The following is a 72,089-nucleotide window of genomic DNA, read 5'->3' on the forward strand; positions in this document are numbered from 1 at the left end:
ATGATTTAGCAAATTGACCGTAACATTGGACGGTCTGAAAATGATTTAATAGATATACAAAATTGTGAGATATGATTTAGAGGGCAATAAAGAAAATGAGAATAAAAAATGTTGATTCAAACTGCATGGGAAAAACACCAAGGAAAGAACAGCCAAAAATAATGAATATTCGAAGAGAGTACTTAATGCTCAATGCACCTAATAGATGCACTCTTTGGTGAAATGGAGAGGTAAACTAAAAACACATGGATTTTGAAATAGGGGCAACACAAATTATGAAAGGGCAAGGTCATAGCAAAGCAAACATATATTACTGACAACGCACATTTACACCTAAATTTCTTTTTGTTTTGCATGACAATATATGGCTTTCTGGGAGCAGTTGATGTCTGCCCACTTGAAAACCACCAGCAAGTTATTTCAGGTTGTTGGTACATGTTGAAGTCTTGAGATTGTATCAACAAAAACTTGGCTGATAACCCCAAAGATTGTAGATATTTCCCTGCTTTAGAAAAACAATATCCGACTTTTACAACTAATAAATATTGCATATGATTATCATAATTCGAGGCACCAAATCCAAACAAACAGTAACTTAACCAAACAAATAGTAACATGTCTAACAATAACCATTGGCCAAAACAGAATTTCAATCATGTTACGTAACATCGTAACACACAAGCCCGTACAAATACTGCTGAGACAAACTATAGGTGAAGATATTCTTGGAAGCATTATCACAAGAATGCTTGTAGAAACAGTACAGAATGAGAAGTTGATCTGTATCTAATTGATTTGGTCCTTACAAAAAGTGAAGATTGATATTCTCCGTTGTATTACTGACATCGCCAGAGAGATATTGCTGGGGAAATATCATGCAATAGGAAGAAATAACCAACATATATTATGCAGTATGAGGAAACAGCTGATATCACTGCAGAATATACACTAGGAGTGAGTAAAGTTCACTGCCTTTTGCAAGTGGCTACAACCTAAAACGATACACCCTCTGCCAAAAGTAACTGGTTGACATTGGCCAGAGTTCTTATTTTTTGTAAACATGGTGCTCTTTAATATTACAAACATCACCACAACGACTGAACAAACTTTTAAGTAGCTTTGAACGAATGGTTTGAGAGCATCCATAGATGAAAGTGATGCATGGACATAACACATCTACCACACATTGTAGTTTTGAGATAGTTTTGAGATGCAGCGGCATTTAAGCAATCTTCCCCTTTTTGTTAACAGGCAGAAGAAGTAGACTGTTATGAATTGAATTGCCAAAGAACCAAATTTCCATATAGGATAATAAACAGTTTTTCTTTTTTCCAGTGTAAGGATAATAAACAGTTACTCGAGCATTCAATAAAAAACATACACATCACATCCTCGATGATTTGAACTGTCAATTTAATCGAGAAGTACACGAATGACTTGAAACTAAAATGCCTAAACAGTACAAATGATGAAAAGAATGGTTATAGAGGGACACACAACTGCAAATTTAGTAAAGTCGACTATGTAAAACCAGTATAACACTTGCCACCACCTTGCAAGATTCCCTGTTTTAAACAAATGATGTCTTTACAGAGCAAAAACTGTAGACTGTAAACTAAAATGCCTAAACAGTACAAATGATGAAAAGAATGGTTATATAGGGACATACACAACTGCAAATTTAGTAAATTTGACTATTTAAAACCAGTATAACACTTGCCTCCACCTTGCAAGATTCCCTGTTTTCAACAAATGATGTCTTTACAGAGCGAAAACTGTAGACTGTAAAACCCAGAAATCAAATGTTCAGATGACTGAAATTTCTTTAGAAAAATCATCTAGATCAAACCACCTTAGCAGAGGGTTCAAGAAAATGTAACTTACCAAGATGCACCTTAAAGCAGTGAAGAAATTGCAAAGCAAGTAGAGTATTACCTTATTAAATAATATTAAGTAGCCATAATAATCTAATTGCACAATAGCTCATAGAGAAACTGCAAGTCAACTATGATCTGTGATAGGTATAGATAATTGCAGAACATTGCAATAGACAGCACACTGAGAAACATCATCAGTGGGCTCATCTTTGAGAATTTTACAACCAGCACATTAACAGTCCAATATATCAGGAATTAAAACATGTGAGATAAAATCTTTTGGCAAGTATATATAGATGAAGTCGCTTCAAAATCAGAAAGAAAGGAGCCTGGCATCGATTGGTGTGAACTAGTTCATATTATTGAACTGTCAGCCCACATATTATTGAAGTGTGCAGAAAACATTGAATAGCAGATGTAAAAGACCTTCCCTTCTTACCAACAACCATAGTCAAACAAGTTCACTCCCACCAGCAAGGATAGTCTCTGGTCTCGAAAGTCAAAACATCATTATTCAAATATACATGTCACATCAGGATTGTAAGCCTCTGCCTGAAAGAATAGTTAAGAGGTGACAAATAACAGTGAAATGAATGAGAGACGAATTAGATACCACAGAGGAACATGTAACAACAGTATAATGAGCTCGCAGTGAGTACTAAATTGAAACAAATATAGCACCTAAAACTTTCAAGACATCATGCGTAGATGCCTTTACATTCAATAATTAACCTTCAATTTCTATATCATAAAGACAGTATATAACCTCTCCCAAAGGCTTAACAATAACACTAGTCTTGATCAAATTGAAAGAATTTATGACTTGATATTTAGATTAACAAAAGGAAGCATTATGCATTTATAAGATTCAACAGCCTCGTTATCAGACTATCATTATCATGCACTTGCTCTTTTGACAACTGCCTGCTTCTTAGGCCTCCAATAAAGCTTCTCCATAAACAAAAAAATTAATCGTCTGCCACTTGAATTGAGTATAACTTGTCTAGCTAGATATCATACCCACCTAAGTTCACCAGCATGTTCTACAATCTGATACACATTTCCACCCTCTGCGGACATTCGGGTCCCTAATTTGACTGGCTTTGTATTAGGGTTAACTTGTAATCTTGAGACCTCTCTTGAATCATATGTGCCTGCCAAGTCTGGTAAAACCTCGTTCAAAAACTCTTCAGCAACGTCTCCATCCTCGTCTACTTGAAGCTTTTGTGAGTACCATCTAAAGCCCTGGACCAACATTTAAACAAAGTTATCAGGTGAAACAGAAGCCTTCATAAACCCAAATTCAAAGATAATGACCTTGAAAATAATAACATCAACAGAAACCATAGCATTCATCAAAAAATGTCCAAATGTTAAAAAGCGTTTGTCCAAAAAAGCTAAAACATTTATAGCAAGAACTTCAAAATAAATAACTTCCAGACAATACAGTTCCTGCTTAGCTGGTGAATTATGTAAATCGGCATGGAAAATACCAATTCTTTGAAAATGAATACAGAAAACAGGAATCTCAACAGTTTATCTGTTTAAAGTAAATTTTCAAGAAGATCTTCCATGCATCCATCAGATACATAATTTCAAAATAGATAAAGAATCTCCCATTCAACCATCAGATAAGTAATTTACTGACATTGTTGAGGTCATAGAGGAACCCAGAAAGAATAGAAAAATCCTTCAAGCTTTCAGGTTGACCTCCCCCTCCTTTTCCTCTTGGTCACCAAAGCTTTTAGTAAACTAATGTAGAATAAAATCAGCTCGGGAACTACTGGGGGAATTCAATTGACAGCTTGGGTAAAAGCTACCCACCTACTGTTTGTGGATTGTTTCCTCCTGTTTGAAAATGGGCCAGCAGCTGAGATGAAAGAATCCTGCAACTTCTCAAAGTCTTCTGTGAAGCTACAGGGATCAAAATCAAACTAGGGAAATCATCTATCAGAATCAATGTGGTCGCCCAAGCCCACAAGGACATGGTCCTGTAATACCTACTTTACTCAGATCAGATTTTCAAGAACAGCCTAACCTACATAGGCTTTAACCTAAAGCCACTCAATTACTGCAATAGAGACTGGCTCTGTTCACTGAACAAAATCCAAGCCAGAATAGCACATTGAATTCGTTAATGGATAGCTGTGGCCGGCTGAGTAATCCTCAAAAAGAATGTGCTAAACATTATCCCTGTATATTGACTCTCACTTGGGTGCATCCCTAAAAGAATACTCAATTCCTCACACAGCTCATGCTCAGATACTCGTTGAAAGATAATAAGGAGAAAAGTTTTCCCACTTGTCAGCTGGGAGGAGCTTTCAAAGCCTAAAGAATTTGGAGGATGGGTCATGTCACCCTGCCTATCAGCTGGGGTACATATACTTTTCAATGCAGCATTCATCACCATTGTAAGCCCAAGGCCAGAAGTCAAAAGCCATGTAAAAAAACATGCGGGGCCATGTGTTAGGCATCTCAGACCTATGTTTTTGTCATTGAGTCTGTATTCAGTTGTTTGGTCAGACCATGCCCTATCCCTTAAAGTTCCACTTAAGGTCACTTTCGTCCCTAACTGGATTGGAGGGCTTTAGGTGACCTCTCTTATGGATTCATGGTTTTTATGGGAGCCTGCATTTGTAGGGGTGATCACCGGAGTATGGGCAACATGCATTGAGGTGCACCTATGTCATTCCACATGCTTAGAGTTTATCGAGTCTGTATGTGACCTTGGCCTTTATGCAAATTCCTCATGACAGCTCTTAAAACATAGCAGTCGCTTTTGACAACGTTCACATTTCCAATGCAAAGTGGTCGCAATGGTCAAAAAAGTAAAGTTAGTCTCACATTGTGCAGTTTGATGAGAGGACACCATGCCATGTGAAATGAGCATCCAGAGGCTAATCACAACTTGGCCAAACTTGGTCAACAAGTCGAAGAAATTTTCTAGGGGGCAGAACAAGGGCAGCATTGGATTATTTGTGACATGCATTACATCAAAAGTGGTCTACTGAATGAGAGGAACAAAACCTATGCTTCAAATTTTGTAAATCCTCAAGGGCATTAGAGATCATCCACTTGGGCATGACAAGGTTGCTTGGGAGCGGGAGCAACATTTTCAAAAGCTCCCGGTTTGGGAGCGAATCCCAGGCATTTTTTTGTATAATATATATATATATATTATTTTTTATATTTAGATGCATATATGTCAACAAAAACATGTAGAATGATGAATTAGATATAAAAAAATCTAAAAAACATAGATTGAACCATATAACAACAATCATCTAGAAGTTATAATCTTCATCAACCACGTCCACAAGTTAGTAACATACAACACACTGAGTCTCATGATTCATGATTCATCAATCTTAAAGTTTCAAGCTTTCAAAGTTCAATATATAACATTTATCATTATTGATCACCAAAGTTGTACTTGTAAGCTAAGTGTAACCATTACAACAAATAATATCTAACATGAAATGAAACAACTTTCAAATTTCATGAAGCATCATATTCATAATTCATTACCAATGAGTTATAATTTCCAACTTCAAACTTAAATTGTCATATATTGTTTACAAAAAATATCATAATAAATATGAAAGAGTCGACAGTTATAAAAACTACTAGAAACTAGAAAAGACAAGTAAATCTATTATCTATTGCTAATGCTTGGGCCTCTTGCCGTTGCGAGAAATGTCTAATTTTTGAGTCTCGTTGGAAAATCAAGATCTTTGTCATTAATATCACTCTCATTAACATAAGATAGAAAAAACATAGCATGTCAAGTCAAGATTTTGTTTGAGTGATGGTTACATTTTTAATAGGGTCATGATAGAGGAGTTCGACAACCAATGTCACTAACATCAAGGTACATAGAGGGATTGGTGCTCTTCATTAAATACGAGTTCCACACCCTAATACATGACAAAATCCAATGGAAACATTGCAATCCCCCGATCTTGAAATCCTTAAAAATTGATAAGTCTGCTGGATTTTGAATGAGATTTAAAATTCTACTTTCTCCATATGAAATCCATTGAGGTCGGAACCACTCTCAAACATCCCGAGTCATTTCATGGTAATGTTAAAAATTTAAGTGAAAGGAATGTCACTTTTACTTTAAGAATTTAACATTACCATGAATCGTGTATCAATACTAGGGCCATAGGCTTGATAATTAGGCTGCCCCACAAAAAAATTATTTATTTCTTTGAAAAAAAATTGCATTTGGAATATTTCTACAAAAAAAAAATTGCAAAAAAGGCTAGGGAGCGAAAATTTCGCTCCCGCTCCCTGATCGCTCTCGAGTCGCTCCCAAAGGGAGCACGATTCGGGAGCGGGTTCGGGGGGGAGCAGCTCCCCCGCAACCCTAGGACATGATAATGCATAAAAACAAGATTCCAAGAGGTTTAATAGGGGCAAATCTTAACAAAATTTGACATGTAATATGTCAAAATTGGTCAACAAAACAAGAGGAACAAAACCCATGACTTGGTTTTTCCAAATTCCCAAGGGCGTTAGAGCTCCAGCAAGGCATGATGACGTGGCAAGTAGGTGATGATGTGGCAATGCTAGACAAGATATGAAGATTCCAAGAGATTCCTAGTTCAAATCCAAGTCGATTTCAGCATACCCAATTGCTGAAATTGTCAAAAAGTCAAGGGCATTGGAGATCCAGCTTCCATGTGGCTAAGTCGAATTACTAAAAGGAAAAGGCAAAGTCAAAAATAGTCATTGGTGAAGTCAACTAGCCATTGGAGACCCAATGGACCAATTAGTTGAACAATGGATGATGAACAAAGGGAATCTTGAGCTAAATTGTGGAAATTTTTCAAGTCGACACCCTAGTGGGTGAATTAAAATTTATATTGTAATATTTTGTGAATTAATTCACTAAGTCTCCAACATGTGGATGACTAATAGATATTTTATTGAAAAAGAGTCTAACTAACCGATATTGGCTTCACATTCCAGCAAAAGGTGAAATCCAAAAGGGGCACAGATATATCACAACAGCCACTTATTTTCAAAATACGAAAATTTATTTTATTTTCTGCAGTTAGAATAGGATATCAACTTGCTGGTTTTTCTTGCTTTTATATTTTAGTAAGTTAAGATCTTGGGGATAATTGATTTAATTTATATATCTTACCAAGATGGAATACAAGTTTCATTGCATGCTATTTTTATATTTGTATCTAACCATTGGAATTGCAGATCTGAAAATTAAGCTATTCTACCAGACCGATGTGCACAATTTTCAGCAAGTTCTACAGCTATCCAAGTAAGTACCTTCACTCTAGAGCATTGCCATTTGCTCCAAATTGTGTAGAAAGCACTATTTCCATTATTTAGAGTAATTTTATTTAATTTCCAGCCATAAGTAATTGCATATTTTAAATATGGAAATTTCTGGGTGCTTAAACACACAAGTCTTTCACCCAAGAATCTGAAATTCAATTTCCAACTTGCTGGAAATTGAGTTTTCAGTCAAATTTGGATAAAGGAGAAGTCCCAAAAGGCTCTATATTAACCCTCTAACATTTCCACCCCCTAGACTAGCCCTCTAGGAGTGTTCAGGCACTTGTAGGGTGGCTGTAATAGACAAAACAGATTGTTGTTCCTGCAATTTATGTAGACTTTATAATCTGTCACACAAAGCAACAAGCTGTTTTAAGCCATACCTCCTTAACCAATCACCTAAACTAAAAGTTAACGTCACTTTTTTAGGATTTTTAGTGTAGACCAAAATCCATAGGTTGCATGCTATATGTTTAATGAATTTTGGCTACTGATATTTTCTATTTAGATTTCTGCTAGCACAGTGACACTTTTATAACTAAGCAGCAGGTATATACCAAGGTTACTTGGGAGCGGGAGCGAAAACGGGGAGTGGGAATGACATTTTCAGAAGCTTCCGGTTTGGGAGCAATTCCGGGTGCGTTTTTTTATATAATAAATATTTTTTTATATTTTGATGCATATATGTCAACAAAAACATGTAGAATGATGAATTCGATATAAAAAGCATAAAAAATATAGATTGAACCATATAACAACAATCATCTAGAAGTTATAATCTTCATCAACCACATCCACAAGTTAGTAACATACAACATATTGAGTCTCGTGATTCATCAATCTTAAAGTTTCAAGCTTTCAAAATTCAATATATAACATTTATCATAATTGATCACCAAAGTTGTATTTGTAAGCTAAGTGTAACCATTACAACAAAGAATATCTAACATCAAATGAAATGAAATGAAACAACTTTCAACTTTCACAAAGCATCATATTCATAATTCATTGCCAATGAGTTATAATTGCCAACTTCAAACTTCAAACTTAAATTGCCATATATTGTTTACAAAAAATATCATAATAAATATGAAAGAGTCAACAGTGATTAAAACTACTAGAAACTAGAAAAGACAAGTAAATCTATTATCTACAGCTTCCTCTTGCCACGAGAAATGTCTAATTTCTGAGCAAGTCGTGGTGGTCTTCTAGGAATCTCCTCCCGCACAGTCTCACGACCAAAACCAAAAGGCACATGCTGTCCACGTGAGGATGTAGATGGAGGCGGTGGCAGCAAAGAAACAAGACTTGGAACTCGAGCACTGGCACTGCTACTGGATGGTGGGGGTGGCATGGTTGTTGTTGCTTCATCTTCATCTCTCATATGTTCTGCTTCCAATACTTCAAGATGTATAGTGCCATCCTGCAAATTATTGTCCTTTGGGTGGTTGTCCCAAATTTTGTATGTTGGATCCTCATAAGCCCGATCACAATAATGACTCAACAACCTCAAGTTGTAGTGTACATAAACCAAGCTTGAGTCTGTTTCTTCTCACATTATGTATGAAGCTATAGGTGCTCCATCCAACACCTCTCTGCAGAAGAAGTATTTACAACTTGTGAGAGAACTTCTTTTGCCACTTTTGGCAAAAGTCCCATGCCACCATATGCTTCCCACCATGTGAGAGCATCAAATCTGTCTCTATCTTCCATTGCATGCAAAGAACCAAACAAACCAGTGCAACTGAAGTATCTGCCTAATTCAAGATACAGATTAGCACACTCCTCCTTGTCAGGTACCAACTTGTCTGATGCTTGCATATATCCTGTAGATACCTCTGAATCTATATGGGATTTGACCCTAACCCCGCCCCCACGTGCAGGTTGGCCCAACCAAGATGGAGAGTAGTATTTTGGCATAAGGATATACGTCAAGGCATGTAGTGGAACATTAAGTTTATTCCACCGTGTACACACACAATTGTGAATCAGTGTATACAAGTTGGGATCATATTTCTGAACAATATCTTTTATTTGCCCCAACATGGTATCCATTTGCTCATACACCTTCCCAATCATTGGTTTATTTGTATCTGCAAAACAAATCATGTTATAAATGGGGTTGGTGAATTCCAATAGTTGCCTCACACGTACCCAAAACTAACCACCTGTTCAAAACCTTATTCGTCAGTTACATTTGTAGCCCTTTCCTTTAATACCTACCAGTGTGGACTTGATACCATGCTAGCCAATGACTCAACTTCAAAAGGCGCCTAAAGGTGAGGTAATAGCTAGCAAATCTAGTCTTTGCAATCTTCAACAGCTCCAATCTTGAGTGACTACGGAAAAGCCCATGGGTATTGCTATGATTTGTAATAAATTTTATCATTTGTCTGCCTCTCTTGTACAAATCACCAATCCATTTGTATTGTTGGCTTTTGTTCTTAATAATATCATGCATCAAAAGGGTCATTGTGTGAACCAAACACCCAAACCAAAATATGTTGGGGTATTTATCCTCAATAATTGCTCTCCTTGCCTTACAATTAGCAGCAATATCAGTGATGACTTGGATGACATTTTATGGCTCAATACGTTCAATTGTTTCAAGTAATGGTTCTACAATGTTGATGTCGAGCTTGAACTTCTCTGAGTAATCATATGCTGAAAGAAAGATGGCACCACTAACAAACACAGCAAGAACACTTATCAATGGCTTGCCTTTTACATTTGTCCATCCATCAGATACAATGGACACCCCATGCTCAGTCCAAAAATTTGTCATTCTACTCAAAGAATGTGATATTTTTGCTTTTTCATGATCAAGTCCAACAATTCTAGACTTGTCATACCCAAGGCTCTTGTATCTTTTAGGGGCATCATTTATGGCAAAAACCATTTCATGCCAATAAGGTGAGTGAAGAACATTGAATGGTATCCCAAATGCATAGAGAAACCGGTAAATTTTTTAATCCACATCATTCCTACACCCTTTATCAAGGAAATTTGATATGGTTCTACGCCTTAAAGAGATGTTTGGCCCTATGCCTCCATATCCACTGCCATGGGAGGATGTTGAAGGAGTTCTTTGTGCATGTTGACGTGATTGTGAGCTATGTTCAAAGAAACCCTTTGATTTTTTAGATTTGTATTGGGCTTCCTCCTCTTCCCTTATGTATTTGGTTCTATCTGTTGCTGACACACTTGCACAAGTTTTGATTCCTATTGGTTTATCTTCATCCCATGGCCTTTTCCCACAGAAGTGCCTTCTGGCACAAGTGTATGACCCTGTGTAAGTTTTGTTGCAGTGGGGGCATTCAAATCTAGTGGTTCCACCCCCTCTCCCTCCAAGCCTAAAAACATATTTCCACAATGGGGTTTGGTCTTGTTTAGTTTTTTGGGCTAAATCATGTTCACTCTATTCCTCTTCACCAAGGTACTCCTCTCCAAGGTTTTCATCAAATCCACTATAACCCACTTCTTCATCCTGTACTTCATCATGATCAACCCTCCTACTCTCCAATACCATAATAACCAAAAAAGGAACCAAGAAGAAGAAAATGCCAAGCCATATAACCATGATGTTTGAACTTTGAAGTTTTGAGTCTGCAAAAAAATGGAGGAATGGGAATGGGAAATGGAGAAAAAAAAATTATTTATTTAGCAATGAACATTAAAAAAAAATGCTAGATCAGAGTGTAGATCCTACCTCTTTGGCCTTCAATCCCAAGCTCCAATCTCCCCTTGCAAGCTCTTCAAGCTCCTCTCTCACCAAGCTCCTCTCGCTAAGCTCCAAAATATCTTGCTCTCAATGGATGAAGTGAATAATGGGAGGGGAGAGGGTCTACTATCTTTTCCCCCTCCCCTTTCCCTCCCTTTCCTCTCTCCTCTTTGTCATTGGTCATCGCCCCTCCCTCTCAGTCTCGCAGTCTTTTTTTAGCATCGGCGGATGGGAGCATTTTTTAAGAGGGGGAGCGGTCGGGAGCGATTGCTCCCCGACTGCTCCCTCCTCTTAAAAAGCGCTCTCGGAGCATACGAGAGTGGTCAAGGAGCGAATCCTCCCAACCGCTCCCCTAAACGCTCCCAAAAAACCAAGGAGCATGTTTTTTTTTGCCGAGAGCACACTCCCAAAATCGCTCCCCAACTAGAGCGCAAATTCAAAGCAGGGACGTGAGGAGGGGCGCTCCCCCGCAACCCTGGTATATACTATAAAATAAACACGTCCACCCCAAATGACTCCATATAAGGCACTGGTCTTGTACCGAAGTTGTTGAGTGTAATTTGGGGACTTCTCCCTTGATTGTTTAAAGGGTTTTGACCCTAAATAGAGGGGGCTTGATCTATCTAAAAGGTGATAGCGGGTCCCTGCTTTGTGTCTGCCCATCTAACAGGTTGCCAAGACCTTAGCAACATTGCTAATTTGATCGGTAATAAGTAATAAAACATATGCTCTTCTTCTCAAAAGCACTGGCCACAAAGGGTGGATGGAAAATAAATACAATAAGAGGCCTCTAGCAAAACATTTCTCAAAACACTTGGCATAAAGGGTGGATGGAAAACAAATGCAATAAAAGGCCTCCAGTAAAACATTTTGTACCACAAATACACATTTCCATTGACCACTGAGGAATGGGTCAGAACCCCAAACAAACTCTTCAGGAGAGAGTTGAACTTTTGGAACACCTTCAATGATTCCTACAACATCATTAGCCATTGACCGTCTGGGAAGATAGGGAGGGTAAGTCAACAAGATTGCAAGTAGACAACTAGAATCTAGATCACAAGAGATGAAAACTACAAGATGCCCAGACTTCTATAAGTGAAGCTTAATATGAGGCACCACAAATTCCTCACAAACGTATCCATCACTTTAGCCAATTTCTCATTGGATCAGATGTTTGCAAGATAGTATCAATTTGGGCCTGTGAAGAGAGAAAATGAGAAAATGCAACAATTCAAGGCCCAACCAATCATCCTTAGCAATCGAGCTCAAGGATGAAAAGGATAGGCTACTTACTCAATAAAATCATCTATAGGATATTCTCCGACTGCCAATCGGTAACAAGATCAAATGGATGTGAACGAACATATGGGAGGTCTCTGACCTCCCAAACTTGTCTTTCGCTTGGCTTACTCTCAACAACTTACTACTCAATTGGGATAATCTTCAAAGACAAGATTGCAAAGACCCCAAGAGGCATAATTTATGTGAAGAAGCTCTAGAGACAACTCCACACCTTTTACTTTACTTCCACAATACAAAAGAGATATAGAGCGCAATTGATAATCTATCCAAGACAAAAGGCCAGTGGGATGACCATTCACTAGGGCACTCCCCTTATAGGTTCTTTGGTCAATATGAATCACCTGCAATACTTCTATATACTAGGACAAAAAGTTCACTCATATGGAGGTCTATCATATAAAAGCCTATGTTCCACCAATTTTCCAAGACAAGAACGCATGGCATCTGGGAGATGCACAAGGGGTATGTGTGGGCATTGTTAATTTTTGTAGCTATGGACGATCTTCATAATTAATATTTTAACCGTTGATGTATTTATAATATTAAAATTAAGCATGTTCTTCATGCTAGTGTCAAAAACAAAATATTAAGGTATGTTCTTCATGTCCTTTTGAAAAGAGGAAATTTAAATTTTTGAAATTGAATTTTTGGCTCCAAAAGAAGTCAACTCCCCTCTAGTCAAGCCGGCCCAGTTAAAAAAGCACCCATTCAGCCACGCAAGAAGACTATAAATAAAGCACTCTAAACTGCAGATCCAACGGCAAATCTGCGGCGAATCGAGCACGAATCCCCTGCAGCCGACCCAAAAGACTTATTTTTTTTCTCTAACTTGAGTTGGGGGTGGGTTTAGGTTGAGTTATGGAAATGATAGAGATGTGGATAAAGCTCATTTCCTCACTCTTGTATTTTTGGAGAGCTTGGAGAAGAGAGGAAAATGAGAGGAGAAGAGAGCTTGGAGAAGAGAGGCTTGAGGAGAGCTTGGAGGAGTGAAGCAGGAGGACCTAGGAGAAGTGAAAGAGAAGGCGCTTAGAGGAGTAAAGAAGAGCTTCCATCTACAAGAGCTAAAGAGGTAAGTGAAAACTCCAAACTCCCTCATTTTTCTGTCGTTGTTTGTATTTTCTCTCCTCCTTCTCCTACTCTTTCCCATTCTTTCTTCTTGCTCACTTCATTGCAAGTTATCCATCTATATTCATATTCCAAAATGGTGTTCTTTTGGCTTTTATGTATCATCCCACTTTTGGTTTTCATAATGCAAGGGGGAGTAGGAATAGAAAGGAAGAAGAACAGGAGGATAGTGGTCCCCATATGAGTGACCCAATGTATGATGAAGAGGAAGGGTTTGAAGAGGAATGGGATGAAGAGGACACTGAAATGCTATAGGAAAAAGTTGCATTGACACCCTTGTGGAATTTTGTGACCAAACTTGAAGGGGGTAAAGGTGGTGGAAGCTACAACTGTTTGTGCCCTCATGGTTATCATGGAGGAAAACCATATAGTGGTTCATATACTCATATGAGGCGGCATCTTTGTGGGGTGTGGACAATGATAAAAAAAGGGTGTCATGGGGATAGCAATTTCCCCAAAGGTTTCAGCTGAACAAAGAAGAAAATTGTTCAGTTTAGGGTATGTTCTATACTTAGCGCAATTTACTTCAATTTTTCATGTTAGCCCAATATGAATATTCAAATTAGCAATCACATCAGCATGATATAAAGTGCAGATAGAACATAAACATAACAATAGAAGACAAGCCAAGACAAGAGGACACAAGATGTGGCACCATCCAGAGACAAACCCCAATGTGGGGAAACCCTTGATCAATTCTTCTTATATTCTTCAATAATTCAGCAAAGAGAGAGAGAGAGATAGAGTACAATGATTTGAAGTCAATACTTGGCTTGCCAAATAGAAGATCAGACATCAGAGATCTTCACCATGAAGATGACACAATGAGGACGGACTTTTGGTACCAAGGACTGAAGATATGCACCAGATGATAAGCATAGAACTGCTCAACCAATTACCCAAAATACTGAAGCTTTCCTTCCATAAAACTCTTCTTCCTTTGCTGCTTCACTGATCATGTCAAGGCTGCCCATCTGGCATCTTATATATGTTGTAAGGACTGAAGCATATCTTGGCAAACCTGATCACTAGTTAGGGCACAAGCTCTGAGTGCCACAGCACCCTAAACATATCCAACAGTCCACCTATTGACTGCGGTTAGCCTTCATACAGTTCCTCCTTCTGTACGCTGCCTTGAGGGGCTGTTATACTTCTGAACGCAGCACTTAAATGCCTCCAACTGTTGGCTATGGCCTGCGGCCTAGCCCAGCAGTGGACTGAGACTTAGGTCTCCTCAATCAGCCCTTAAGCAACCAGACTTAGGCTCCTCTTTACAACGGATACTTCTGTCCAGCAAACTGAGATCAAGAACAGCTTGAACATGCCCAACACAGTCCACGTTGTCACCTACAGCAATTATGGATTTATCATTCATCATGACAGCGGCTAGGTGACTGCAGTTAGGTTGCGTATTAGGCCTCCTTCAGGACTGCAACTAAGCCTTCTTATGACTGTTGTTAGGACTGCCTTTGACCAGCGGATTATGTCTCCTCCTGTAGCTGCGTATTAGGGTCAAGTTGCTGCAGAATAGGATCACTCTCTAGCTGTGAATTAGGGCTCAATAGACTGCAGATTTAGGGCACCTTAGTACAGCGTATAAGGGCCTCTTTGAACAGCAAATAAGGGCTCTTTAGAACTGCGGATTTAGGCCTTCACATGTTGTTGGTTAAGGCCTCTCCAACTGTGGCTTAGATCACCCTTTAGGACTGCGGCTACAGCAGCAATAATCCTACTTATACAGCGGATTAGGGCATGGCTTGACCCTCCTTTCTCTGCGGCTAGATTATTCCTTTCTCTATGTCTAGATGTCTCATCCTAGGACTACGGCTAGGTCTCTTTTAGGGCTTCCTGAAACAGTGGATTAAGGTCTCTTCTAAACCTGCAGTTAGGGCTCTTTTAGGGTTTTCTTTCGTAGCGTTAAAGCCTCTCCTTGCTGCATTATAGAAGCCTCCTTGACTACGTAGATTAGGGTTGTTGATTGACTTGCGGCTAGGGCACCTGGGCTCCTACCAGACTGCAGCTATGCCTTCCTTGACTGCAGCTAGGGCATGGCTAGATCACCCTCTAGGACAGCATATTCTCCTCTAGATCTATCCTTCCACCAAAACCCAAACAAGTGGAGAGAGATCACAAGAGATGTGTGTGTACAAAATGACTTGAAGACCTCTTCTATTTATAATAAAGCATTGAGGATAAGTTGGGGTAATTTGGTTGTTGGCCGACCTTGACAAATTGTCAAGTAACACAATTAAATTCATATCTCCATGAATACATGTCAGAATCGGATGATCTTTAGATCAATCCTACACCTCTCGGTGAGAGGAATCCAAGAAAAATATCAGCTGCCATAAATAAGAAGACCCACATGGAGTTTCACCCTAGTTGCCAATTTTAACAAAAATACATCCAAATAGAAGAGGTTGCACAACAGAAAAAACAATAAACAAAAACCTCATTCTAAATCAAGTGCAACATCTAGATTTGGTAGCTCATCTCCTCATGGTACTTCTGCAACCTCTGGTAGTAGAAGAACAACAGGGGATTTCCTTAATGTTGTTGGGAGGGATGATGTGGATGGAAAGATAGCCCGGTTTCTTTGTGCTTACGATGTACCATTCAATGTGCTTCGCTCTCCCTATTGGCTGTGAAAATTTGGAGACCTCAAATCCCTAGTATAGCAAACTGATATTGCTTCTGCTACTTGTTAATTCATGCAAGTTATTTACTGTGTTACACTGTAAATATTGAAGTAAATATCACTGCAGCCTTCACTAATTAAATTATATGCGGAAACAAGAACTGAGCAAGAAGAAATAACCACACACACAATTAACATCGTTGTTTTTGGACAAATGTCCCCGAAAAAACCTAATGTTGGGAAACTAGTGCAGCGGCTAAGGGTTTTTATTATTATGCAGTGGTTTCTGAATACAATCTTTGGATGCCTTACTAGCTATCTGATACAGAGAATCTGACTGGCAGAGAATTAGTGAGAAATACCTCACACTATCACTGGAGATCCGACACTAATCCAGCCACTAAATGGATACCCCCACGCCGCCTCTGCGCAGCGTCTATGCAATCACTGCACTGCTTTGCGTCACAGCTGATGGTGACATTCTCACTCCTTTGGGTTGATCGATTTGTTAGTTGGATGCTCAATCCTCTCACACCCTGGCTCCTGACACTGTATCTGATCTGCTCCTTAGCAAAACTGTGAATCTCCTCTCAGGCTTTGTGCTACCTCAGCGTAGCTCCGCGCTGCCTCAGCGTGACTCTGTGCTGCCTCAGCGTGGCTCTGCGCTGCCCAGCGTGGCTCTTCTAGATCTCTCTCTGCCTCCTCTACAATGTATCCCCGAATCAAAAAACTCTCCAACCAAAAAAACTATCCTTGCCCCTCACAGCAAGAAATCTCCTCGATGACCTCTTCGGCAACTGTTACGCTACTCTCTCTAGAAAATTGATCTCTAATCACTCACTCGATGTATCTTCCAAATGCCATCAAGCCTCTTCTTATAATCCTCTCGTTGATCAATCAACGGCCCAGATTTGATTATAATCAATGGCTTAGATCATTTTGACTTGATCCTCGTCTTCTTCTAAAAGTTTCACACCCAATTTAATTAATTCCCTTTAATTATTTTAATTTCCTAAGTTTAGACCTAGGCATCCACTAAAAATAATTAATTATTTTAATAAAACTGTCTCCGGGTGGAATTTCCCAAAACGATTTCTGGGTATTCTGGAATACATGTGTCCTAGCCTCCCTGCAAATTTTGAGGCTTAGAGCACATCCGATGCTACCAGAAATCAACATTGGCATGATATGGTTAAGGCTATCAATGAAGCCCCAAAAGGATACAAGAGGCCACAACTATGAGAAAGCTAGAACAATGTTATTAGAGGGATAAAAAGCAAAGGTTCAAAGAACTTTGACACGTTTTACAAACGAGTGGGTGGATTGTGGGGTATCCATTGTATCAGATGGGTGGACAAATGTTAGTAACCAACATTTGACAAATGTTCTTGGTGTTTCTGCTAGTGATGCAATGTTTATTACATGTCATAACACGTCCTCCATCAGTGCAACTTCCCAAAACATTGAAGATCTCCTTTGTAATCAATCAAAGATGTTGGTCCTAATAATGTGGCTCAAGTGATCATTGATAATGCAGCAAATTGTAAGGCAACAGGAAAAATTATTGAGCATACTCATCCACACATCTTTTGGTCTGGGTGCTTGGTGCACATATTGAACCTTTTGATGCATGATATTGTGAAGCATAAAGAATGTGGATGGATTAACGAGCTTTACAAGAGAGGAAAGCAACTCATTAAATTTATCATAGGGCATACAAGGGTAAACTACTTTTATGGCACTTTCTCCAAGTTGCAGTGGCTTAAATTCGCAAAAACAAGATTTCAAGTTATTACCTCACCTTTAGGCAGCGAGTGAAGGTGAGACAAGTTTTAACTGATATGGTGACCTCTGAATCATGGGAAGACATTAACACTGATAGAGATGGTGCTAATGTAGCCAAGAACACTTCTTGATAGTTACTTTTGGTCACAGATTAAATATGTTTTGCAATTCACCAAACCAATTTATTACATGATCAAGTTTGTAGATTCAGATTGGCCAATAACTAGGGACGTGCATGAGCAAATGGATAGCATGTTGGAGTACATTAAAGACATTATTGAGCCTAGAGATATCACCTTGTACAATTATATTCATGCAAAGGTGGAAAAACGATGGGATATGCTAAACATTCCATTGATGCCTTAGCATATGTTCTGAAACCTAAATACTATCACCCATCATGGCTTTCAACACCAACACCTGGGGGGGAGCAGGAGAAAACCACACCTAGATCCAGAGGTTCTAAATGGTTATATGAAAGAATTGGATAAATTAGTCCCTCATGAGGACTTTGCCATGCTACAGAAACATTTGAGCGACTATAAGCTTAGCACTGGTCCATTTGGGAGCATGCATGCAATTAGAGATCGAGAGACATTGTCTTCTCTTGAGTGGTGGAACATGCATGGAGGTGCTACTCCACTTCTACAAAATTTGGCATTGTGGGTGCTATCACAGGTGGTAAACACTTCTTCACAGAGAGGTGTTGGACCTCTTATTCTTTCATCCAACATGTTAAAAGGAACAGGTTGAGTTTAGATTGGGCAGAGAGCTTGGTTTATGTTCACTACAACTTGCGATTGTTGTCCCATTACTGTGATGATGCAAAGACTAATAAAGACCTTAAGGTTTGGGACAAAAATCTAGAGGAGCCCAATTTGGGGGATGAAGTGTTGTGATTAGAGCAATTGGAGGATGCTCTTATCCATGATGATGATGATCAAGTTGAGATGCCACCCCCATCTGGTCCCTTAGTTCTCGGGTTCCATGCTTCAACACCAACAGCAGGAACTTCATCTTTATCAGTTTCATTGCCACAACTTCCAAAGCCACCATCTTCTTCATTGCCACCACGTGGAGGCTCACGTCTTGTTCGTGGTGGAAGGAGGAGAGATTAGTATATATATCCACAATTTGCTACTTTTGTCATAGATTAGCCTTGTGGTCTTGCTGTGAATTTTAACTTTTTTTGTCTTACTCTTCCTAGTTCAATGTGTACTTGAGTCTTGGTGGTGGCCAAGTGGCCTATTTTGTAAACATTATTATTTGAATTTTGAACATGACTCATGTTGACAATTGCTCACTTGCTAGATAAGTTACTTTAATGTTTGATGATTTTATCTTCTAAATGTTTTATGTTTTATGACATGCTTAAAAATTCGCTGTATGATTGTAATTGCTAGAATCTAGATGGTTGATGCTCGTATTGATGTACAATGGAATCATGGATGCCATATCTATCTTGATTTATGTAAAAATATGCATGTTTTCATGTCTTCTACAACTAACTTGGTATTTGAGATGTTTTTTTAAAATATAAATGCAAAAAAATATATATATATATATATATATATATATAATAGACACTTTGCTTCCTAGATTTTTGGAAAATGACACTTCCACGTCCCCACTTCCAAAAAGCGTCCCCGCTTCATGCAACGTTGGGTTGACTAGATAATCTAAGTGTGTCTCTTGTTGAACTGAAGAATTTCACTAAAGAAAAGGTTGTTGGGTGTTGTCGCTCCCAGAGACAGCCTTGGATTGCTTACAAGACCAGTGCCTGGGTACATCTAAATCGGTGTGCCTCAAATGATTCTCAAGCAGGAGGAGACACCACCCATATTCTATACATAGATATCAGAGAGTTGGTTCTTTCATTCAAAGATACAAGCCGTATGTTTCAGCATTTCCACACACACATAGTTCCCAGAAATATAACAGAAATAGTGGGGGCCAAGCACTTCAAAGACTTACAGTTTAATCATCTTTATAAGATAAATGAGAGAAGACAAAGAAAGGGACAACTCGGGATATAGAGCTCAGAGTACCAAGAATTCTATATATAAAATATAGAGCCTGAAACCATAAGATTTACTATAACTATCTAAGTGATAGGAAGATGTAATGGACAGAGAAGAAATGAATGATATGCTTCACGCAATACAGTTTTGGAAATATAATTTCAACCCCTCACACAGGCATATGCATTAACACTTTAACGTAGATGAATCTGTAGACAAGTCTGAAATATCATAGTATCTATTATCACATGAATTCAAAGAGGAAAACATACAAGATGAATGAAACAAAGTAACAGACTGTAATACATCAAAGGAGGAATCACCACTACTACTGTAATATTCTGCAAGATCTATGTGACTAAGTGATACTTTTCACAAAAATATTTGACTTTCTTTCAGATTTCAGAACTCCTTTTTAGTGTTGTGACCCCCTATTTATAAGAAGAGGGGGTGTGTTTAATCATGGTTCACTACATAAAATCTTGGGCCGAGTTTTCAGCTGTCAAGTCAGCTTGCTCTCTCTACCAGGGGAAGTTCTATATCCAAGAAACATTAAAAACAATAGTAATGGATTCCCGAAGGAAAGCACATCACAGAATCACAGAACAAGTGAGACATTAATGCAAAATCCCAGCACCCCATCCCTATAATCACTTCAGTTTCATGGCCACATTTAGTTCAGGGTAGATGCTCCTGCACTACTCAGCTAACTCTCGTCACTCCGTCTTTAAGACCTTTGGCACCGACCTTGAGAACGGGTTACAAAGGGCCATTTATGGGGGTGTCGATACTTGGTTTTGAATGCTCCCTCTCCTGATTCACTGTTACAACCACCTCCGGGGCCAACTCTGTCATTTCCACCATAAAAAACTTCTGAGCACAATCGGCGCTCTGATCTGGCCTCTGGAACAGGCAAAAGGGCACAGGCGTTTTACCTCTGGAACAGGCAAAAGGGCACCTTTGGGTTTCCCCCTTAGCTCCACTTTATTATGACCCCTTTTGTAGTGCTCTGCATATGACCGGGGCTGGGACCAAGGGCTTTGTGCTTCGATGCTAAGGCTCTCAACAGCTGCGCAGGGGGCCTCTTCCTTTATAACTTGAAAATACCTTCAATCTCTCCTTACACCGCATCGGTTGATTTCTCGGACGCAAAATCCGTAAAAATTGCAAGACATAACATATCGCATTCGAGGCCTTTTTCCTGATCGCAATCGCAGCCGAGGAGGTGTATCAACGGTAGGAAGAACTTTCACTTTGCGCAATCATCGATCACCAATACCCTGGGGTGACGTCATCATTGCCACGTGTCACCCTATGAGTGGTGACATGTGGCACCCAGAAATGGCCCCATATGACCCTTGAAAACGCAAAAATGAGTGACACATGTCCACCCGCCATATCAGCATCCGTATTGCCACGTCATTGCTGACGTTAGCTGCCATGTCAGCTTCGAGAACCAATCACATGCCGCCACGTGGCTCCCCTGAGGAGAGAGAAAAAGGTCAGCCCGACCCTATTTTTCATGATTTTCCTTTGTATTTGGTTTTCTCGACCCCCCCACGATGCACCACTTTATTGCACAATCACCGACTCACAGATCTTTTAGGTTAGAATCCTGTTGATACCGTTAAGTGTGAACCCTGGGACTCCGTCGATAGCCGATCGTCAATGCCACGTGGAGGGGAGAGAGAGTGGCGGCCCGGCCCTTGTTTTGTTGCGCTTTTCCTTTATAAACAGTTTTCCCAACCCCCAGCGATGTTACACAAAAATCGCAAATCGGTCCCCACAAGGTCTTTGAAGTTTTAGATTATGGGATTGTTGTGATGTGAGATGCGGGATTGTGTCACATGGAGGAGAGAGAAGGGGGGCCAAAACCTCTCTAACTGAGAGGAAAACCCACAAGAATTCTTCTCTTCTTATAAAATCTTCAATTGACGAATTCCAAGACCTATGACCCTTGACCAAGACCCTCCAAGACCAAGTCAAACCTTTCTTCCTTAACGAGCTTTCCCTCCAACAACTTCTGCAATTTCGACCTCTCAGCAGATTCTTCTGCAACTTTGACTTGCCTAGCAAATTCTTCTGCAACTTCAACATGCCTAGTGAATTCTTCTGCAGCTTCGACCTGCCCAACAAATTCTTTTGGGATTTCGACCCAGCAGTTTCTTCTTAGCACTTTGACTTGCCCAGCAACACTTTGACTTCCCAACAGCACTTTGACTTCCCCAACAACACTTTGACTTGCCCAGCAACAGTAGAAACCCTAACACCAGAGGGAGAGAGGCCAAAAATTTTGATCTTGCTTTTCTTCTCATTTTTCATCCTTTTCCAGCTTCTATCTTGAGGAGATCGAACTTGCTTGAGTAAGTGTGCTAATGAGGTTGAGTTCCTTCTTAGTTATAGGCTTTTGAGGGGTATGAATTGCTTCCTTTAGGCTGACTTGTCCACTTGTGTAGGTCGACTTGATGACAAGGCCTTGGAGGGTCTTTTGACTGTATTTTGACTCAAATAATTTTTTTCTTTTCAGTATGTAACATGCCAAAAAGGTCTTTCATACATGACAATGACTCATTGGACTTGTAGACTCAATGACATGCCCATGCCTCAAGAATAACAATAATAAATTTATTTTGCTTATTACATCAAATACATAAAATCATGATTACATATGTCATTATGAAGACCAAAACTAGTTACATATTTCAACACTCCCTCTTAACTAGGGAGTTATTCATAATCCATACAAGGTACTTGGACATTCTCAATCTGAAGAATTCTCATAAGAAGAGTCGAATTGCTAACCCATCTGTTTAACATCATATCATCCAACATTTTCACATAGCAAGGCCTTGACTAACAACTCTATCTCTCCACAAGATCATAGCACAATGTTGGCAAGACCAATAACTTACAGACACCATCATCATTGTCTCTCAAGACACATACCCCACTCGGGTGTTCACAAAATGTCTTTCCAAGACTATATCTTGGATTCCTAGTCCTCAAAGAATATCAGTCCTCTTCGACTACTCTTATCTTGGATGCCCTACCTCATCCTCAAAGAGTATCAGATGCAATATGCTTACCCAATCCTCCATTCTTTCATCCCAAAGTGAAGACAAGAATGATGTGTCTACTCTCCCTTCTCAAGCTCCTTCTTATCTAGAGACTTGTCCAAGCTCCCTCTTAATCGAGGACTTGCTTCAAGCAACTTTCTGCTCTAGGTGGATATTATGGAACTATCAACTACTTGTGGGGCTCCTTTTTTTTTATGTCACGAAGTTTATTTTCAACATTATGGAGCCTTCATCTTCTTGTAGGGTATCGGCCATCCATCACTTTCCTTCACGAGCCACATCAGTCATGTCATCCTTCTCTCAGTTAGAAAGTGATCCTTTTGTTCACATCTGGCTTTTTCCTCATACCATTACCTCTTTCAAGTCATGTTTCCTTTTGAATCTTTCATCCAACCACATGAGTGACAGTTGTAGGTGATATCTACAACCCTTTTTCAGTAGCCATGTATCAACCCATCCAGATGTTATTCAAAAATCAACTAATGAATATCAAATCATAGTTACCTTTTGTGATGGCCCTTCATCGTGATATCTTGTTTGTTTGCAACATCATGCACGTTCATAAGCACATCTCCAAGAATTCATGTGTCAAGGGTCTTCATTCTTTTACAGACCTTATCAAGGTCTTCATACCTTCTATGTAGATGTCATGTCTAACTCTTTTAGTCATCAGATGTTGACTTTCTTCCCTTATGAGACCATAGTTGCCACTTTTACGATCTCTCCTTCCTTCCTTTACATATTTCTTCCCCAGGAACTTCTTGACCAAGTTCCTCCATCATGATTGTCAACCACCTCATATTCCATATGAGGATATATTATGTTGATTTCATATTGTCAATATGTGAACCTTGCTTTCATGCATTTTTCAAAGGAAGAGATCCTTGATCATGCTCACAACGTGGAGCATTTACCCATGTTGTCAGCAACTATATGATGACATGACTTAATATATCAATTATATACATACCTCTTTTCTCCTTTTGGTCATCTAGACTTCCTTTGGCAGCTTCCTTTCCTTGATTGAAAGCACTTCAATCAACTTGACATGCTGCACTCCTTTGTCACCATACCATCATCCTTCTAAACAATGTATCTCACACAAGGTGGAACGATCAACAAGACACTTGCTTCTTCCACATAGAGCTGAACCTTCTAATGAAGATTCCAATCAAAGGATCTAGATTATCCTCATATGGCAAAAGCTCCTTTTTCATGATGATGATGTATGTTGAATTCCTTTATCATACTAAATGACTTTCTTTACAGATGCTTTCAATGAGGTTACCACTTGCTACTTTCTTTATGTGATGATTGTTGCATCCATGTAGATTTTTGCTTCAACTCTCCTTTTCAAGCTACTATAATGAGCTCTTGCTTCAATTGCATGCTTCTACCAAGATGTCATCTCTTAATATGATGCATCCTATCATACTTACAATGCTTCCTACCATGATAGCTATTATTTACAATCACTGAAAAGAACCTAGTGGAAAAGATTCTCAGTCATAGTAGAGATCTCTCACTTCCTCCTTTGATTTCTTCTTCTCAGGTTCTTCCACTTCTTTGGTGATATGGGCTTCTTCCCTTCCTCTTTTGTTGTTGTCCTTCTTGAGTTTAGGACAATCTCTCTTGTAGTGCCCAAATTCATGACAGTCATAGCATTGGATTTTCAATATATTCTTCTTTTTCTTTTTTTGAAGACCAAACTATCAAAACTTTCCTTTCTTCCTAGCCATGGCAGCAAATGTTTGGACTTGCTCGTTTCATCCTAAATCGTTTTTTGCCTTCAACCTGGTTTCTTCAATTTTACATAATGAACAAAGTTCATTGAATGGGGTGGCTTCTTCTTTCCAACGCTGCTAGATGTAAAGTTGCCCCATTCCTCTGGAAGAGCATTGAGCACTATGGTGCTCATTTCTTTGTCGGACATTATTTCTCCCAACTCTTGTAGTTGGTCTCTTATTTCTAATACCCTCATAAAGTATGAGGCTACTCCACTTTCCTTTGAGATCTTCATTTTGTACATCTGGTTCCTTGAAGATATCACTTCTCTTGCAGTACTTACCAAGAACAATTTTATTAACTTGTCATATATTTCTTTTGATGTCTCCAACTTTGATACATAAGGTATGGGGGGATTCTTGATGGATTATATGAGAATCCTTTAAGCCTTTATTTCCCCTTTCTTATACTTTGTAAGAGCTTGAGCTTCTTCCTTTGGAGGTTTAGTGATTGTACCCTTAACATGTTCAACAACTTCATTTTCTATGAGGATCAAACATGTCCTCTTCTTCCATGCAAGAAAGTTTGATGACCCAACCAATTTGTTGCTTTCCTTGCAAAATGAAGTCATTTTGATAGCAGATCCAGTCATAAATATAGAGGTACTTACTTGTCAAGTGAAGGTGCTTCTTGATGATAATATCTTCAACTTGATGCCTTCTTGATTTTGATGATGTTGTTGGTAATAGAAGATGTCTTCTTGATGAAGATGTCTTCTTCCAAAAGTGATCCTTGGCTCAAATAGTGGGAGATCACCTAGATTCCTTAATGATGATGATAATGCTTCTTCTTGCTTCCTCGGATGATAGAGTAGAGTGTGGTGGCATTCCCAAGATACTTTAAATGTAGGGTCTTTCTTTGATTTAGTGGATGACGAGTCCTTGAGGTCTTCTTTTCTTTGAAGATTGTAAGCTTCCCAAGAAAGCTTTAAGTGTAGAACCTTTCTTCGGATAAGCTAGGGTTTTCGAGGTCTTCTACTTATTGTTGCTTCTAGATGATGTGATCTTTGAGTAGATGTTCTTAATGCTTCTTAATTTGTTCACCCTTATGAATCCCTTCTTGTGCTTCGGCCCTTGATGTCTTCTTAGATGATCTTCTTGTGCTTCGACCCTTGAGTGTCCTTCTTTAAGCTACCTTTATCTTGATGTAGTCACCTTTAGCTCTAATACCGTGTTGAGAAATCTAGGGGCAACATCTACATTAGTTGATTTCTCTTCTTTGATAATTGCTTGTCATGTATTTTTATTTAACTTGATTATCTTCTTCTTTGATTATTATTAGTATTCTCTTCATCAAACAACTACCAAACCATAAAGAACAATGAGACAAAGGACACAAGATATAGGTGATCAGCCAAGGCCAAAACCTTCTCCAACTAAGAGGAAAACCCGCAAGAATTCATCTCTTCTTATAGAATCTTCAATTGACGAATTCCAAGACCTATGACACTTGACCAAGACCAAGTCAAACATTTCTTCCTTAATGAGATTTCCCTCCAGCAACTTCCACAATTTCGATCTCCCAGCAGATTCTTTAAAACTTTGACCTGCGCCGCAAATTCTTCTGCAACTTCGACCTGCCCAACAAATTCTTCTGGAATTTCGACCCAGCAATTTCTTCCTGGCACTTTGATTTGCCCAGCAACGCTTCAACTTCCCAGCAATATTTTGACTTGCCCAACAACAATAGAAACCCTAACACGAGAGAGAGAGAGAGAAGCCCAAAACTTCGATCTTGCTTTTCTTCTCATTTTTCGTCCTTTTTTAGCTTCTATCTTGAGGAGATCGAACTTGCTTGAGTGAGTGTGCTAATGAGGTCGAGTTCCTTCTTATTTATAGGCTTTTGAGGGGTACGAATTGCTTCCTTTAGGCCGACTTGTCCACTTGTGTAGGCCAACTTGATGACAAGGTCTTGGAGGGTCTTTTGACTCTATTTTGAATCAAAAGAGGTTTTTCACACATGACAATGACTCATTTGACTTGTCCACTCAATGACAAGCCCTAGAAACACTCAATGGATGCTTGACCTAAAAATAAATTTCCCTTGAGCATGAAACCGATGCCTCAAGAATAACAATAATAAATTTATTTTTCTCATTACATCAAATACATAAAATCATGATTACATATGTCATTATGAAGACCAAACCTAGTTACATATTTCAAAAGATAAGACTCTTGAAGAAGCATTCACCAGACAAAGACCTCAAGTTGGACATTTGAGCATATTTGGTTGTGCAGTCTATATCCATGTACCCAAAGATAAGACAAAGAAGCTAGAACCTTCAGGAAAGAAAGGAATATTTGTTGGATATAGTGAATCATCAAGGCCAATAAAATTTATGTTCCAAGACAAAGATAGGTTGAAGTTAGCAGGGATGTGACCTTTGATGAGAATGTTGCCTATTGGAAATCTAAAGAAGTTCCCATGGATTTTGATGAGGACGAAGAACATGAAGCCCCAAGGAAGAAGGTTTTGGTCCATCTAATTCTTTAGAACATCCCGTAGATCATCAAGAAGAGCCAAAAGGGCCTAGCGGTCCAATGGACCCAATTGTTGATCCTGAAATCAGGAAAAGGCCAACATGGCTTAGATCCACTTTGCAAGAAGCAGAAGGACATGTAGCACCACGTGGCACCTTCAAGGAACGTAAGATACCTAAGAGGTATTATGGATATGCAACATTGATGACTAACCCATTGATTCTAAACCTTCCACTTTTGAAGAAGCAGCTAGCCAACAAGTTTGAAAGGATGTGATGTTAGAAGAATACCAATCGATCATGAAGAACGATGTATGGGAGGTTGTGCCTAGACCTCAAGGAAAGTCAGTGGTAGCCTCCAAATGGGTATACAAGATCAAGCATGCAGGGGATGGAAATATTGACAAATACAAGGTGAGATTTGTGGCTATACGGTTCTCCCAAAAAGAGGGAGAAGATTATGATGAGATTTTTGCTCTGATTTCCAAGTACACTACCATTAGATCTATTATTTCTATTGCTTCTTCTATGGGTTGGAATTTACATCAGATGGATGTAAAGACTACTTTCCTCAATGGTGTGATTGAGGAAGAAGTGTACATAGAACAACCTCAAGGTTTTGAGGTTCATGGAAGAGAGTCTCACGTCTGCAGATTGAAGAAAGCCTTGTATGGACTTAAGCAAGCACCTAGAGCCTGGTACTCTTGAATTGACAGCTACTTGACAAGACTTGGTTTCTCCAAAAGTGATGTTGATCCAAACCTGTATTTCAAGGTTGAGAAGAATGAACCTGTGATTTTATTATTGTATGTTGATGACTTATTTCTGACAGGTGTGGAGCATCTCATTATTCAAAGTAAGAGGGAGTTGGCTTTTGAATTTGATATGAAGGATCTTGGGTTGATGCACTACTATTTGGGGCTAGAAGTATGGCAGAAGCCTGGGGAAATCTTCCTTGGTCAAGGGAAGTTTGTTATCAAAATCTTGCAGAAGTTTGGGATGATGGACTATAAATCTATGACAACTCCCATGGTGACAAATCTAAGAAAGTTGAGAGACTCTGAGTCAGATTTGGTAGATCCATCCATGTACCGAAAGCTGATTGGCTCACTAATGTATTTGGTTAATACCAGGCCGGACATTTGCTTTGCAATGAATGCTCTAAGCTAGTTCTATGTGGAACCTAGACATGATCATTGGATTGCAACAAAGAATGTATTGAGGTATTTGCATGGTACAATTGATTATTGTTTGAGATATGTTGCAAACGGTGATATACAGTTGCAGGGAGATACAAATGCAAATTGCGCAGGGAATGCTAAAGATAGAAAGAGTACATCTGAAGGTTGATTCAATTTGGGCTCCGCTATGATCTCCTGGATGAGCAAGAAGCAAACATCTGTTGCACTCAGCACTGCCAAAGCAGAATACATTGCAGGCAATTTAGCGAGTTATGAAGCAGTGTGGCTTTTGAAGTTACTCGCAAGGCTATTTGATCATGTGCTCAAGCAGACCGTGATATATTGTGATAATCAAAATTGTGTGAAGCTAACAAAGAATCCAGTTTTCCATGACAAGTCAAAGCACATTGAGATCAAATACCACTTCATCTGTGACATGGCGCAAAAGGGAGCAGTGAAGCTCTAATATGTCTCTACAGATGAGCAAATAGTTGATATTCTTACAAAGCCTCTATCCAGAGAGAAGTTCATATACTTCAGGGACAAGCTTGGACTTGTTGAAAATGTCTCTCTCAGTGAGAGGGAGTGTTGATGAAATAGCATCATGGACTGATATTCTCCCTATGTCAAGTATATTGACCCGAATTAGAGAGAATGGTCCAGCAGAGGACAGTGATTCTTCTTATGTCTAGTATGTTGACTCGAATGAGGAAGAAGGGTCCTTAAGAATCAGGTTTGTTTAGCATCAAGCCCCGAATTACTCAAATAGAGTGTGGCCTTTGGAGATTCACCATGTGTCAAAGATATTGACCCGAATGATGGTGAACCAAGATGTTAATTTAAATAACAATGGTATGTTTTATGCTTAAGAGCAATTTACTTCAATTTTCTTATTAGCCCAATATCAATGTCCAATTAGCAATCACATTAACATGACAGTAAATGCAGATAGAACATAAATAAAAAGAGTAGAGGCAAGAGGACACAAGATATGGCACCAACCAAGGACAAACCCCAATGTGGGGAAACCCTTGATCAATTCTTCTTATAATTCTTCAAAAGTTCAACAAAGAGAGAGTACAATATACAATATTCACTTGCCTAATCACAGTGAAATCTTATCAGTCACACAGCAGAAACAGAAAGCCCTAACTAGAAAGTCAACGTTGGTCAACAGGGCAGATTTTGACCTCCAAAATAGCTTGGTCAAACTTGGTCAACTCGACCTCCAATAGCAAGTCAAATCAGCCCAAAAATAGTCTAAAAATATCTAGTCAAACCTAGTCAACAAAGTCAATGCAACAACAAGCCCTAACACAGTCAACACTGGTCAAACAGAGGTCAAATAGCCTTGGATTTCGTGCCCAAAACTACGGTCTGCCCAAACAAAAATCCCCACACAAAACCACAATCAAAGATGGTCAACTCTGGTCAATGCAGGGACAGCAAAAGAACAATCCCTTCTTCGCACATGTGGAGAGAGAGAAGCCATAAATCCATACCCAATCAAGAAGAGAGAGATGTGCGAGTGAAGTGAAGTGACCAAATGAGGAGGAGGCACCTTGTATTTATATGGAAACGTTGAGGATGAATAGATGTGACTGTTGGGCTTCTGAGCCTACATGAGTTTGTTGGCCGACCTTGACAATTTGTCCATTATCAAAATAAATTCATAATTCCATTTGTACATGTCAGAATGGGATGATCTTTATATCAATCCTACACCTCTCAGAGAGAGGAATCTAATAAAAATATAAGTTGCCTCATATGAGTTTCCCAAGGTGAAGTTTGGCCCTAGTCGCCAAAATTAACACTCCCTCTCAACTAGGGAGAACTTTACCTGCCAAATTGTCTGACAATCGTACCATCATTGTCTTTGCTTTGCTCTACTCTGCTGAACCATGAAGATAGAAGAAATGATCAAGAATGTATCATACCATTCTCCACTGACCCGAAGTCAGTTTCCAATAATAGAGTGTGTCATACGACTCTTAGCCGACCCAAAGTCAGTTTCCATTGATCCCAGATCAATATCAACATCCTAGCATAGGGAGTACAGTAGTACACGATGCGTCCATCGTTATACTATGGTCCCTATCCTCATTTCCCTACTCATTAGCCAGATGAGAGGTACTTCCCATGAGTCCCGAACTACATGGGTAAGATGTGCAGGCAGGAGAAGGTGAACCACTCATCCTGCTCATATGCCATAGGAGAAGGTGAACCACTCAACCTATGCATATGTCACCATGGGGTATCACAGGGGAAGGTGAACCACTCACCCTATGCATTGCACACCATTAGGGAAAGGTGAACCACTCACCCTATGGTCGGTCATCGCTCCAAGAAGTACCCCAATCCCCCCGGAGCTCCCAGAGCTCAACACCCATCTCATACGGGATCCTCGTAAGAGGGTCTCTCCACGACTCCAAATCGTTCACGAAAGGTTAAGAATTTGACCTTCCCAAGGGCTTCATAAGAATATCGGCGACTTGATCATCAATCCAAATGTGTTGGAGCCTTATTGCTCCCCGTTGTACCATATCCCAGATAAAGTGGTACCTGATATCAATATGCTTGGAGTGGTCATGAAACACGGACTTCTCTAAAAGACTAATCCCATTGTGGTTGTCGCAAAAGATCACGGTGGTATCCAGCACATGTCCAAACAACTCACTAAAGAGCTTCCTCAACCAAACAACTTCAAAGGAGGCCAAACTAGCAGTAATGTATTCAACCTCAGCAGTGTTCAAGGCAACCGACTTTTGCTTCCTGCTCATCCATGATATCGAAGCAGAACCTAGAAAGAAGCAACATCTAGATGTGCTTTTAATATTTATGATCCACCACACTGCCAGCCCAGTCTGCATTGGAGTAACCATGGAGCCTCACCTTCCCAATAGTGTATCTTAGTCGATAAGTGATTGTGCCCCGAAGATATCTCAAGAGATTCTTGGCAGCAATCCAATGTATGTGATGAGGCTCAACCATAAAACATATGTCCGGACAGGAGTTCACCAAGAACATCAGGGCCCCACAAGTTGACCATACTCGGAAGGATTTGTCAAATTTGGCCCCGCCGCACTTCCGCATAACTTCTTGAAGTTAAGTTCCATCAGAGTAGTCACGGGCTTGCAGTCCACCTTCCCAAATCTTTCAAGTATCTTCACAATATATTTTCCTTAAGAAAGGAAAATCTCACCTGGCTTTTGTCAGACCTCCAACCCTAAGAAGTAATGCATCAATCCTAGGTCCTTCATCTCAAATTCGAAAGCCAACTCCCTCTTACATTGATGAATAAGAGGGTCTGCACCTGTCAAAAAGAGATCGTCCACATAAAGTACCAAGATGAGAGGTCTATCATTCTCAACCTTAAAATAAAGGTTCGGATCAGCTTCATTTCTTGTAAATCCCAACTTCATTAGATAGTTATTGATCCTCTCATACTAAACTTGGGGTGCTTATTTCAACCCATAGAGGGTTTTCTTCAGCCTGCATACATGTGTCTGGCGATCTTGAACTTCGAACCCCTAAGGTTGTTCTGCATAGACTTCCTCCTTAAGTGAACCATGCAAAAAGGCAATCTTGACATCCATCTGGTGTAGATTCCATCCTTGTGAGGCAACAAGGGCAATGATTGAATGGATGGTGGTGTAGCGGGCAACCGGTGCAAATATATCATCATAATCTACACCTTCCTTTTGAGAGAACTTAGAAGGCTCGAGCAACTAATCTGGCCTTGAACTTTTCAGCACTTCCATCAGCTCATACCTGATCTTGTAGAGCCATTTCGAGGTGACAACAAATTTGTCCTTAGGTCTAGGGACCACACCCCAGACATCATTCTTCATAATCGCCTCATACTCTTCATTTGTTGCATCCTTCCAAACATGGTGCTTTGCAGCTTCTTCGAATGTGCAAGGCTCAAATTGAATAATGGTGCTCATTGTAGTTAAGTACCCTTGGTACCTATTCGGCTTCTTGCTTTCATGAAATGTCCCCTTAGGTGCAACATGTCTCTCAACATCTTCGAGAGTCTCCCTAAGCCATGAGGGTCTCCTTTTTTAGGAGGAGGGCTCATGAGGGGGTGGATCAATGGGATCCATTGGTCCTTCAGCATCGAGCATCGGCTCATCCTGCAGTTCTCCCTGCTTTCCTGAATCTGCTTCTTTGTCCTTCCTTGGAAGAGGAAGGTTACTAATCTTCCCAAGGGCAGCGACTTCATTGAAGGTGACATCATGACTTATCTCCACTTCTTTTTGATCAGGCACATAGATTCTATACGCCCTAGAAGTTTCACTGTAGCCCACAAATGTTCCTTTCTTCCCAGAAGCATCCAATTTGCTTCTCTTTTCTTTTGGCACATGAAAATATACGGGACTACCAAAAATTCTAAAGTGAGAAACATCAAGTTTCTTACCGGTGAAAACTTCTTCGGAGTTTTGGAGTCCAACACTTGATGAGGGCATCTATTTTGAACATACACAGCAGTGTTTGCAGCTTCGGCCCATAAGAACTTCGGAAGGCTTTGATCATGAAGCATGGCACGAGTGGCTTCTACAATGGAACAGTTCTTCCTTTCAACAACACCATTTTGCTCAGGAGTATATGCGATAGTAGTCTCCCTCTTAATGCTAGCTTCTCTTCAATAATTTTTGAACTCATTTGATTCATATTCGTTTCCATTATCAATCTTCAATATTTTGATCTTCTTCCCGGTTTGATTTTCGACCAAAGCTTTGAAAGAACAGAACCATGAGAATACTTTGCCTTTCTTCTTCAAAAAATATATCCAAGTCTTGCGAGAGAAATCATCCATAAAGATAGCATAATATAAATATCATCCTAATGAGTTCATGGGCATCGCACTAGATAGATCAAAATGAATCAATTGCAAATTGCAATATGTCAATAGTCTTGCTATCACTTGAGGGGAACAGTCCCCTTGTATGCTTTCCTTCGGCACACCCCTAACAAACACCTTCATGTTCTACTTTAAATTCGAGCATACCTGTCACCATCTTACTCACATAGGGTAGAACCTTATACTGTAGATGAGCAAACCTCTGGTGCCATAATTTGGATTGAAGTGATGTGTCGCAAGACATAGCTCCCAATGGGCTTCCTCCAACTTGATATAGGCTATCAACCCTGAAGCCAAGTGTAAATGCATCTTTGAATTTTTTATTCCATACGCGTACCTTTCCATCGATGAATGCCACCTTGAATCTTTTGTCCTCCATCGCCGAGATAGATACCAGGGTCTTCTTTATATCAGGTAATCATAGAACTTCTTGTAAATGAATGGTGTTACCTTGATTCAAGTGAAGAGTAACATTTCCAACTCCCTTCACGGGATAGGTGGCATTGTCCCGAAGAATGATCTCCAAATTGTATCATTTTCTATCAGATTTGAAAGAGCTTCCTTATACCCAGTGAAGTGCCTTGAGGCACCACTATCAATCAACCAATTTCCCAAAGTGTCCGGAGGAGATGCTGTGGAGAGGGCAGATATAAGATAAAATTCTTTTTGCTTGTTATCAACATTAGATTCATCATACCTGGTGTTTCTTGATCTCTTAAAATGGCGACCATTTCCTTGATGAGGAGCAGGAGCATTCCTTTTCCCTTGGTAGTTGAATCTTCCATTCCTTTGATTGTTGTTGCCTCTGAAATTGTTGTTGTTGTGGTTGTCATCATCATGAGGTGTATCCCTTCTATTAAGATACTCCCTAGCATAGTGACCAAACTTGTTGCAAATGAAGCATCTTCCCTTCCTTCCATTTTTGAAACCCAGCCTTCCTTCACGTTGCTTCTTTGAACCTACATTGTTCTTCTTTTTAGCATGAGCGGAGAATGTCGTAGGATCATTCCTATTTGAAGGCATATCTAGTTCCATCATCCTTGTTTCTTCTTGGGAACATCTAGTCAACAATTCTTCAAAACCTGGCATCCTATCATTGTTAAGAATAATAGTGTTGAACACATGCCATTCACGAGGCAGTCCTCCAAGGGAAATGAGAGTAAGCTCCCTATCAACAATAGCTTCTCCAATCGAAGGATCATTTTTTATCTCAATAATCCTCATGAAGTAGGATTGAATATCTTCATTTCCTCCCTTCTTTATATCCTTGAGCTTGTTCTTGAGGAAAAGAATTTGATTTACATTGCTAGATTTGAACATGCCAACCAACCTGTCATATATCTCCTTTGATGTGTTCAAATCGGAGATGTAAGCAACTAAATGCTTATGAATAGAATCCTTGTTGATTTTCTTGGCTTTGACTTCACCCTTCTTGTACATTTTTAGCAGCAGTCGATGCATTTGAAGGAGGTGCCAAAATCTTTTCTTGCACATAATCCATAACATCTTGCTCTTCTAATGTCAAATCAAGAGACACCTTCCATGCATGATAATCAGACTTATCATGAAGCTTATCATCAGACTTGAAGTAGGATGTGGAAGCCATTGAATCTTGTCCTTGATCAGTGAATGCTCCTCTTACTGATTGCTCTTCTCACTCTTGCTTGGGCTTTGTCTTCACCTCAACTCCGATTCCATGTTAATTTTAGATAACAATGGTATGTTCTATGCTTAAGAGCAATTTACTTCAATTTTCTTATTAGCCCAATATCAATTTCCAGATGAGCAATCACATTAACATAACAGTAAATGCAGATATAACATAAATAAAAAAAGTAGAAGACAAGAGGACACAAGATATGGGACCAGCAACGGACAAACGCTATTGTAGTGAAACCCTTGATCAATTCTTCTCATAATTCTTCAAAAGTTCAACAGAGAGAAAAAGTACAATATACAATATTCACTTGCCCAATCACAGTGAAATCTGATCAGTCAAACCGCAGAAACAGAAAGCCATAACCCAAAAGTCAACGTTGGTCAAAAGGGCATATTTTGATCTCCAAAACAGCTCAATCAAACTTGGTCAACTCAGCCTCCAACATCAAGTCAAATCAGCCCAAAAACAGTCTAAAAATATCTAGTCAAACCTTGTCAGCAAAAGTCAACGCAAGAGCAAGCCCTAGCACAGTCAATGCTGGTCAAACAGCCTCGAATTTCGTGGCCAAAATTGCGACTGACCAAACAAAAATACCCCACACAAAACCGCAGTCAAAGATGGTCAACGTTAGTCAACGCTAGTCAAAACAACCTTTTGCAATTTTCGGTCAACTCTGGTCAACACAGGGACAGCAAAAGAATAGCCCCTTCTTTGCACGTGTGGAGAGAGAGAAGCCTCAAAAATTTGTACCCAATCAAGAAGAGAGAGATGTGTGAGTGAAGTGAAGTGTCCAAATGAGGAGGAAGCACCTTGTATTTATATGTAAACGTTGAGGATGAATAGACGTGACTGTTGGGCTTCTCAGCCTACATGAGTTTGTTGGCCGACCTTGACAATTTGTCCATAATCAAAATAAATTCATAACTCCATTTGTACATGTCAGAATGGGATGATCTTTAGATCAATCCTACACCTCTCAAAGGGAGGAATCCAATAAAAATATCAGCTACCTCATATGAGTTGTCCAAGGTGAAGTTTGGCCCTAGTTGCCAAAATTAACACAAGACTAGTATGGATACCAAGTGTCAGGTACCGACCCGAATTTGGTGACTAGTTGATGATGTACCATGTGTCTGAAGTACAAACCCACATTATGGTGAGGATATACTAGATATGAGGTATTGACCAAATTATGGTAATTGATTAATGTTACCGGTTTACCATGTGTCACATTTTTGTTGACCCAATTACGTTAATGATTTGTTATAACTTTTTGTTAGAGAAATTTGCCAAAAAAACCATTTATCTAGTCATTATAAATACCTCCCTAACTAAGAGGGAGTGTTCAATTTTGTAGCTATGGTCGATCTTCATAATTTACATTTTTTATCCCTTGAAATACATAATGTAAATGTAACACATGTTCTTCATGTCATTTTCATTGTTTAGCCCTTGAAATAATTATTATTAGACATGTTCTTCATGTCGATATCAAAAGAGAAAATTTTGAAATTTTGGCTCCAACTTGTCAAGTCAACCCTCCCTCAAGTCAAGTCGGCCCGGGGAAGAGACACACCCATTTGGATAGGCAAAACACTATATATAGAGCATTCGACCTCCTCCACAAGGCACCATTCGACTTCTCACAAGACAAGTAATATTCTAGGCATCTCAGCAAAGAAGAAGGACGAATGACGAGTTCATCTCTAGCATTTATCTCTCTCTCTTGACTTCGCACGTGTGAACTTTTGGACAGTTTTTGGGTAGCAAGTCAAACTTATGGGCAGCAAGGCCAAAATTTTGGGCAGCAGGGTCGAGTTTTTGGGTATATTCTAGGAGGCCGAAATTCAACCTAGGTAATTCAAAGAGGGTTGAAGTTGAAAGGCAAAAGTTTGACTTGACAAGAGGGTTGCTTGACTAGGTTTGACCATAGCATTGTTGGTCAATTTGACCTCATAGTTCACTAGTTGCATTAGGTGTATCTCTTGTTGAACTGGAAATTTCTCTAAGAAAAAGGTTGTTGGGTTTTTCCCCCAAGTGGGTTTTCCCAGGATAATCTTGTGTTCTTTGTGCATTGTGATCTCTATTATCCTTGTGCTTTTATGGTTAAATCTCTGAAGTATAATTGGTTAATGATAAATTGGAATTGTTAAAAGAAGATTTGCACCATTAGAAGTAATTATCAGTATTTCATAAATTTGTGCTTATATCTATTGCATTTACAAAAATCAACAAATATTACCATTAATTATCAGGTTCCTAAACTCCTCAAAGCTCTAACCCTTATTTGTGTTCTATCTCTAGGGGTTGTTAGAAAGGAAAAAAAAAATATGAAGGGAAGTGCGCAGGCATCCCTCTTTTGGGGGAGGGGGGGCCAAATGTCCCCCTTTTGGGGAAATGGGCCCCCTGCATTAGGAAAATGTTTCCTGATGTGTTTACTTGAGTTTCCCCCAATGGCAGACATGGAGCAACATTTCCTCAAGCATCCCCATCCCCATAGAGTGGGAAACATGGGGGTGTGCCAACCACCCTAAGGGATGTGTCCCCATGGAACACTACTAAAGGTCAACATTAGACCGAAGGCAGGACATAGAAATGGAAAAGCAGCCCCATTCACTTATTTCCCTATTCGCAGTGATAGGATGGCCCTTGGTCAGTTTAATAAAGCAACTATAAGAAATCGTCAGCAAAGCAGCACTAGGAGATGCCTACATCTCCCGGACTCCTCAAAAATAAGAATCAATTTAGGATTGGGCCTTGGGTCAGAAAACCGTGGAGAAGACTTATTTGCCAGCACTCCCTCTTGATTGCATTGGATCATGGTATCGATCAAAAGTTCTAAGGGACTCCCCAGGCCTATACCTTATAGCCGTCCTAAGACTCCCCAGCCCCCCACCGTTCATCTTTAACCAAAACTCAGTGCAACATCTTAACATAGACAAATTACAACTCATTATGGGTTATAATGGAACTCAAATGAATTTACTGAATTGACTGAAAATCAATATTAATACTTTTATAAAGGTGTTAAAACTATAGGAGTCATGGCGAGAGTGCGTGTGCCTAATAAGCAAAAATTTATGATTGAGCCTGAAATCCACAGGTTCAATATCGTTAAAAAACTGTAGAGAGCCATGGGGTTTGGTCAAAGCTGCCAATCGGTGGCATCACCCTCATTGCGCGTGTAAACTGCTATCCATGCCTCTTTTCGCCTTGATTTTCCCGGAATACTTATTGGTTTGAAGGATGCAATTCGTCAGGTCAAGGACTTGGGTCAATTTACCTGGAAGTTTTAACTTTGACAGAGGGCAATTAATTCCAGCTTACCATGAAATTTACTAAAATTTCAAACATCTCAAAGCTACATAGAATTGAAGAAATTTTGTTGAAAACAATGAAGATCGAAATTTTGCAAATGAAACTCAATACGTAGAAACATACCTGCACGCCACCATCACCAGATAGGCACTGGCAAACAACTGGACCCAGAGGCAAAGAATCGGCTGGCACCGCCATCTTTACACTGAAGCCCTGAGAAGACTTAACAAACTCGTTACCAGAAACAGGTGGCTGCTGCTGTTTTTCAATGTTTTCTTCCTTAAACAGTCCTATACGAGCCAGAAGTTTTTTAACGAATCCAACCATTGTAGAGTTGCTGTCTGTCCTTTTTCTGGCCAGGTTTTCAACCCTCTAGTGTCAAATTTGAAAGTTTTTCGAAATAAACTTACTTGAACAATGCTGTATTCTCAGGCCTATGAAACTCGGAGATCTTCCTTCCTGTATTTATCTCCTTCGATTTCTCTTCAGACATTCCAACCCTCACCTGCAATGAGTCCCTTCCCCTTCCCCCCAATACACGGCAGATATCAAATTGAAAAACCCAAAAGAGCCCCGCGGCCTCTTCAAATCAATTGTAGCAAAAGGCCCCTTGTTAGTGTATTCTTTTCAGAGAAACTGAGATCCAAACCTCGAGCAGGAATAATACTGATGCCCAATCACTTGATGAATCTGTCCACAGAAGTTTTCAGAGAATTTATACCTTGTGTGCAGATTAAATCCTTGGCAAAGACCAAAAACAAGAATACCCTGCAAGAACACCACGCACCCACACTCACAATGAATCAATCCATCAATCCTCCTTGTGGGTTTTCCAACCGCGGCAACACAGGCAATGATAGCCGGGGGCCTTACGATTCACACAACGAGAAGGCTGGAAATGGGTAGAGATTATAAGGTTGGTCTTCCACGGCAAATCATTTAAACATGTTCTTAAATGTTATCGACTCTCCCTCTTGTTTTAACCTCTCTAACGATAACCATGGTAACCTCTCTAACGATAACCATGGTCTTATGTCGACCCTTCATTTTTCCCTTGAACTTTCTCGAACCGTGATCGTATGAACACGCCTTAAGAAGGTGTTTCGCCTTAAGAAGGTGTTTTTGGTTCTAGTGTGAGTGGGTGGGAGTGTTGTTGGTTCTTTCCTCCATCTCGATTCAATTTTCCGAGAGGGATATGTTGATGGGTTCTGATTTATTTCTTCAGAGGTATGCGTCACTAATACAATTAAATAAATTAGAATTTGCAACAAAAGGGTGTAGAGTGATACATGGGAGATATAGAAAAGAAGGATGTCGGTGTGGAAGGTACGAGGAATTAGGAGGCGAAGGGTGGGAATGGGAAGGAATTGGTAAAGTAGAGGGTTGCATGTGGGACATGGCTGAGTTATCTAAATCTAGCGAGTTTGTTGAGGAAATCAGATGCCTTCAAAGAAGCACCAAGGAAATATAGATAGTCACAAACTAATAGGGAAGACAATTAATCAAGTAAAGACTTGATAATTAAATTTGCAGAAATATATGGAAATGTTGACATGCACCATATTGCATTGATTTTCTATAATTATGCTTTGCTTAGTCCATGAGCTCATAGTCCCCACTCTTCACCAACTCTGCATCTATAAGAGGTGTTTTAGGTTTTCTTTTATCATCCGAAAATATATAATAACATTTGAAATACAAGGGTTTCTAATGTCTAATTGGATGGAGGTCAAGGATTGACTGGTCAAAGGGGTTCACAAGTCAGGTATATCTTCAAAGGTCTAATGTGTTGAGGGGCCTGATTACATGGGATGTCATTTTATAATAAAAGAAAATATATATATAGAGAGAGATATTAAAATATTGTAATGCAAATATTTAAAATTTAATTTTTTTAAATATTGAAAAAATATTTGGTTTTGAAAAACAAACATTATAAATTTTATTGGTTGACTACTAGATCATGCTACATGTGCTACCATTGATAGTGTCCTCAAACTATTGTATCACCCTATTTGAAGTAGAACGAATTTAATATTAATGCATAAGAGTCTAAATCATTAAAAAAAATACAAAGAGAAATTACAAATACACCAAATATAAGTAAGGAAATATCGTTCTCAAATATAATAGCAACAATTAGATATTACATTTAAGGCTCCTTAAAAAATACATATAATAATATAAAATATATAATTTTATTTTATTTTTTAATATATATATATATATATATACATTTTTCTTTTTATCTTACAAAACAAAATACATTCTTTATTTATTGCAATACATTTTTTATTTATAAAAAAACCTTACTTCATACAATACTCCAAATTAGAGATAAATTAAATTGACACCACTAAAATTGAGAAAAGCTAAATTATAAAAAAATCTTATAAAAAACTATATCTACAAAAAAAAATGTGGCTTCTTACCCTAATTAGAAGTAATTTGATAGTGTCTTGTAAAGAATCTCTCAAAAACAAACAAGAGCAAGCTTGTAGTCCATCTTGTAATACCATGTAAAAGTCCAAAAAAACAACTAAAGACCAAACTACTAAACTTAAAAGACCTCCTATAAAGAAAGAATGATTGAAGAACAAAAGAGAAATGACCTCCTATAAAGAAAGAATGATTGAAGAACAAAAGAGAAATGACCTCCTATAAAGAAAGAATGATTGAAGAACAAAAGAGAAATCACTTTATTGTTTTTGAAAAAATATAATTTATAAACCCAATGAAAACTTACAGCGATAGCTAAAAACCAGAACATAAAACTTCTTTAATAAAACTCTAACAACGTTATGGTTACTAACAATGTAAAATTAAACAAACAAATTAGAATATGATTTCATAAAATATTTTGTGAATTTAATTTTTTAAAATTTATTTTCTTAAAAAAATAATTAAAAATATTAATGTAATAATTAAAAATACATACTCTATTGTGAAAGATAAAAAATAAAATAAAAATTAAGTTTAAATTCAAAATGAATAAATACATAGATCTTTGACATTAAACAAAGGTATGTCATTAAAAAAAAATACCCCAAACTTGTATTCTTCACGCCTAACATCCATGTGATTCGAGGAAAAGCATCCCATGCATATTATGCTCCTACTTCTCACTACCGGAAATATACGAGGATGCTTGCGTCTACCAGAAGTCAATGCTTGCCTGTACTAACGAGGAAACAAAGACACTGTGATAGATCCGTGAGATGCACAACCTGAGCTTACAGAGTCGGATTTGCCAGTGAAATTTGTAGGTCTCCCAGCATCCGCATCCATGAGTGCCGGTTGTGTGGGCTGAACGGTAAACTCTGTATTGTTGGTTAACATCGATACAACCTCTGACATTGCCGGCCGCAGCGCGGATGAGCCTTGAGTACAGAGAAGCGCAATTCTGATCACTCTTGACATCTGCTCTATCGGGTACTGCCCTTCCAGTGATGGGTCAACGATATTTAAAACGTGGTAGTGCTGAAATTGATTCCAAGTTTGCACCATACACGAAGTCATCACTACATTCTTTTGAATTAAGTGATTGTTCATGATCTTCTTATCGTAATCATCAAACCAAACTTTTATAATACACCAGATTGTTGGTATTATTGTCATTGATGCAAAGGAGCATTGAAGGAATGCAAAGAGAAGCAAGAAGCAGCAAGGCAAGGAGCAGCAGCAATGTAAGGAGCAGCAAGAAGCAGCAACAAGAAGAAGCAAGGCAAGGAGCAGCAAGAAGAAGCAAGGCAAGGAGCAGCAAGAAGAAGCAAGGCAAGGAGCAACAACAAGGCAAGGAGCAGCAACAATGTAAGGAGCAGCAAGCAACAAAAGAAGGCAAAGGAGCAAGAAGTAGCAAAATATGAGATGCAAAGGAGCAACAGCAAGGCAAGGAGCAGCAACAATGCAAGCAGCGGCAAGCAACAAAATAAGGCAAAGGAGCAAGAAGTAGCAAAAGATGAGATGCAAAGGAGCAACAGCAAGGAACAAGACCAGCAATGCAAAGGAGCATAAGAAGGAGGAGGAGTTGTGATACATTGAAATGTTTTGATAATGTTGCATAGATTGCTATATTGAAGAATTTGTTGTGATGTAAAATTGTTGATTGAGCTGAATTGTTGTGATGCAAAGGCAAGACTCCAAGGCAAAGGCAAAGATGTTGCAAAGATTGTTGAGATGCATTAATGATAAATATTGCTATTTGATTTTAGCATTAGGTTGATGCATTTAATCATTACATGTGGCTGAAATTAATATTGGATGGATTATTTATTTTTGTGTTCTAATATTCAAGATATGAAGAGTTTGGAAACGAATGAGTGGAAGGCAAAGAGTCAATCCTATTCACTTCATATTCCTATGTGGGATACAAAAAACCAACAAACTATCTTTTTAAAATTTGTGATTTTGGAAGGCATTGAATGGTTAGAGAATGGGAGAATGTGAGGGAGTTAATTGAGCTATTATGCATTAGTTACCTAGTACCTATGAACTGATGTGAAGCAAATTTGAAGGGAAGAAGATGTAGAAATGAAGATGGAGATATGCAGAATTTATGACCAAGTAAACCAACACACTGTTATTTCTCGTTTGCATCAAGGGATGGTAGTCTCCTTTCAAGTCGTCTCTTAATAAATATCCAGTTGCAGTTGGTTGAGGTAGAAGCCTCATGTGGGTTGTAGCCTATAGAAAAAATATGGGATTTGGAGCTTCCTTGCATGTTACAACTTGTGGAAAATTGAGGTAGCAACCTCATGTAGGTTGGAGCCTACAGAAAATCAGATGTAATAAGGAGTAGGAGCTTGCCTTTGCATCACAACAATAATAAAATTGTGGTTTTCTCCATTGAAGGGTTTCCACATATATCTAGTGTCAATATGTGTTATTATTATGTGTTGATATGATGTTTTGGTTTGCTTATTAATTGTTGTTCACATATTCAATTTGTTGGTCATCATTTGTTAAGCTGCTCACATAATGTTTCAGTTAACGAGATTAATGAAAAGAACTTTAATGTCCATGAATATACTAAACTGATTCACCACCACTCTCAGTTTAGTCAAGTTTTCATTAATTGGTATTAGAGCTGGTTCCTTTGGTGTAAGCCTAACATCTTGAAGGTAGTTTTGGTTGAGTTATGGACTGTCAATTTGTACCTGTGCTTAGTACATCAAACTTTCATGAATGGAGAGATAAGGTAAAATCTAAACTGATAGCTTATGGACCTGATGTGTGGAGACTACTATGTGACGGATACTGTAAAGACTCTCCCTCTGTACAAGAACAACAGTGGAATGCTAAGGCGAAATGTGTTATGTTTAATAATCTTCATAATAAGGATCTTGATACAATAATAGATCTAACTTCTGCGAAAGAAAGTTGGGATAGATTGTAGCTCATGCATGAAGAGGTTAGTAGCAACAATGTAGAGAAAGGAAAGAGAAAGAGGAAGGGGAAAAAACCCTGTCAAAAAGAAAGTGTTCAGTTAAATGAAACCTCTACATGTGTGATCCAGGGATATTTTGCTTATAGATGTATGAAAAGAATCACATGTGAAAATTGCAGCTTAAAACAGGAATTTAATGTACACACAAGAAAGAAAGAAACACATAAAGGCACGAAAAGAAGACAACAAGACTTGATAACGGAGCTCATCCAACTTGGACTATGTCTCCGGGCCCTGCTTGATCAATGGGGAGGCCTTCATTCATTAAATGGCATGAAAAGGAAGATAATACAATCATCAGTTACATAAAAGGAGGCTTATACCTCCATTCTGGAAAATGGCTGAGAAATGGAGAACCCAGATGGATAAATGGGTAGCACCACTGCGTTCGTGGTGTCGAGAAGGGCAGAAACCATATAAAATTTGCCCAATTCAAACAAAATGATTAATCGCCCCTCCTGCAAGTTGATGCCTCGAACTGTGTGCCAAAAATCCTCTCTCCCCATACTTTTTCCAATCATCGGGCTTTTATAATGTTCTTTTATGACAAAGGCCGCTTAAATCAGGGGTCGGCTTTGTTTATAATAGAAATTGTTCAACAAAAACCCCGAAATAGTTCTTTTCCGCTCAAAAGCGATAATACATAGAAAACACCGAAAAAAACCGAAATCCCAGATTTCAAATTTCCTTAAACTGGGCTTATAGACCCATTGGGTCCAGCCCCCATATCGCAATAGGCACATTGCTCTGTCGATAGTCCCATTAGTGGGGATTGTCGACCACCGATCGCCGATATTGGTGCCGGTCGCATCGACATCCCGCTCATACAATGGCCCGGGGTTCTGGTCTTCAGTTCTACCGCTCGCCGATCACAATCGCAGGTCAGCTTTGCCCGGTTCTGACTACTCCATCTCAATATCGTTGATTGCTTGCCCCCGATTGCGCTCTAGTCGGAGATCGTTGATCGGGGGTTCCACTGCGCCCACCTTAAGCCCGCCTCTTGACTCCTCCGATTGTGATTTGCCTTTTAAAGGCTTTAAGTCCATTTTTTAAGAAAAAGCCTCATTTTCCAAAGGAACAAGACAATCTTCTTTCTGCCATAACTTCATCATCCGGACTAAGATTGGAGTGTCGTTCGCACCATTGGAATCAGGGTGACGAGCACTTTGATCTGATGTCAACATACTTGCTTTTCTACCACTTTGAATTTTGAGCTTTTCCATGCCATTTTGTCTGAAGATCCACCTGGATCAATGTGTGAATGTGCCTAACTCTCATGAAGAAAAATTAGATGAAAATCAAGCTAGGCTTGACTTCTAATTGACTAGTATAGAAAGATTGAAGAATGAAAACAAAGATTTGAAGAAATTGGTGCAGATATGTGATGAGAAAGAGTACGAGTGCAAGGAGGAAATTGTCAGCCTGAAGACACAACTTGAAGAAGCAAGGAGACTAGAGGAGGTGATGAGCAGTAAATTCAAGGAGAGAGACCTATAATGTAAGAGATTAGAAGCTGAGGTTGATTAAGCTAGAAGTAAATTAGAAGAAAAGAATAGTTAGTATAAGCAACTAGAAGAGGAGGTTTCCTGTATGAAGAAATTAGAAAAGGCAATCATTAAATATGACAAAGCAGCACCAAAAGGACCTACAAAGGAAGAAACAAATAAAAATAAGCAGTATAACCAAAAGGAGAATGAAGTTAGGACGTCTTCAATATCTCAAAGGAAGAAATATATCTCATTCTTCCAATGCCATGAACCAGGACATATTGCAACAGACTGTAAGAATAAACTGATCCAAATTTAAATAGGAACGCAACAAATTACAGATATAACCATAAATACAAAGATGCAGCAGAAATAACACTTCATTTCATTAATATCAAATACTAAAGTATGCTTACAAACAGAATGGAAATAAGACTAGCTCGAGCGATGGTAGCTTATCTCTGAGAAGAGATGTGGCGGCTACATGCCTTTGAACTGTGTTACAATGAGGCTCAAAGGCCTATTTATTATTGAGAAACAATGGAAAACCCTAAACATCCAAAAACCTAACCCTAGGAGATGAAGCGCCAAATTATGGGCCTTGTTTTGGTAAATTGGTACATCAACTTCCCGGGGTCGTAACTTTGGCATACGATCTCCATTTGACGCGCACAATTCCTCGTTAGAAATTTCTATCCAAGTTCTACAACCCCAGTTTCCCAAAAAATGCCATTTAGGGTATCAAAACTACTCCGGAAGTTTAGGACCCGAAAAACTACCAAAAATAGTAAATTGTGCTACAAATACGAAAACTGAAAAACTGAAAGAAATAATGGTGGGGGTCAAAGTGGAATAGGTGGGTGGCCACCAATATCCACTTGGATCATTCCTCCCCCCTTAGGAAGCAATGGTCCCCATTGCGTTGAGTTCCTCCATGAGATGAGGAAACTTTTGCTGAACTTGGTCCCTGGTGAGCCACTTGCCCTGGTGAAGGAGTTGGCCCGCTTTGACAACTCGATATAGTTGGATCCTTTGTTGTGGGGTGTTATTGATATGCGTGTCCATGATCCAATCAGTTGTGGTCTTTTCCATGCAATCTGGATTTAACTCTGTAGGTGTGAGTTGTTCTGCAATGTTTGATGTGTCCAGCAATAGTGGGAATTATGGTTGAAGGCGGTCCACATTGAACATTGGGTGCAGGTCAAGGAATGGGAGAATGCTGAGCTCAAATGGATTGTCTCCCACAACCTTGGTAATGGTGTAAGGACCATATCAGAGTGGTATGAGTTTCCGATAGGCTCCGGTAAGGCGTTCCTTCTACAAATGCAACTAGACTTTGTCGCCCACTTGAAACTTGTGTGTCACCCGATGTTGATCATGTCGTTGCTTGTACTTGGCATTTGATTTCTCCAGAATGTCGTGGACCTGTTGGCAGATGTGTTGGATGTGCTCAATGAATATTTTTTTCCTTGTCGGCTTCAAACTAGACATAAGCTGAATCTACCTAAGTAGTTACAAATGGTATGCCCACATCAATGGGACATAGCGGCTGGAATCCAAAGCCCACCTGAAAAGGGTTGTGGCCAGTCAAGCTATGGAGAGCCCGGTTATAGCTATGTTGGACATAGGGGAGGCTCTCATCCCATGTGCGTGGATGCTTTGAGTGTACATGCATATAATGTGTACGATCATCCTATTGACGACCTTTGTTTGGCCATCCGTTTGGGGATGGAAAGTTGTGGACTTAATGAGCTTGGTGTCCAGCATCGACCAGAGACTAGACCAAAATCTATTGAGGAACATGTTGTCTCGATTTGAGATGATAGACTGTGGGATCCCAAAGTGTACCCACACTCGTTTAAATAATATTTTAGCAGTGGCTTCTGTTGTGATATTCTTCTTGCAGGCCGCCATAATGACCATCTTCAAGAATCTGTCGATGACCACAAAAACACAGTCGTTGCCATGCTTAGTAAAAGGAAGGGCCGATATGTAATCCATGGATATGGATTCCCAATGTCAACTAGGGGTAGGCAGCAGAGTATAGAGGCCTTGCTTCTTGATGGTTGGTTTGGCAATGGTGCAAGCAGTGCAGGATCTGATGTACTTCTTGACATCCCGTCAAAGATTAGGCCAATAGAAATACTTATGCAATACTGCCACCATTTTCTCGACCCCGAAATGCCTAGCAACCCGATTGTAGTGCCCTTCCCAAATCATCTCGGCACGCTCACTTGAAGGAACACAAAGGTGTCCCAGGTGGCATAACAATGCATCCTGGAGGTGAAAATCTGGAACTTGATGACCCTCCAAGAGTGTCTGGTATGTGTGGCCGAATTCTGGGTCTCTTTTGTAGAGAAGTGGCCAATCAGAAGTCTCATGCCCACAGAGTTGAGCACGGTGGTTAACGCCATGATCGGTGGTCAGCTGAGGTAGTACGCAACATTATTGGTGTTGCCCTTCTTGTACTTGATATTCAAATGGAATTATTGCAGGTATGTGGACCACTTCTGATGGTGATCATTCTGCAACTTCCTTGCATCTGCATGAACTACAAGGGTCGATGATCTATGTGGATGATCGTTTCCTTCCCCAAAATGTAATGCTTCCATTTTCGGCAGGGCTGCACAGTGGAATACATCTCTTTGTCATAAGTGGGATACCTCTGGACTGTGTCTGAAAGTGTCTCACTGTGATATGCCACTGGATGCCCCTGTTGAGTAAGGACTGCCCCAATAGCATAGTCAGAGGCATCATTCTGGATCTCAAATGGTTGTTGCAAGTCTGGTAATGTGAGCATTGGTGCATAGAAGAGGTGATGTTTCAACTCTGCAAATGCCTTCTGTTGAGATTCAGACCAAAATAATTTTGTTTTCACTCCTCCCTTGGTGACTTGACTCAAGGGCCAAGTGATATGAGAGAACCCCAACACAAACCTGCGGTAGAAATTGGCAAGACCCAAAAAGATGTAGATCTCTATTAGAGTGGTTGGGTCTAACCAATCCCGAATGACTTGGATCTTGGTTGGATCCACATGCACCTCATTCATCAATAATGTATCCCAAATACTGAACCCGGGTCATGCCAAAAGTGCATTTCACTAAATTGGCACACAACTTGTGTTTCCGCATTATTTGGAGAACCTGTCGGATGTGGCGGAGGTGCTCTTCCCAACTCTAGCTGAAGATCAGGATGTCATCCAAGTATACCACTACAAATGAGTTGGTGAATCGCTGCAATATGTCATCCATCAGCCTCATGAAGGTTGTAGGAGCTTTCATTAACCCGAAAGGCATAACCAACCATTCGAAAAGGCCCTCCTTGGCTTTGAAGGCAGTCTTCCACACATCAGAGGGTTCGATTGGTACCTAGTGATATCTAGACTTCAAGTCGATCTTGCTGAAATATTTTTCCCCCTTGAGTTGGTCCAGAAGGTAATCAATCCGTGGGATTAGGTTTTAAACAGTGATCTTGTTCAGCGCTCGATAGTCAATACAAAGTCTCCAAGTCCCATCCTTCTCCTGTACCAACACGATCGGGCTCCCACAGGACGAATAACTTGGTCGGATGTGACATTTCTGCAGCAGCTCCTGAATCTGCCTCTTGATTTTGTCGTTCTCTAGAACAGAGCGTCGATAGATTGGTCCATTGGGAAATGGCATACCTGGGGTCAGATCGATGGAGTGCTTGACCTGATAGTGCAAAGGCACCCCTACGAGGGAGGTGAAGATGTCCTCGTACTCCTCCACGACATTGTCCATCTATTGTTGTTGTATGGAGGGGCCCTGTCTGGAGGTCGTGGCCATCATCTTCTTCTTTCCCTAAGGGCATATAATCAGGAAAACCAATTTCTCAGTTTTGGAAACAATCTTACTACATTGTTTTGCAGTAACCAAAGAGATGGTGGTAGGCGACGCTACCTTTGGTATCCTGTACAACTTATTTCCCTAGGTAACAATAACAACGCGAGGCCTTGACTCATATACAACATGTCGCTTCCATAAGTATGGTTGGCCTAATAATACATCATAAACATCAAGGGGAGCAACGTCACATAATACCTCATCCGTGAAGGGCTTGATGCTGTATGGAAGGTGACATTGTTGGTTGACACGAAGATACCGTCCTTGGTGAAGCCACCCGATGGTGTATGGTTTTGAGTGTGTTGTGGTCGGTAAGCCCAAGCACTTCACAACCTCTGCTGAAATGAGGTTCTTTTGGCTCCTGTTGTTGACAATGAACTGTAGCGGGGAACCCTTTACCCACATCTGGGAGTGGAAGAGGTGCTCCTCCTCCTCAAGATCTTCGGGTTCCTCCTTTTGGATCTTTGTGGTGGAAATGGTGGCATTGGGCTCCACATCGATAATTTGCGTCCCTTTGTCATTCCCCTTGTTAGGTTCTGACTCAGATTCGAAACATGCATTTGATTCAGAAGCCTTTAGCTCGGCCACCAATGACTGCTTGGCCCAACACTCACTTTGTGTTGTGAGTGGAGCTCTTATGGAACTCACACCACTTTCCCGTGTCCTTCTTCGGCTTCACGATGTTGTTCTTTTCTTGCGACTTTGGAGGGTTGTCTTGGGCTGCCCTGCCTTGGATTTTTCCTTTGTTCTATGGTTTGGGGGCATCTTTCCCTTGCTTCAGATTTGCATATCCAAAGTCTCACTTCTTCTATTTAAGCTTCTGGTCAATCTTGACAGCATATTGGTACATCGTGCCAAGCAAGGAGATGTTTAGGAACTCCATCTCGTCCTGGATGTACCCGTGTAGGCAGTCGCGATACTTGAGTACCAAATGGTTTTCAGAATCCTTGATACCCAAGTTCGTGCAAAGGGTATGAAAAACATTGGTAAACTCTGGCACATCTTGGTCCCTTCCCTACCATAATGTGGTCCACTTTATGTATTTATCCTCATAGCTCCAACAGGGTAGTACTTCTCCTTGATGGTGTCCTGGAACGAATTCCAATTGGGTGCGGATGAAAACAATGAGGGCGTACTTTCATCCTTCTGCTCATAATAGGTTTCCCACCAATCCTTGACGTGGGGGGCGACTTTGAGAAGAGAAAAAGTAATATTTTCCCACCTGGAAAAATCATGAACATAAAAATATCCTTCAAGTAGATTTAACCATTTATCTACGACGTATGCATCTACTTTGCTCTCAAATATGTGAATGTCAAAGTTTACTTGTACCTTAAAAGGAGTGGTGCCTCCAGAGTGGTTACTAGATGTGGATGCACCATCGGTGGGCAATCGTTGAAGGATCTTGGAAAAGTTATCCATCATCGCATTCCTTTGTTTCTCAAGGGCCCACTTGAGCAATATTTTGATAGGATCTCATGCTCCCTCGTCTTTCTTTTCTTCCCCCATTGGAGGCCGTCGGGATTTGCAAGGCTGGTCTTGCAAAGGTTCGACCACTTCAAGCCCTAACTCCTTATATCCCGACCTCATTGAGGACATGCAAAGAAAAATAGAGAAAGAGCATACCACTTTGATACCACTGATCCGAATTTAAACAGGAACGCAACAAATTATAGATATAACCATAAATACCAAGATGCAACAGAAATAACACTTCATTTCATTAAATATCAAATACTAAAGTATGCTTACAAACAGAATGGAAATAAGACTAGCTCGGGCGATGGTAGCTTATCTTTGAGAAGAGATGTGGCGGCTACATTCCTCTGAACTGTGTTACAATGAGGCTCAAAGGCCTATTTATTATTGAGAAACGATGGAAAACTCTAAACATCCAAAAACCTAACCCTAGGAGATGAAGTGCCAAACTATGGACCTCGTTTGGGTAAATTGGTACATCAACTTCCCGGGGTCTTAACTTTGGCATACAATCTTCGTTTGACATGCACAATACCTCGTTAGAAAGATCTATCTGAGGACTACAACTTTCAACTGACTAACGTCAATTTATAGCCCATGTTGGCCCCTGTTTTCCCCAAAAACATCGTTTAGGGCCTCAAAACAGTTCTTGAAGTTTAGGATCCGAAAAGACTGCAAAAAAATAGTAAATTATGCCACAATTAAGGAAGCTGAAAAACTGAAAGAAACAATGGTGAGGGTCCAAGTGGAATAGGCGGGTGGCCACCAATATCCACCTGGATCATAAACAAACCAATAATAATCGGTCGAAGATGCTACAAATGAGGAGGCTCCCTCAAGCATTCAAACAAAGAGGACATTCATTCACCAGGTACACAAATCAGTTCTATGGTTACTGTTATCTATGCAATGAATTTGGACATAGAGCTATTGAATGCAAAATGTATGTAAAGAAAAATATAAATGACTCAAGAAAACACACATCATCTGTTCCTTTGTTCAGCCATATAAGGTGCTATCTATGTAGCAATCCGGACACAAAGCCAAAAACCACAAGATGCAATATATCCTAAAGAACTCTAGACAAAAGATGGACACTGCAAGAAATTCAAACAACGAGACAAAAGAAAATGTAGACACAAGAAGGCAACTAACGAAGGTATGGAAAAGGAGGAATAAAGAATAACTAGTGACATAGCTTGATCTCAGGGGGAGTTGTTCAAGAAAATGAAAATAGTCACCAAGAAAGAAGAATGGTTCAGTATTAAAAGTGCAGCTACATCCGAAGGGGAGAGTAGTCCTAATAACATTGGTTTTGAAGGTTGGTATGTCTTGCAAATATTTCATTGAAGATGTAAGATGAGCTCTCAATAAAATGAAGGGCATGGAAACATATGATGTGAATTTGAAAGAAATAATCCTGTACATATAAGAGAAGGCATCAAGAGGGAATGAATGCAATCATCAAGTAAATAATAGAAAATAATTAATATCTCACGGGGAGAGCAGCTCCAACAATTCCTTGATGAAAACTTGATGGTGATATTGTTGGTTTCCCCATTAAATATACTGATGGTGATATTGTTGGTTTCCCCATTAAATATAATGATGGTGATATTGTTGGTTGTCCCATTAAAGATAATGCTAGAATTCTAAATCCTTATAGAGATTCCAAGGAATGTAGCATGGGTGGTCTAACTGAAGAGGGTACTCTAGATCTAAAGAGAAATACAACAACAACCCTAATATATACCTAGATTTGGATTCTTTCCTCGAACAAAACATAAGCAAGTCATATATGTTGTGTTTAAATGATCACCAAAAGGAGAAGAGGCCTAAATTTGACCCTCCCACAAGTTGTGATGTTGTTGATACAATTGCAAGCGAGGATTTGTGCCCATAATTTGAAGGGAATAACATTGCTAGCGACATTGTTGAAGTCACCATCAAAGAGCACTTTGAAGATAATAATATAGTATTTTATGATGTTGGATGTATACAAAACAATGACAATGGCACGCAACATTTTATTCAATATTTGGAAGATGCGGATGATACACATGAGGAGGATAAGCATGATTCCTATGCCTTAATGGCAAAGAATGAACAATCCAATGAATATGACAGAACTGCACAAGAATTTTTGCATAAGCCTAATCATTGCACTGATGCCAGAAAGATATGTGCTTTTGCAAGTGTTGAAATCATCGCCCTGTCACTAGAATGAAAGAAGAAAAAACCTTATGCTATGGATTTTGAAGACCTTCCGCTATATGATACTGAAGGAGAGGCTGAATATGGTGATAATGGTGTTGTCAATATGCTTATTGAAGAGCATACTGTAATGAATGAAGCCTTGAAAACAACAAAAGGGTAAGTTAGCGGTGGATCATTTGTTTCAAAATTCATAAACCATCCCTATTTGAAGAATTGGCCTGGATTTGATCAGTTACAGAGAAGGTTGGCACAAAATTGAGTGGCGAAGGAGTTTGCCAAATCCAGGGAGAAATTAAGGCCGAAATTCAGATTTACTATGAAAGATACAAAGGGTAGAATGAAACTGAAGAGATCATGGATCAGAAGTCATAATATGGATCAGATATGTAGTGCTAGAGGTCTCAGTAATGGCCTTGCAATACTCCATATGTAGGTAAATTTCACTGCGGGTAGAGTGATCGAAAGCAATCGTTGTTTCTTGCGACAGATAATTCTCTATGAACTAATATTTCACAAGGGGCGAAATGATCCTCGTTTCTCAAAGCAAGATGATTATTATCATACTTGAAACTGAATATATGGCCATCGCAGATTGGGAAGGCGCAATATAGTTGTTGTAATCGAGAACAGTGCCAAATGTCCAGCAAGTGACCTGATGATGTCGCCTTGGGTAAAATGGTCTTGTGAGTTAGGATCATTGGACAACAAGGCAGGCAAAGGTCGGGTAACCATGGTCAAAACCTTCATAGAACCACCATTTTTCAAAACCTTCGCAAAAACATAATAGATATCCCTCCCTCCTTTCTGAATCAGAATAATCATCAAGAGAATATAAATCTGATCCATTGTAATAGTGGAAGGATCTCCTCCTCAACAGAGAGAATAAATAGCAATAAATATAAGGATATATGCTACTGGACAAGCCAGACATGCTTGATAACCCATCCAAGCCATCAAATCAGCCATAGACGCCATAGAGGTCAAAAATACCAACCAGATAGAAGCCAAAGATATGCCACCATAGAAGAAGCACTCCTGGAAGCCAAGACGATTGAGGCAAGCAAAGCCAGGGGTCAGAGAGGCAGAACAAGAGGCAGCTCAAATGAAGTGAGGAAAGATCAAGGAAGGATAAGGACCTATTGTTTTCTTATAATTTGCTCCTAATTCACTCTGCTTCAACATTGATAAGGATATCAATGTTGGGTCAGAAGGTGGGGATTTGGTTGGTGGTGATCGTTTGGTTGGATCGTGGGAATGTTGAGACATTGATCACTTACTCGACCAAGGTCACTTAGGCCTCGGGGAATTTCCCCATACTTGGGCTTCCACTTATTGTTATTCATTGAAAATGAGAATTCATGTCAGTATGCGTTACATAGTCTGAAGGAGTGGCAACTCAACATCGCTAAGGGAATAGACAGAGAGGAAAATTAAGAACTGTGAAATAGACGATTTGAAGAAATGGATGTTGACAGATCCATGCGAGCAGGTGATAGAGAATCATGTTAAAAATAAAGCATCCAAAGGTTGTGCGTTATATTGTTGGGCGTAATATGATATGGTGCATATATGGTGAGGTTGGCCATGATATGATGGCATTGATATGTTTGATAAATATGTTATTGATACGTTGGTAGCATGCATTAATTGTGTATTGGTAGGTGTTGGTAGCGTTGAGGAATAAGAATACATGGTGTTGAGAATCCTGTAGCAGGAGCTAATAATGTGTTGCCGACATGCGCTATTTTTTTGTGGCAAAACATTACAAGTAGTATGTGTTACATGCAAATCAATTACTCAGCATACATTATACACGGACAAAGATATAGTGCAGATATCATCATTGCAGAGAGGTATAAATATTGTAGGAGTTGTTACATTGTAGATATCATCATTCTGAAATGATGGGAAACTGACACGAAGCACCATCGGCTTTGGAGGAAATTCAAAGGATTACGTTTATAATGACTCTTACATTTCGTGTTTGAAGCGCTCTACTGAAGAAAGTAACGCCTCCCTTACAACCCTATCACCTCTCTCACTGCTTGCACCCAAAAGTTTGTGTGAATCGAGAATCATTATCTTGTCCTCAGATGTTTTTTTTTCTCTTCACCACAATACTCCACACTACTGACGTGTCATCTGCTATCAGAGTGAAGCCATCCCCGACCAACCTGAATACACACTCAATGCCTTTGTTATTCTATTCTCTCTACTCTACTCTCTCACGGCCTCTGATTACTCCAAACTCTACTTTAGATCCTTGTATATATCTCAAATTTGGGCTTGCTTGAACATAAAGTCGCGTGGTGACATAGACTCCAGCGTGCCTCTGTCAGATGGGTTCGATATGCAAACATTGGTGCCATTTTTTATTTCCAACAAATTTCGGGAGAATAGAATGACTTTCAAAGGAACAAGTTATGAGAAATATGGTGAATATATTTGCATCTACTACTCTAATTGTTATTGGACTCCTTGGGAAAGCGTCGATATATTCCAGCATTAAGGATGCAATATATATTGGTGGTATACGTCGGCTTGGTAGTTTATCACAGATCCGATGATGGAGGTATTCGATGGTTATTTCATGGTGAATATATTCGGCATAGAATAGTTCTTGGAAGGGTTGTTGAACTTACTCAGTTTGAAGGTTATGAGGAATTAATTTGTAAGCTTGAAAGCGTGTTCAACATTGAAGGAGATCTAATGCCTACTACAATTGAGGTGGACACTACCGCCTTCTATTAAAGGTTTGCATAAACTACCATCTTTTCAAAAGGTTTTTAACAAGCTATCGCCCTACAATTCAAGGGGAAAGTGGTCATCGGAACTAAAGTTCTGCACATATCGAACATATGGGTATTGTCGGCCGGATAAATCGTTCTTGCGGACAAGACCGATCTCCCTAGTATCAACAGATATCTAGCGACAAGCAGGACAAGCAAATCTACCTTTCTCTAAATATATTGCGATTTATTAATAAAAAACTAAGAGGTGTTTTAGACCCTACCTTAAGTCCAACGCTAGTTTGTGGCAGCCACACTTTGACCGTCCGAACGAGTTTCCTTTTGAGAACCTGCAATCACAAACAAGCACACATCAAATAACACCTGCATAGCTAATATAATAAATCATATTCATCATGGTGATCAAGGAATCCATGAAATAAACCATAAAACACAGCTTATTGAGAAAAATAAACTTGATTGTATTAACTTTGAAAAATAGAAGAAATTTACAACCTTTGGTGCCTTGATGTTGTACAAGCTCCTCCTAGGGTCGAAACAGGAATCTCCTCTACTTTGACAAGCCTCACACTCTTCCCAATGAGATCAAAAAAAGTATGTAATCTCTCCTCTCAAGCTCAATTAGGAAGACTAAATTCCAACAACATTTCACCTCAAAAATATTCAGCTTTCAACCTCCTCAGTAACCAGCCCAATGCTTAGTGCAAAGGAATGAGGTTACAGGTCCACCTATGAAGGGATAGAGTCCTCCTTCAAAGGGATAAGCTCCTCACATCAAGGGGTTAGCTCCTTAAGGTATGGGATGCATGAACCTTAAAGGAGCAAACTTGCCACCTCAAGATTCCTTCTAGAAGTTTCCAGAAATGACTCAAAGTGAGTTTTTAAGAATGCACTTGTGCCTTTTTGACTTTTACAGGGGTCTGCACCCATTACACAGAGACAGAGCGGTCGGGTACACAGGGGACATGACCAGTAGGTGCGGGACCGCAGGTAATGCTAAGAGAAAGTGCGGAAACAGAGTTTTAGAGTCTTTTAAGGGCTTTCTCTTATTTTTCAAGGCTTGACATGAAGAACTAAGGTTTAAGACTTGCAAAGGAGGAAAGTATGAGTGGTGATAGACTCATACCGATTGCAGAATGTCATGGTGACAATATTTTGTGCAACAGATTGCTCCCTAAAGTGCGAAGTCTGTAATAGATGAGGATAGCATTTGTCATCTAAGAAGAGTGAAGTACTTTATCATTTCAAGGATCATCATGTGGACACCCTGGTTGGAACCTGTAAAAACATTCAATACAAAATATATATGTGAACATATCATCGCTGAGGTAGGCATTCCCATACTTAGATCAAAACTGACTAGAAGACTAATTAAACTGCTCTGATATAGGAATGATTTGTAATACATCACAAGTATAGACATATGTAGACACAGTATGGGTGCAACCATCTATTTATGAATAGTCCACTGTATAATGAATAACAAATTTCCTTGTAGCTTGGATGGTGGAAACTAGATCCAAGGTCTTGATTTCTACTTCCCGAACTAGTACGATTCTATCCATGTGAATGAATGTGTCGAAGTCGAACATGGTAGAAACCACTTGACTACTAGTCAATGATGTGAACTGTTAACAAGTGTGAGAGAAACCACCAGTAATGTCAATGTCTCTCAAAGTACTCAGTACAATCCATGAAATGTGAATAGATGAGCTGATGTCGAACATGTCATAGAATCCTTTGATCGAAGGACAATGATGCAACCTGTCGTCGAAGGCGAGAAACCTGCCATTTAGGCATGCAGATTCCAAGGTACTGACGATTTCTAGATCATCTTTCTAGATAATGAGCTGAAGTCGATAGAAAGCGATCCGTCGTAGGCAAGCCCACAACACGAAATCATAGATCAAGTTTGAAGAAATATTTGGCAAGGACTAATTCAGGGATGGTCAAGATGGATGACAGATATTTTGCAGATGAATGGTTTATTTGAACTGACCTCTTGAACACATAATGACACTGCAGATGTTTGGTGATAATTGACCCAAAGCTAATACCCAGAAACTCGCTGAAGACTTTCAATATGGTTTGATTAACTATCAGGCAAAGGATTTCCCAACCCAGGTGAAAAAAAAGTGTCGTGTTCAAGAGTGGTTAAATGCTTTTCTAAAACACAAAGTATAACAAACAAGTTCATTTTTCTCTCTTTTCCCCCACCATTTCTGGCAAGTACCTCTTTATTTTTGACAAGCTTGAGGAGAATAACATTTGCTTAGGTATAAGCTCATCCTTCGGATGAGTCCAACTTAGTTTAAAATTCGAACCCTAAGAAGGAGTGGTTTGTTCCTGTTTAAAATTGAACAGGTCCTTTACTGTTAAATTTTAACGAGTCCAGTATAGGAGAAACTCGACGTTTTTAAATTTTAGGGAGTCAGAAGAAAAACTTAAGAAAACTCCATGGTTGTCCTTTTTCGTAAATTTGTGTCTCCCAAGCCCGAAAAAGTATAAAATAATACTTGAGAGAACTGCTTGACCATTACGATCAAGGAGTATTTTTCATAATTAGTGTCTCTGATCCGAAAAAAGTAAAAAAGCGATCAACAACACGTCGTTTTATAACCAATATTGAACTTGAAACAAAAAAACCACACAATCTTTTCATGTTTATACGGTCAGAAAAGAGTTGTAAGTGGACCGTCCTTTTAATTCCGTTTCGACGAGCTTAAAAAGAAAAACTCGGCAATCTTTTCATATTTTATGAGTCAGAAAAGAGCTTAAAGATGACTCCAATATTTTTTGTTGAAAATGATCAATTTTCCTTGAAAAATCCAATATTCTGCACAAAAACTCAAACATTACTCATAACTGTTTAAAATAAATAAAAATGCATCAAAAAGTTACATTTTTAAAGTGAAAAATAAACAAATTGAAAATTCATTTATTCAAAAAAGCTTATAAAAAGGGCTTTTGTAAATTCATTTTTACCGTTTGAATTCAGAGTGAGAAGAGAGAGCTTTTGGGTAAGAAAATTCCTGTGAAGATTGCGGAAAATCCGTCTGTTGGAATCGAAAACCGTCAGCTCCAGGTAATCCACATCACCTTTATCTTGCATTTTAATCGTTTGCATTTCGTTTTTTGGTTTCCATTTTGATTTTTAGGGAAAAATTAGTTTATAAAACTGCTTGCGAGGGTCCGCAGGCGCAACATGTGGAACCTGCGGACCTCGACTTTTTTCTACAAAGGAAAGAGCCAGAGTCCTGCACCTGTTGCTCAGGAAGAGTGCGGACCTACGCACTGTCCCTAACTGGCGGGTGTGGACCCCGCGAAATAGGTTTTAAAACTTCAATTTTTTCCATTTCCGCCCAAAATTTTTTGAACTAAAATGTTCTAATCCGCCGTTTTTGCAATGTAGGATATACAAAATGCTCATTTGGCGGGAACGGGAGCACGAAGATGTGGACCTTGCCGCAATAAATCATCAACCCTCATTGGATGCATTGAGAGCATGCAGACTATTTAAATTCTGGGCCATACCTAGCATGAGGGCCCAAGTAGACTTTTTGCAATGGCTGGTAGACAGGTGGAATATACAGGACCAGTGTTTCATTATTGGTGGCCACTGGCTCGAAATCGAGCTAGAGGAAATTTATTTCCTAACTGGTTTTCCCAAGAGAGGTGAACGATTATCTCTATTCGGGACTAGGCCAGGTGGCCAGTCTGTCGATAGTCTCCGACTAGAGTTTTGTAATGACCAAACAAAGGACAAAGGGATTGATATCAAAACTATCTCCCGTCCTGAACTTAAAGTGATTGCATTTACTGTCACCAGACTCTGCGGAAGCGCAGCACTGCATGTAGCTACCAGATCCCAAATGCGAATGGCAGTAGACTGTTATCGAGGCACCATCTTCAACTGGTGTGAAGTTGTGTTGGCGAATGTAAAAGGCCAACTAACTAGAGCAAAGAACGGACAACTAAAAAACTTTGGATATGGTTTCCTAGTTGTGAGATTTGGTCTAGAGAGGGTTCTGATGTTGGTCCCACAACATCTTTCTGTTGGAGTTGGACTTCCCCGAGAGCCTAAGCTAATGCGTTGGGTTGCAGTTATGGCCCGTCATCCTGAGGAGGGTTCAGAGGTTGTTCGATTTCCGCCTGAGTATTTTTGTTGGTTGGAGAACCAACTTTTCGTGATTCAGGATTTTCCATATGCTGGGATGGATTATCGTGGTGACCCAGACATGACTCTTCCATTAGGAGAGCAGTGGGATGATTCAGGTAAAATCATTCTCAATATTTTCTAAGTTTAAACTAATTTTTTTGTTTTTAAATCATCCAAAACTGATAATAAAAGTTTCAAATGCAGATGTGGGTCCACGACAACCAGCCGCTCTCTGGCCCTATGAGAGGAGACACCCAGCTGCAGTAGTACCGGCCCCACGGGACGAATCTACAGAGACCTTAACCGAATTGGAAAATCATCTAGAGTGTTTGACAGCAGATATTCCAAAGACTAGCATAGATGATATTCCACTTAGGTTACAATGCTATGTGATTGGGGTCCCAGGACCTTTCAGGAGGTTCCTTTGTAGGGTGGCCTGAGCAGTGGTTTGTTATCGTGATCATCACCAGTGATAGGATGATCGCCTTTGTAGACTCATACGACATTTTTGTTTTTTGTACTATCATTTTTGCCGATCATAAGGTGTTTTTCAACCTATGATCGAAGACGATGTATATTTGACACACTTCTATGCTATGTTATATCACTATTACTGGCTATCTTGTATAACATGTTATGAAATGTTTTTAAATTTACTGTTTGATTATTGCAAATGTCTCTTTAACATTCGAGAAGCAATTGCATCTGCTAATGTATTTAAATATCTCGAAATATGCTGATATTCAATATAGTCAAATTCACGTTCCAAGAGATGAACTCTCAAAAAGAATCTTAATAACACTGGATTTCTAATGGCATAAACTCTATTAAGCTGTAATACAACAAGTTCAGAATCTAACCTAACAATCAAACTCCGAATCCCGAATGAGATGGATTAAGATAATAACTCAATCACTGCACTATACTCTGCAATGTTGTTTGTTGTTTGACCGACGCTTACCCCATGCATAGATACCAACTCATCAGAGGGTGAATAGATAACCCAAGCTGCGGAAGAAATGTTCCGTGTATTACGACAAGCACCATCAACGAAACCAATGTATGTTTGAAGAGACGTCGACATCTGCAATATCAAAAGTAAAATCAAGACAAGCAGGAATAATGATAAAAACACTCTCTAAACTAAGCACACTTTTCTAATCTAAAACACACCAGCTAGAAAGAAACTAATCTAACTAAAATCTCCACACCTAGATTTAAGCATAATATCTCTTCAGATAAAGACCATTTCTGGGTTTACCCAAAGAGACACTATCAAAATCTACCAATTCATAGGCCCCTTTTGCCAGCTTTCACTTAACAACATAAGGACCATGCCACATAGGTACAAATTTTCCAGCCCCTAGCTTATCGTTTGCTTGATCGTATAGTAAGACTAGGTCTCCTTCCGAAAAATTACGAGGTGTAACATTTCGATCGTACTGAGCTTTAATTCGTTTGGCATGAGTTTCGATTGCTAATGCAACATCACGTCGATTCTCATCTAGTTGAGCTAAGTACAACAAACGTTTCTCCTCTTCGGAAGTGGCTGGGAGTAATTCTATGGCTATTTGCAATGACGAAATTTCGCATTCAATGGGTAACACAGCTTCCAAACCGTAAACCAGTTGAAAAGGAGTGAAACTAGTTGATGTTTTTACTGAGGTTCGATATGCCCAAAGCGCTGAAAATAACATGTTATGCCAATTCGACCTATGAATACCAATGATTCGTCGGATCATAATGACTAGAACTTTGTTGATAGCTTCAACTAGACCATTAGCCTGTGGGTAATATGGAGTAGAACTATCGTGATGCAGGCCAAGTTGATCTGTTAGTTCAGTCATCATGATGTTTCGAAAATGACTCCCATGATCGGTAATAATCGCTTGAGGAACACCGAATCTAGTAATTATATGATTGAAAACGAAAATTGCAGCAGTTTTGCCGTCTGCCGAAAATGTAGGCATCGCCTCGGCCCACTTAGTAAAATAATCTACTGCAAGGATGATATACGCATGCCCCCGGCCGAGTGAGGGTTACATGTAATAAAATCGATACCCCACTTTGCAAAAGGACCGATGACAATTATAGGGTGGAGAGGAGCAGGTGGAGCACGCATCTTTCGATAAAAAATTTGACAATTGTGGCATTTTCGGACCGCATAGATACAATCTTTAAATAAAGACGGCCAGAAATAACCAGCATGCAATATCTTTTGGGCTGTGGCATACCCAGACATATGACCGCCACATGCTCCAGAGTGACAGTCATTTAGAACCTTTTCAGCTTCTTCATGAGTTAAACAATGTCAGAAAACAGAATCTACCCCACGACAATAGAGTGTATCTCCAATGATTTTGTATTGTTGGGATTGGAAATGTATTTTCCGTCGCTGAGATCGTGAAATTTCAGGCTGAAAAGATTGGGTTTGGAGATAAACAATGATATCTCCATACCATGGATCAAGAGTACTGATAAGCAACAAGAATTCGTCCGCAATGGGCTCTTCTGCCATAGTTTCAGTATCAGCACGCGGGAAATCACATATCAATTCCGCAAATACCAAAGATTTCTTTGCCTTGGATTTTTCGAATTCCAAGTCAAATTCCTGTAGGATAACTATCCATTTGGAATACTTGCCCCCTAGTAATTGTTTGGTCAAAATATAGATCATAGGGTTACAGTCAGAAATTACTATAGTTTTGCGTAGTAATATGTAATGACGAAATCTTTGGACAGCTTGAACAGCTGCCAAGGCCAATTTCTCCACATTCGAATATTTAAGCTCAGTCAGATTCAAAGTTCGACTAAGATAGTAAATCACATGTTCACTGTTGAATTCATCTTCCTGAACTAAAACCATCCCAATGGTGGAATGAGAAGCGGCGAGGTACAAGAAGTAATCCTGGTTGTAGTTGGGAGGATGTAATAACGGTGCATGGGTCAACGCATGTTTAAGTGCATCAAAAGATTTGTCAGCTATCTCATCCAAAAAGAATGGAGTATTCTGTTTCAATAACCTGGTAAAACCCTTTGTTACCTTGGCGTAGTTAGGAATGAAACGACGTAAAAAGTTTGCTTTCCCTTGCAAACTTTGGAGTTGGCAAAGAGTCGAAGGAGGAGGCAATTTGACAATAGCTTCAACCTTCGAGGGATCGACACGAATGCCGGCTTTTGAAACAACAAATCCTAGTAAACGACCCGTTTCTATACAGAAAACACATTTATGTGGATTTAGCCTAATTCGATAATGCCTACATCTCATAAAGATTGCTCGTAAATGAGTGAGATGATCAGCTCTACGTAATGAATGGGTAGGTAAATCATCGAGATATGGCTGCACAATGTGCTTGATGTCATGAAACGCATAAGACATAGCTCTTTCAAAAGTTGCTCCAACGTTCTTCAGTCCAAAAGGTAATTTGCAGTAAGCAAACGTCCCCCATGGACAAATGAAAGCCGTTTTTGGTTGATCAACATGGAGTATGTTGATTTGATTGTAACCAGAAAAACCATCCATAAAGGAGAAAATTTCACTGCCGGCACAATCATCAATGATTTGATCGATATAGGGGGTTGGATAATTGTCTTTAGGACAAGCTCGATTAATATCCCTATAATCGATACATATTCTTATTGTTCCTTGCTTTTTGTTAACAGGAACAATATTCGATACCCAATCTGTTAAGGGAATTGGATAAATGAAACCTGCTCGAAGTAATTTCTCAACTTCTGCTTTAATAGCAGCAGCTTTTCGCGGATGTATCTGACGCAAACGTTGCCGGACAAGTTTAGCATCCGGGTAAGTTTTAATTTCATGAACAACAATTGTTGGATCGATTCCTGGCATTTCTTCATATGACCAGGCAAACACGTCACAGAATTCTTGAAATAGGGCTTTATAAGTTTGGAGTTCATTGTCTGTACAGGAAGCACCTATATGAATGTTTTCAATAATTCCAGGTTTAATTGAAATGTCAATAGGAACTGTTTGAGAAATATTTCCTAAATTTAACTCAGAATCAGGATGTTGCAATGGATTCTGTGGTTCTTTGACATAATCAATAGTAAAAATAGATGAAAAATCATTTTCAAAATGATCAAGCTTAGGTAAAAATGAAGATCGATGATGAAGATCTTCCCATGGTAAATCATCAACAGACAAAAGTTCATGAATCTGCTCATCAGTATGAACAAGCTCGGAAAAAGTTGTTGAATCTGAGGTTGATATTGAAAGTGATTCTCCATGGACCACATTCATTAGATCAATTTCGGTTGAACAAGGGTCAGAAAATGACTGTACAGCCTGATATGCAATTTCATAGGGACTCAAAGGCATCGCATCACCAAATGAATCCACCTCAGACTCGGAAGGTACGATCCAAGGATCATCAAAATCAATAGTGTTTGATGAAATCATATGAATAGTTGCAGTAGAAGGCGATACGTTAGGAGGAGGAAAGGAAAAAGTTCCTATTAAACCAAAATCTTTAACCAATCCTACCCGACATCCTTGTAAGGGATAGTTGTTTTACCGACATGTTGGATACTTTCAGAAGAGGCTGGGTCGAATGAAAAATAAGTCAACTGGTCTATGGTTACGATCTTTCCATTATGAGGAAACTTTATAAGCCGAAAGACCGATGAAACAACAACAGTCATAGCATAAGACCAATTGTGACCCAAGAGAAGGTTGTAATCCAGAGGGGCATCAACCACTTCCACATCTAGATTAACAGTTTTGCCTTCAACCCCTATAGGTAAATCCTATAGAATGCTAAAAGGATGGAACCCACGGCCATCAAAAGCCTTTAGAATCATCGGGGATTGATTGAGTGTAGGAGAACCAAGCGATCTCCAACACTGGATCGACATAATACACGTAGAAGCTCCCTCATCAATTATAGTCCTAAAGCAAGGTCTATTTTTTACTAACACTGGAATCTGGAAAGCCATTTGATGAGGTAGGCGAGGTGTACTATTCTCTAAATCGAAGATTATAAGGTTTGAATCCTGAATATCAACAGCTCCTATAGCCGACAAAAGTAATTTACGTTGTACTAGGCATGATTGCAGCACTTCCAAAGCCGACATGCTGAAGGGGAAATAGCTAAGTCTTCAACAATGTTATAATTTTGAGCAGCTCTCGCATGCAGATTGAAAGCTGACTTCTGAAGTATACCTTTAGCAGGCGGTTTGATTACTAAGTCTGGGTTAGGTTTCTCGATCTGTAGCGGATTAGAACCAGAAGGAGTTGAAGTTGATGGGTTTGAATTAGAAGATTCTGCTTCCTTACCACCAACAGGACTTTTACTACCATAATCTTGCGATTGCGTCGCAATCCTGACATGAGACATCATCATTATGGGTTCTTCTAAGGCATTTGAGGAAGAACCATTCATCTTGTTATCTTGACTAAGAAAAGGATCCTTCAAGACAGCAGGCGTTTGAAAACCTTTGACGATTTTCACAACCTCAGCGTGATGTGGGCAAATGGATGTATCCGACGCAAATGTTGCCGGAAAGGTTTAGCAGGTGTTTGAGAACCTTTGACGATTTTCACAACCTCAGCGTGATGTGGGCAAACGAATGTATCTGACGCAAACGTTGCCGGACAGGTTTAGCATCTGGGTAAGTTTTAATTTCATGAACAACAATTGTTGGATCGATTGCTGGCATTTCTTCATATGACCAGGCAAACACGTCATAGAATTCTTGAAATAAGGCTTTATAAGTTTGGAGTTCATTGTCCGTACAGGAAGCACCTATATGAATGTTTTCAATAATTCCAGGTTTAACTGAAATGTCAATAGGAACTGTTTGAGAAATATTTCCTAAATTTAACTCAGAATCAGGATGTTGCAATGGATTCTGTGGTTCTTTGACATAATCAGTAGTAAAAATAGATGAAAAATCATTTTCAAAATGATCAAGATTAGGTAAAAATGAAGATCGATGATGAAGATCTTCCCATGTTAAATCATCAACAGACAAAAGTTCACGAATCTGCTCATCAGTATGAACAAGCTCGTAAAAAGTTGTTGACTCTGAGGTTGATATTGAAAGTGATTCTCCATGGACCACATTCAGTAGATCAATTTCGGTTGAACAAGGGTCAGAAAACGACTGTACAGCCTGATATGCAATTTCATAGGGACTCAAAGGCATCGCATCACCAAATGAATCCACCTCAGACTCGGAAGGTACGATCCAAGGATCATCAAAATCAATAGTGTTTGATGAAATCATATGAATAGTTGCAGTAGAAGGCGATACGTTAGGAGGAGGAAAGGAAAAAGTTCCTATTAAGCCAGAATCTTTAACCAATCCTACCCAACATCCTTGTAAGGGATAGTTGTTTTACCGACATGTTGGATACTTTCAGAAGAGGCTGGGTTGAATGAAAAATAAGTCAGCTGGTCTATGGTTACGATCTTTCCATTATGAGGAAACTTTATAAGCCGAAAGACCGATGAAACAACAACAGTCATAGCATAAGACCAATTGTGACCCAAGAGAAGGTTGTAATCCAGAGGGGCATCAACCACTTCCACATCTAGATTAACAGTTTTGCCTTCAACCCCTATAGGTAAATCCTATAGAATGCTAAAAGGATGGAACCCACGCCATCAAAAGCCTTTAGAATCGTCGGGGATTGATTGAGTGTAGGAGAACCAAGCGATCTCCAACACTGGATCGACATAATACATGTAGAAGCTCCCTCATCAATTACAGTCCTAAAGCAAGGTCTGTTTTTGACTAACACTGGAATCTGGAAAGCCATTTGATGAGGTAGGCGAGGTGTACTATTCTCTAAATCGAAGATTATAAGGTTTGAATCCTGAATATCAACAGCTCCTATAGCCGACAAAAGTAATTTACGTTGTGCTGGGCATGATTGCAGCACTTCCAAAGCCGACATTGCTGAAGGGGAAATAGCTAAGTCTTCAACAATGTTATAATTCTGAGTAGCTCTCGCATGCAGATTGAAAGCTGACTTCTGAAGTATACCTTTAGCAGGCGGTTTGATTACTAAGTCTGGGTTAGGTTTCTCGATCTGTAGCGGATCAGAACCAGAAGGAGTTGAAGTTGATGGGTTTGAATTAGAAGATTCTGCTTCCTTACCACCAACAGGACTTTTACTACCATAATCTTGCGATCGCGTCGCAATCCTGACATGAGACATCATCATTATGGGTTCTTCTGAGGCATTTGAGGAAGAACCAATCATCTTACTATCTTGACTAGGAAAAGGATCCTTCAAGACAGCAGGCGTTTGAGAACCTTTGACGATTTTCACAACCTCAGCGTGATGTGGGCAGTCTCTTGTAAAATGCTCTTCGTCACAAATGAGACAAGGATAGCGAGGTTTACGTTTCTCATCAGTAGATTCAGTTTTATCTGATTTCTCTTTTGAGTTTTGTTTATTTTTCTTCTTCCCTTTCTTTTTACCACCGGATTTTGATTTGGCCGTAGATGATTCTACGACATGAATATCGGCACGAATTTTAGCAGAAGAGTCTCATGTCGGGGAATCTGGTAAAGTTATAATAGGAGAAGAATTCTTTGAAGATTTCTTCTTGCTTTTGGTGCTAACTGAACCAATCATACCATCAGCGGCATGAGACCCTGAAGGAGCTGCAGTTATTTGATTATGTTTCGGAAGGTCGGGGATTTTTTCGTGTAAAGTACCTGACTGCGTACAAACCAGGTCAAGGTACTGAGCTTGAGCAATTACTTGCTCTTCAGTAACAAATCATGTCTTAGCTACATCCTCAGTGATTTGAGGTAATAATGATTTAACAAACCATTCTGCTAAAATTTGATGTGGAATAAAAACTTTCACTAAACGTCGTCTACGTCGCCATTCATGAATATGATCTGAAATATATGTGGACGTTGACTATTTTAATGAAGTTAATAATTCTGTGCTGTTGTCATATTTGACAGGCAGCTGAAAATGAGTTAAGAATGAAGTGGCTAACTGACTAAAATTATAAAAAGAAGCTCGCGGTAACTCAATGTACCACTTGGCCACAAGACCAATCAGAGTGCGTTGAAAAAGACGTAAGTGAATTGAATCATCTATAATGGAATTAGATGCACACCAGAGGTGATAAGTCATCACATGGTTTGTCGGACCGTCTCATGATTTACCTTCAAACTTTGGGATATCACTGGGCAACTTATTCGGCATTGGAGGCCAAAACAAAAGATAATTAATCGGATCATTCGTAAGGCGCGACAAATCAGGCAAGTCCAAAGTTGCAATAAACGGTAACTGATGGTTAGGGTCACGAAAACCCTGGGTCATAAGACCAGCCCCAGGAGGAGGATATCTAGAATAACTTGGAATTGGAATCGCATTTGGAATATTGTATCCTCCCGGAAAACCAGGATTAATAAGACCAAACTGTGGTTGTTGAGGTTGCTGATAAGTATATCCAGGGTACGGTTGATACTGGTAAACTGGGCTTTGCACAGCAGGACCGAATTGGTACTGTCCCTGGTACGGTTGATAAGTGAATTGTGGTTGACTTGTGACAACCGTACTTGGACCAGGTTGTCCTACATGCATCTGAATTGAAATCTGAATTGTTGGTCCCGACTAAGGTAAAGAGGCTTGAGGAGTTGATGCAGGAACAATAGAAACTGGAGATGTCGATACTCCAGAAGTAGGTGGGGTAGATTGAATAGAAGCTGCAGTAGTTGCAACAGTCGTTTGAGGCAGAGTTCGAGGCAAACTAGGCCTAGACTGATGAGCTACACCAGGTGCCGAAGTTTGAATAATAGACTTGACAGGTTGCTCGGTTGAACCAGAAACCAAAGGTTGTCTAGATTGAGATGACAACTGCACATTAGGTTGCAAAATCTGTTGAGATTGAGATGGATCCCACACCATGTTCATTTCGGGGTATGGACCCATAGAAGGTTGAACATATTTAGGACCATGACTGGGTTGAGCATAGGGTTGATTATTAAAAGGTACATTTCCAGCTCCTTGCACAAATGATTGACCAGAAGGTGGTTGGAAACCTTGGGTTGGGTACTGACCTTGAGATTGATAACCTTGAGGCACGTACTGAAACTGGGGTTGACCTTGAGGTATATATTGATACTGGGGTTGACCTTGAGGTATGTACTAAGTCTGGGGTTGACCTTGAGGTATGTATTGTCCCAAAGGTATGCACTGTCCTTGAGGTTGCCCCCCAGGCGGTAACTGATTACCTTGAGGTTGCCCCCCAGGCTGTAATTGAGTACCTTGAGGTCGCCCCCCAGGCGGTAACTGACTACCTTGAGGTTGCGATTTGGAATAGTACCAGACATAAGAATTTATTCTACGCTCAACAGTTGAGTTCCGTTATTACCAGTTGATATCCCATGTTCAATGGGTTGAGGAGATGCTCCTGAAAAAGTACCAGTGATTGACTGATACTCAGAAGGAATAGAAGGACCACCATATAAAAATGTTTCCGGTGATTGGGAAAACATGGATGACTGTCTCGACATATTCAAAGGAGGATAATAACCTCTAGGTGTTGTATGAAAAGGAATTTGAGGTGGTGAAAAACTAAGACCCGGATTTTCTAAAAAGTTGGTCAATGAGAGGTACAAAGCGTCCCTCCTAGGTGGACTGTAGAAAATTGATTCACACTCCCTAAGTTCTAAAGTTGGTTGATTTTCAGGGAGAGTTATATCTTCTTCTGGACTAACAAGTTCTTCAATAGAAATGAGTCCCGAAGGAAGATTTTGGGTAATGATCCTTCCTACCCTAGGTGAACCAGGACCACTGGAAGTTGGAGAAGCAAATCCTAAGGATGGAGTAGCAGCAAGTTCAGTTTCAGGCTCAGAAATTCCAGGTTCTTCAGCTAATTCATTAGTAGAAGAAATACTACTAGTAACTTCGGAAAATGAAATTGGTTCAGAAATATACTCTGTTGCTTGAACTTGATAATCAGGATGAACAATTAAAGAAGATTCTCTATCTTCCGGTGACCCAACTCTACTGTCACTAGGTGTTACAAGAGCTCGTAGCCCTTCAAGCTGGCTTGGTGTATACTCGGGAGGTTGCCCCCGAAGTCTACAGGATTGTCTCGGTAATTCAGCCACGATTAAATATTTTAATTACTTCACACGCAAACAAAGAAAATCTCAATAAAACCACCTAAAGTCTCTAAAGAAACAAACAATTGAATCACACGCCTAAAAAATCTAAGAGTTCAAACCACACACAAACAATAACTTTCCGTACCAAAAACACTAGTTGGTGATGAAATCCAACGTCGCAGAATTCAATACAGAAAGGGCGGTTGGAACAGTTACCTTGACAACCTGCTTAATGAAACAGACTGGCACAAGTTTCTTCACAAAACCGTCTCGAGTGAAGAGAACCCCCCAGAGAGTCCAAGTGAGTCTAGTCGACGTCTGCTCCAGGTACAGTGGGATCTTCCCTCCACCGTCACCTTAGGAAAGAATCTTATAGATTATGGCCACTAAGGTTACCAACAGAAACAAATATACCTGGGGGAACAGTCTACGATCCGATACACACGCAAGGGCAAAGTAACAAAGCTCAATCCCCTTGAAGGCTCCTGGACATAGTCCAAGGTTTACCAACAAGTGACCCTAGGCTCCTCGACAATGGTCAATCCGAGGTTTACCGTTTTTAATACTTGTATATCTGCTATCGTTCCCAATGAGGAAGGATTGATTACCTCATTGGTTCAGATATGATCTCGTGCGTGACTCCTTTAAGAGGAGCTTCCCAGAGCATACATACAACAATTGGAATTTTTCCTACCGCAAGATATAGCTATTTGTTTGTTTTAACTATCTTGGAGAGTTAATTACTCCCTACTCCAAGATACTAGCCTAAGCTATATTGGTGATAAGAGCCCTAGAAATAAAAAGATTTCTAGATCAATTTTAATTTAAGAGTTATTTTTATGGGTTGTTTCTTAAGTCAATAGGAGTGGAGATGAAACTTTATGGTGTGAGGACTCGACTCCAAAAACACTAAAAATGCACCTAAGATGATAAACAATTCTTTTTCCTCAATGAATTTCTAGCTAAAAAAAAGAGTTGAGAATGCAATTCTTTGAAAAACAAATCTTTCTTTCAACATGTAAATGAAAAGAAAATATTTTTTTCTTTTTCAATAAACTCAAAACGAGACTACTATTTATGCTCACGAAAATTCCCTTTTCTTTTTCAACACTCAAAAACTACAGAAAACAATTTCTTTCAAAAGAGATTCTACAATTTCTAGAAAACTCTCAAAACTATAAAAATCAAATCTTGAGATCTAAAAACTTCTAAAAACCTAATTGAAGTAAAAGCTTAAAAAAATTCTTTTTGAGGACGTTTTACTTAGTTATTAAGCAAACTAAGGATTAATTCATTCAGAATAACAAATTAATCAAAAAACACCCAGCTATGTTTTCTTTTATAAAAATGAAATTCAAAACTTTCAAACAAGTTCGTTCAAAGCTTTGCAAAGAGAAAACAAGATCTATTTCTCAGCAAGGGGAGATTTCACAAATCAGTTAGAATCATCAAGAAGACCAAAAAGACCAGGGTAATCTAAGGTTTCTTAGGCTTCTAATCTCTGAGTCACTACAAAGACCAAGCGAAAATCAATCCAGACATGCAAAAATTCTAGAAAATCACCTAAAACAAAAATGCCAATGGAACTTACTTACAAGAAATTTTTGACAAGACACATGCAGATCTGGGCAGAGACTAAAAAGCGTAAATAAATCCTAAGCTTAACTGGATGAAAACATTTTGGGTTTTTCAAAAAGTTTGACAGGGTCCGCAGGCTTCCAGTAGAACCAGATGCGGTACCGCTCTGTGCACTAAAGGAACAGTGCGGGGATGTCCGCACTGTCTTGTAAAAGAAAGTGCGGTCCTCTTCAAAATTTCGGAAAAAACAAAATATACTCCAGATCCTAAAAACTACCCAATCCCACACACATCAAGCAAAAACTAGAAACAAGAAAAAGTTTCTCAAGTCAAAGAAAAAGGAAAAGCAAAAACCAAATTCCATTCCCCAGTGGAGTCGCCAATTTTTCGGCCGGATAAATCATTCTTGCGGACAAGACCGATCTCCCTAGTATCAACAGATATCTAGCGACAAGCAAGACAAGCAAATCTACCTTTCTCTAAATATATTGCGATTTATTAATAAAAACTAAGAGGTGTTTTAGACCCTACCCTAAGTCCAACGCTAGTTTGTGACAGCGACACTTCGATCGTCCGAACGAGTTCCCTTTTGAGAACCTGCAATCACAAACAAGCACACATCAAATAACACCTGCATAGCTAATATAATAAATCATATTCATCATGGTGATCAAGGAGTCCATGAAATTAACCATAAAACACAGCTTATTGAGAAAAATAAACTTGATTGTATTAACTTTGAAAAATAGAAGAACTTTACAACCTTTGGTGCCTTGATGTTGTACAAGCTCCTCCCAGGGTCCAAACAGGAATCTCCTCTACTTTGACAAGCCTCACACTCTTCACAATGAGATCAA

At 39.5% G+C, this 72,089-nt stretch overlaps 1 protein-coding gene across 1 annotated transcript; it reads right to left on the reverse strand.

Moving 5' to 3' along the window:
* Positions 1-2,462: 2,462 nt before the first annotated feature.
* Positions 2,463-39,085, reverse strand: LOC149153203 (phospholipid hydroperoxide glutathione peroxidase). Its single transcript, XM_089439107.1, has 2 exons — positions 38,267-39,085; positions 2,463-3,122 (listed from the first exon to the last, which is right to left on the reverse strand). Exons 1-2 carry the CDS (start codon positions 38,468-38,470, stop codon positions 2,892-2,894), a joined length of 435 nt encoding a protein of 144 aa, XP_089295233.1. The 5' UTR covers positions 38,471-39,085; the 3' UTR covers positions 2,463-2,891.
* Positions 39,086-72,089: the final 33,004 nt, after the last annotated feature.

Source organism: Pinus tabuliformis, chromosome 9 (genome assembly GCF_031772625.1).
Source record: "Pinus tabuliformis cultivar Carrire ecotype Pingquan chromosome 9, CPIR1, whole genome shotgun sequence".
Classification (NCBI taxonomy): Eukaryota; Viridiplantae; Streptophyta; class Pinopsida; order Pinales; family Pinaceae; genus Pinus; species Pinus tabuliformis.

Excerpts from the sequence above, each read along its gene's own strand:
- LOC149153203 (XM_089439107.1), bottom strand. The coding sequence starts at position 38,470 with ATGGTTGGATTCGTTAAAAAACTTCTGGCTCGTATAGGACTGTTTAAG. Across the intron at positions 3,123-38,266 it reads CTGGTGATGGTGGCGTGCAG|GGCTTTAGATGGTACTCACA; the intron begins GTATGTTTCTAC and ends ATGTTGGTCCAG.